Raw genomic sequence first — 72,089 nt, 5'->3', positions numbered from 1 at the left:
GATTGGTATGGATAATAACGTGAGCAGCCGTGCTCGAGTGGTTGAGTGTACAGTTCGTGTACAAGAGGTCTGAGGTTCGAACCTCGCCTCTTGTTTATTTTTATTATGTTCGTTTATGACATAATAAGTATAAAATTTGTACACATTATATTAAGCACAGCTTGTGCTCCAGTGGTTGGGGGACAAAGGTTTCGTGCGGCAGGTTGAGGTTTCGAACCTTGCCTCCCCCGTTATTTTATTTATGTCGCTTATGACATAATAAATATAACACGTGAGCATATATTAATGAAGGCAGCTCTTGCTTCAGTGGTTGGGAGCAAAACCTTCGTGTTTGAGGTCGGGAGTTCGAACCCTACCTCTTACAAATATTTTTGGATCTCGTATATGCTTGATATACGACGTATATACGGTATGTACGGTATACATACGTATATACGGTCTGTACGGTATGCATACGAATATACAGTTGTACGGTATGCATACGTATATACGATCTGTACGGTATGCATACGTATACACGGTATGTACAATTTCATACCGTAGCCGAGCTGGAAGTTGGTGGGCCGATTGGTAGGCCCAAATAGTAAGCCCAAATAGTAAGCCCAAATAGTAAGCCCGAATGGTAGGCCCAAATGGTAGGCCCAAATGGTAAGCCCAATTGTTCGGCCCGAATAGTAGGCCCAAATGTTAAACCCAAAGTGGTTTGGGCCGGTTCGGAATGTGGATGGTTCGGTTTCTTCGGCCCAATTGGCCAGCCCTAATGCTTAGCCCAAGGATTGAACAAGCCCAAGTCATCGTCACTGGGTGACATATTTTATTGGCGTGCTTTTGGGGATGATTTGTTTTGAGTGATGCATCTCTATTGTTGTGAAGAAAGGTGCATGCTTGAGTTTTACTATGGAGATTTACCGTGATGCTAATTGAGTAGCGAAACACTTTGTGGGAGTGTTTACTGTGCTTGTATGCCAGTACAGAGTGATGATCTATGTGAAGATCTATGTGAAGATCTATGTGAGGATCTATGAGATGATCCATGTGACGATTTTGTGTATGTGATGTGGAGTGTTGTTGAGCAGTTGTTGTGTGAGTTTACGTTTGTGATGAAAGGATTTAGTGGCCATAGGAATGTATTTTTATACAAAGAGCTGAGGCTCTGTAGATTACTACAGATTTGGAAGAGATGGAGATTCTATGGTTAGGTCAACCTTAATCGAGAGGAATTGACTTACGCTCAAATTTCGGGACGAAATTTCTTTAAGGAGGGTAGACTGTAATACCCCGGAAAATCCAAATTAAATTCCGTGGATTTTTAGAAATGATTTCACGATAGTAGGAGCGAGTACGAAGCTTGGAGAAGTTGTGAAATTAGTTCGAACGATTTTATTTCGAAATCGTACGTATTTAGGAGCGTCTCAAAAATTGACTTTTTATACGTATGGAATTTCGGAAAACTTCCTTCATGAAAGTCGTAGAGCTCGTCGATACGAACTCGTGCATATGTAGAACGCGAAAATCGGAGTTCGTGTGAATATTTATGGATTTTTGAAGATATTTCCATTTTGGTATAAATATATTTCTATTTTCGGAAATTGCAAGGAAGGACAGAAAATTTGGAAAACCAAAACCTGAACCCTCAGTTTTCTCTCTTCCTGCCCGAGCCCCCACGCAGCCACCACCTTCGCCGGCCGATTTCTTCACCTTCCGGCCACCATAGGTCGATTTCTTCAGTGGGTTTTGTTCACCACACTCCCTCCTACACGTCTGTGGAAGCCATATAGCACGGGAAGCACGGTGAAGGCTGCTACAAGTCCGGGAAGTTGCGCCACCGAGCTGAAATTACCTCCAGTCGCCGGCCTTCATTCTCCCAGCTCCGGCCACCTTAGCTCGTGATTATTGAGGGCTTTTCTAGCCCAGAAGACGTAGATGCTGTCCTCAAAACGGCTTGCAATGATTCGATCTGTGGAGATCGAATTTTGGAACTTTTGAAACTAGGGTTCATCCGATCTGAAAATGTTGTGAGGTAAAATTCGACTCGTTTGGCTTATAATATGACTTTGGTGTAGTTATGAAAAGTGAAATTGGAGTTGAGTTGAAGGACTTTGATGTTGGGAGTTTTGTCTAATTTTGACTTTGGATGGGTGGCGGTGCCGCCACTGTGATGGTGGTTTCCGGCGACCTCCGGCCACCCCAAGGACAGTTTCTGTCCATTTTTGTGTTCTACGTGTCGATACGATCGTTTGCATATATAATTCATAATTTTTGGATATCGTATGATGAAGTTATGAATTTTTAAGTTTCGATCGATTTCGATCGTTAGATTTGTGATATGTGAAGTTAGGACCGTCAGATGGACTTGTAGTTTTGATACGATGATCTTATGACTGTCCCAGTGGCTTTGTGTGGTCATGGGCGAAGATCCGACCGTTGGATCTTCGTATAAATGCAAAACGGTGATTAGGGAGGCGATTCGTGAGAATCCGTCCGTCGGATTTTTGTATAAATTTGTGAAGATGTTAGTAAGGACAATTCAGGAAGATCCGACCGTCGGATCTTCGTGATGATTTTTGGAGGGTGATCCTAAAGGCGATCCGTGAGGATCCGACCGTTGGATCATCATTTAATTTCGATCCGACCGTTGGATTGTCGTTTGAGTATGTTTTTGAGTTATTGGCTAAAATAAGGTCATGTGTGATTAGGTGATTGACGGTCTCCCTTGGGTGAAAGATTTCGGTGTGTATTGTGTTGAATTGAAGACGCAGCGGGAATATCGAGGTGAGTAAACCTCACGTGGTTCATATTACGAACCCAATACAATTAATTGCTTTATTTTGTTGCAATCATATGAACTATTGTTGGTGTTACTAGACATTCCTGTGTGAATGTCTGTATATATATTATTACGTGAAATAATATGTATTGTTGGAGTTGTGTTGAGTTATTGTTGAGAAACAACATATTGTGAGAGGTATTGAGTTTATTGTTGAGAAACAATATATTGTGAGAGGTATTGAGTTTATTGTTGAGAAACAATATATTGTGAGAGGTGTTGAGTTTTATTGTTGAGGAACAATAAATTGTTGTGATCTGTGGAGATCACTAGGTCACGAGGTGACCATGGCATCTATTAGTGAATCACGCTCTCGTACCGGGCTGGTGGTTATTAATAGTATTAAATCGTAATCACGTCTGTGGCCGGACGAGTGGTTACGTTCAGTTAGAGCTCTAGTCTGTCTGCCAAATGTGGAGTGACCTTATGAGTGAAATTGAGAGTAACTCATAAGTGTCAATATATATATGGTAACCTTATGAGGGAAATTGAGAGTAACTCATAAGGGTCTATATATATATATGAGTCTGTCTACCAAATGTTGGGAAATCTTATGAGCGAATTTGAGAGTAACTCATAAGTGTCTATATATATATATGAGAGTGAGGGATCTTATGAGCTAAATTGAGAGTAACTCATAAGTGTCTACATATATATATGAGAGTGAGTGATCTTATGAGCTAAATTGAGAGTAACTCATAAGTGTCTATATATATATATGAGAGTGAGAAAGTAACGTGGGTTTGTGGTAGTCTTGAAATCTAATAAATCAACAGTTCTTTCTTGTTTACTCATACTGGCTGTAAAAAGCTTACCGGGTTTTGTGTTGTTGCAACTCCCGGTACACTATTCAAATTGTGTAGCGGGTAATCCTACAGGACAGGAGAACCAGGACGGTGATCGTGCGGTTAGAGCAATTGTTAGAGTTTTACAACAATTGTAAGTTGTGAGGTGTGTTATGCTCATTTGAGCTTTATAATATATTGTGAGAGTGAATTGTAATAATGAACTCGAAGTTTCGAGATTTGGTTTTTTGTAATTGTAATTATTCAGGTTTCGGATTTGAATTTATTATTCAAAATTCGGGGCGTGACAAACGGGTAAGCAGATTATCATCATTGAATATTCTAGACCGTTAGATATAATTATATCCAACGTCCAAAAATATTAAACAAACTTGATGTATGCCATACATTAACGTCTACAAGAATTTTCCCAATGGGAGATACAGGTTCTAATTGGCAAGTTGATGAAGAAATTCAATTATGCGATTCGTGGGCACGTAAGACCGTATGCTCCATCACTAGCAAAGCTATAACCACCACTGGGTTATGAGACAAAGTTCATGCCGGTTACATGCAAAATTGGGTAAGTCCACCAAGCATCTAAACTCCTCAAGCTCTCCAATCTCATTCTCGAGGGTTGAAGAAAATGCTCAAAGATTGGCATAATGCACAGATGACTTTCCGTAACTGTATAGTAAGCGAACCCAATCGAATGGACGAGGTTCACATTTTTCCACTAATGCTATTAATTGTTATATTATTATTATTGTTTATGTTTTTAAGTTATATTTTCCTTACAAATGTTGGATTTATATTGTTTCATTATCCTTGTTTAGGAAATCAAACTCAAGGGATCTTCATGAAAAAATATCCCAAGCCCTTTGATGAATTTGGATGTTGGAATGTAATTAAGCACCACCCGTATTTCAAAGATCCACCATCTAATCCTCAACCATCGGAGTCATATTCGATAGCTAGTGCCTCTCAAAAAGAGTCTCCAATTAACTTGGATGATGATATAGTTTTTGAGACACCCTCAAACTCTTAGCCGAGACCTATAGAACAAAAGAGAGCCAAAGAAGCAAAGAAGAAAGGAAAGAAGAAGCAAAATGCAACATAAAGTATGGCTCTTGCTATTCAAGCCATGGCTGAATCAACCCAAGCTGCTGTTGAACTAGTGAAGAGAAGAAACGAGGAAATGACTGCTCACACAAAGAAGGTATTTGAAAAATTTAATGAGGCAAAAGATGATGTAAGAATTATAGCCATGGATACTAATTCCATGACCCCACAATTAAAGGCTTGGTGGAAAAAGAGAAAGGGTGATATCATAGCGAAAACAATATCCAATGATGGTAGTAACGATTGCTACATACCCCAATTCGACTAATTTTATTATGTAGACAACATTTTATTATTCGATAACAAAATATTGATTAGGATAAGTATTTATTTATGTAATCTAAATTTTACTTCTGAAATAAATTTTTTATGCTTTGAATAAATTTATAAATAAACATAACAAGAATAATAATAATAATAATAATAATAATAATAATAATAATAATAATAATAATAATAATAATAATAATAATAACAAGTATGTAACTCCAATCACAATAATTTTATTAATGTCAAACCAAATCTTATCATCAAACATAGATAAACATCGATTAAAATTACTAAGAAAATAAAAAATATCAATAAAGCACACAACACATAGAATACATTAATTAAAATTACAAACCACCATTTATTCAAATTTAAGTCCCAAATTGTGGGTTCAAACTCCATTACCATTCATGTTCCCATTGTTCTTCACCAAATCATCTTGTAGGCACTTATGGAGGTAGTTCGACTCTACCTAAAATTCACGATCCACAAATGTAGAAAGATTCTGTTCATCTCTCTCCACCGGTTCAAAAGGGAAGGTTCTCTCATATCGGGATCCACATGCCGCTCATAGGTAGTTACCATTGCTGGATTCATTAGATCATCTTCTTGAGACTCCACAAATTCTTCTGCAACAAACTCATCATCCACAATCATGTTATATATGAAGAATGATACAACTTATCATGATGGTTCGAAGGTCCTCCAATTTAAACAACCTAGCACCGTGACAGAGTATGACCCATCGAGATTGGATGATACCATAACACCTCTCCACATCTTTGTGATAAGCCTCTAGTTTTTTGCAAAAGTGTTTATCCTCTTCTATTCTGGGGTTCGATATTGTTTTGACAAAAGTTGACCATCTCGGGTATATTCCATCAGCAAGGTAGTAACCATTGGTGTATTTTTTGTTATTGACCTCAAACTCAACTAGAGGAGGAGTTCTACCTATGACATGCTCGAACACATTGGACGCACCAAGAACGTTGAGGTCATTTGGACCTCCCATGGTTCCGAAGAACGTGTGCCATATATGCGTGTTGTAAGATACCACTGCTTCAAGAATAATAGTTGGTCTACCCTTTCAACCAGTGAAAACTCCAGTCTAGCTAGTTAGGCAATTCTTCCACTCCCAATCCATTCAGTCGATGCTCCCAATCATGCTTAGAAAATCAAGGCGTTGTCCTTTGTTGAGAAGCCTATATAAGTCAGCCTGATTGGGAGGACGAAGAAACCAACTAGCGTGAAGAAACTTGACTTGTCTACAAAATTTCTTAAGACATTTCAGCTCTGTAAAAGCCCTCATCCTAGTGATTTCATCACATTGATCAGTAGCTGCACCATACACAAGCATTATCAGGGCACCTGTCATTTTTTGTTCGGGAAGCAATCCCATTTTTCAAGTGGCATCTGCTTTTTGCCCCCAGAAACTATCGAGGTTGCAAACTGTACACACTAGGGAAGTCTCAACTAAGTTTGGCACTGTCGGCTGGGCCCCATCGGTACTCCCATGTACTATGCCATGGGCCGGGTTTACGACCCACCATGGCGGGGCTCATCTGGGATGCCACCCCGGGCACCCAGGGCCCTGGGCAAGGCCAGCACAGCCCAACTATTTACACAACAGGAGGACTGATGGCATCAGAAGAACAACTAGTGTCCCACATCGAGGATGGGGGAGACTTCCTTCACATGCTCGAGTATAAAGGCATTAGCACAACTACCTTTTACGGGTAATAACTCCTTTATCCACTATTTACTTACTATACATCTATATTAGCTTCTCACTCAGGCATCGGAGAGGTATAAACCGTCCGGTACGGTTTATCCCTCTAAACGTGTGTTATTGATACAGGATTTAGGAGTTGGATCGGTACCCCAGACGGTATAGCATTCTGTGTGAGGTACCCGGAGAAAGCCACCAGAAACATTGGCGCGCCAGATAGGGGGTCGCTATCATGACTGAGCCGGAAGGAACGGCAGGAGAGGGTAGAAGTGTCGCCCGGGCACTGATATTCTCTCCGGGTACTTCATCAGCAGAAGCGCCAGGTGTTGAAGAAATTCATGGTCTCGGATCCTTGGACCCGCATGTCCCGGACCAAGTGTCTCCGGTATCGGAATTGGAATCCATGCGGGCGGAGATAGCAGCCTTCAGGGAACAATCCAGGATCGATCGGGAACAACAGAGTACCGATAGGGAAACAAACCGCCTTACGCAACAGAAGATCCAGGATCTGGAAGATGAAAACACAGCGCTGGCCTGAGCACTGGACCGGAGGCACCAGCACAACGAGGCGCTCACCCAGGCCCTGGCTAGAGCATCCCAACCGGCAACAGGCGCGAACGCCGCCCAGCGGATAATCCAAGTACCGGTAGAATTATTCCCGGAAAGCTTGAGACATCTACCACCACCACCGTTACCACAGCCAGTATCGAATATCCCCCCGGTAACCGATGCAAACACGGCATTACTTGTACAAATGAGCAACTCTTTGCATGCTCTGCAGGCAAGGGTGCAGGCCACGGAAAACAGGGACACCTGGAGGGCCATGACCACCTACGAGGACCGCCCGGGTCCTTTCACCCAACAGGTCAGAGGAGCCATTCGAGCGGATATGTCGAAGCCACTGAAGATTGACTACACGGGGGTTGGAGACCCCTACCAGCATCTACAGGCCTTCCGCTCGCAAACAAACGCCAAGGGATATACGGATGAGGTGTGTTGTAACATGTTCCAGGAAACCTTGTCAGGGGAAGCTTTGAGTTGGTTCTACGAACTGCCGGTCGGTTCTGTAGGGAATTTCAAGGAGTTAGCTGACAAGTTTGTAGCTCGATTCATCTTACGCACCGATGGGATGCACACACCAAAGGGCCTGTTAAAGGTCCAGCAGGGAGAGAATGAAACTTTGAAGTCTTTTGTAAATCGGTGGCAGGCGGCTACCGCCAAGTGCCGGGACCTTAATAAGGAACTGGCCGAGCTGGCTTTCAGGAGAGGCTTAAGGCGCGGAGAATTTCTCTATGGGATTAACCATAATCCTCCAGCCAACTAGGACGAGCTGATGGCCACTGCCATCAGACACGCCCAGGCCGAATTCGAAACCTACAGGGACACCCCCAGACCAGAGCTAAGGGTGCCAACCCCGGCCTCAACTGTCAGGGATGAGCCACGAAAGAGGGAGTGGGCCCATAGTCATGACAGGTCACCCCATACCTCGAGCAAATGAAACAAAGAGTCCTCGTCCAGGACTAACAGTTATGGGACCACTCACCGTCAGCGGGAGCCAGGGGTACAACAGGCCCCGCGAACACCACCACCCCCCCGGTATGAGGTGTTCACAATCCTCAACGCTTCATACGAGACTATTTGGAACGAAAGTAAGGATGAGATACCGGGCCCACCCCCAAGGAAGTTCCCGAAGAGTAAACTTACCCAGCAAGATACCGGAAAGTTCTGCACTTATCATGAGGATGCCGGACACAATACTAATCTCTGTGTTGCTTTAAAAAATACTATCGAGTCCCTTATCCAGAGGGGCAAGCTTCAACGGTACCTGCCTGCTAAGGAGGTAGGAGCGGTGGACGTGTACGGCCAAATCTTCACGATCCACGGTGGGGGCCCGAAGGAATTACATCCCCAGAGGAAGAGGCGAAATTCTAGTTTCGGTCATCCGGAAGTTTTCAACTTCCACAAGGCCCCGCGGCAAGACAGGGGTACCGGATGGACATCGGTGACATTCCTGCAGGAAGAGGAAGCCGATCTGAAAATGCCCCATCATGATCCTTTCTTAATCACGCTCCAAATGGACCATTACATAATGTCTCGGGTGCTCGTGGACACCGGGGCCTCGGTTAGCGTATTATTTCGCGATGCGTACAAAGCTCTGAACAGAGGGAGAGCCAAGCTGTCGCAGGATAATGAGCCCCTCATTAGCTTTTCAGGGGATATCGTCCAACCACTCGGATCAGATTACCTATCGATCACGGTAGGCGAAAGTCCAAATTGTTCAACCATCAAAACAGAGTTCATCGTGGTGGACTGCGTCTCATCCTATAATGCTATCCTGGGCCGACCGGCACTTTGGCGTCTGAAAACCTTCATTGCAGGTCACATGCTGATGATGAAAGTGCCAACCCCGGTCGGCATTGCTACGATCCGGGGTGACCAGGTCGCAGCAAGGAAATGCTATTCTTTGACCGTATCTCGCGGTAGGGGAAAGTTTGAGATGTTGCCCGTGGCTACTAACCCTCTGACGGACAGGTACGAGGATCCCAGAGATGATACCGATTCAGACGAAGAACGGCCCGGTGCCGTAGAGGACATTGAGGAGGTGGTGCTATCAAAGCAGTTCCCGGACAGGACTGTTAAGATAGGTACTAAGCTGTCCTCGGTTATCAGGGAAGCGTTGATCTCGTTCCTCCGCTCAAACTCATCTGCATTCGCCTGGTCATATGAGGACATGCCCGGTATACCAATGGAGATAGCCACGCACAATCTTTGTATTGTCCCTTATTCAGCACCGGTAAGACAAAAGAGGAGGGCCTTCACACACGATAAGTATCGGGCTATCCAGGCTGAAGTAAAGAAGTTGATGGCCATCAACTTTGTCAGGGAAGTCACGTATCCCCGGTGGTTAGCCAACGTGGTCATGGTGCCAAAGAAATCTCAGGGATCATGGCGCATGTGTGTGGACTACACAAACCTCAACCGAGCATGCCCCAAGGATAGCTTCCCGCTCCCGCGAATTGACCAACTAATCGACTCCACTGCTGGGTACCGGTTACTCAGTTTCATGGATGCGTTCAGTGGGTACAACCAAATTCGAATGAACCCGGCAGACGAGGAGCACACTGCCTTCACCACAGACAAGGGTCTCTATTGTTACCAGGTCATGCCTTTCGGATTAAAAAACGCAGGTGCCACTTATCAGCGACTTGTCAACTCTATGTTCGAGGATGTTATCGGTACTATCATGGAAGTTTACGTGGACGATATGTTGGTAAAAAGTTTAACTCCGGAGGACCACATAACCAACTTGTCAATCGTCTTCACCATCATATTACGCAATGGTATGCGGCTTAACCCGCAGAAGTGCATCTTCGGGGTCGAGGTAGGAAAGTTTCTCGGGTACATCATTAGCCACAGGGGGATCGAAGCCAACCCGGAGAAGGTGCAGGCTATATTAGACATGGTATCCCCAACCTACCGGAACGAGGTCCAATCTCTTACAGGCAAGGTGGCCGCCCTGTCAAGGTTCATCTCCAGGCTGACGGACAAGTGTACTCCTTTCTTCAAACTGCTAAAAACCCAGCACGTCGAGGTAATAGCCTGGACAGCTGAGCACGAGACTGCTTTTATTGGCTTGAAGGCGTACTTATCAGCGGTACCTCTACTTTACAAACCCGTTCCAGGAGAAATGCTCTACATATATCTGGCGGCATCTTCAACAGCTGTAAGCTCAGCTCTGATTAGGAAGGACTCCGATTGCGAGTACCCGGTGTACTATGCTGGAAAGGGGTACACTGGTGCAGAATCCAGGTACCCGGACATTGAAAAAATAGCACTGGCCCTCCTGGTATCGGCCCGGAAGCTTAGGCATTACTTCCAAGCACATTCAATCACCGTTTTCACTAATCACCCGCTGAGGCAGGTTTTGCAGAAACCAGAGACATCGGGCAGGTTAATTAAATGGGCCATCGAGCTGGGAGAGTTCGATATCAAGTACCAACCCCGGACAGCTATTAAGGGCCAGGCAGCGGCAGATTTTATTTCTGAGGCGATTCCCTCCCATAACCCGTCCCTGGAATCACCTGAACCACTAGCCCCGGATCCGCCTCCACCAAGCACTTGGCGATTATATGTTGATGGCGCATCCAACAAGAAAACCAGTGGAGCCGGTATCCTGCTAATTAGCCCAGACGATCAAGTCTACGAGTACGCCCTCAAATTTGCCTTCAAGGCATCCAACAACACCGCAGAATACGAGGCACTCATAGCAGGTCTGCAGATCGCCCGGGAACTAGGGGTGCAGCACCTTAGTATTTTCAGTGATTCCCAGTTGGTCGTAAACCAGGTCAGCGGTAACTTCGAGGCAAAGGAACCCCACATGTCCTCTTACCAGGCTCTGGCTCGGGCATTAGTTCAGAGATTTACCTCCTACATTTTTACCCAGATACCGAGGGCAGAAAACGACAAGGCAGACGCCCTTGCTAAGCTTGCATCAACTTATCCAAGTCCTACCTATGGGGCCACTAAAGTCGAAATACTCGAGAGACCTAGCACTTCTAAAACTGTGTCAGAAATATTCGCTGTGGATCACACAGTTTCGTGGATGGACCCAATTTTGAAATACATGGTCGACGGCGTAGCACCGGACGATAAGATCGAGGCCAGAAGACTACAGTTAAGGTCAGCTCGATACACGATCATGAATGGCAAATTATACCGGAGAGGCCACTGCTTCCCGAATCTGAAGTGTGTAACCTCGGAGGAAGGTCACAAAATAATGAAGGACATACATGCTGGTGTATGCGGTAACCATGCCGGAACACGATCTCTTGCACACAAGACCCTAAGGGCAGGATATTTCTGGCCAACCATGTCGGCCCTAGCCCAAACAATATCCAGTTCTTGCCACAAGTGCCAAATGTATGCAAATATCCCAAGGGCACCACCCATTGCCCTCTCCATCCTCCTTGCACCATGGCCGTTCTGTCAGTGGGGTTTGGACTTGATTGGTAAACTTCCCACAGCTGTGGGGCAATTCAAATACGCCATCGTCGCTGTGGACTATCAAACAAAGTGGGTTAAAGCAGAACCTCTTGTCGCCATCACCACGGAAAAGGTAAAAAATTTCCTGTGGAAGAACATCTACTGCAGGTTTGGAGTCCCGGACACCATAGTCACGGACAATGGTGCCCAGTTTGACAACGATGAGTTGAGGGCTTACACAGAGAACCTGGGCACCAGGATCCTATATGCATCCCCGGCTCACCCCCAGACCAACGGTCAGGTCGAGGCTGTCAACAAGATCATCAAGAAGATACTGAAAAAGAAGCTCGATGATGCCAAGGGTCTTTGGGCTGCTAAACTCCCGGAGGTGTTGTGGGCTATCAGGACCACGGCAACAGAGGCCACCGGAGAGACCCCGTTCTGCATGGCTTTCGGGACAGAAGCGGTACTCCCTATTGAAACACAAATCCAGAGTCCCCGGATCGAATACTTCGATGCGGGTACCAACTCGGAAGGCCTACAACTCGATGCCGATTTACTAGAGGAACGAAGGGATGTGGCACACATGCATAACTTGGCTAACAAGCGGAGGATAGCTCGCTACTACGATGCCAAGGTACAATCCCGCACACTGAAGTTGGGGGACTGGGTCATGAAGCAGGTCTACCCAGAGCCCCGGGGACTGGATCCATCCTGGACAGGCCCTTACGAGATCGTTGAAGAGGTAGGCCCCGCAACCTTTTTCATCCGGGACATGGACGGAGTCGTTTCCCGGCATCCCTGGAATACCCAGCGCCTGCGGTACTATTACAAGTAGCTCCGGGAGCATCTTGTCCTAGCTTTTGCTTTTTGACCATACAGCTATGGCAAGCTACCCATCGGGTACTCATTCTGTATCTAACCACCATGTGGTATTTGAATGGAAAAATGAATTATTCAGACCATTTCTAGCATTTTTTTTTACCTACCCCGGACATTCCCGGACATAGCTATTGTCAGTTACTCTATTCCGGTAATAAGTGATGCAAGTAAATGCTTAAGGTACAAAATCCTAGAAATTTTAATTCCTTTCCAATTCCCATTCAAATTCAAAAATTTTAATCCACAAAAGCCTGGACTACCAAGCACAGGAATTACGCCATTGTTCAAGGCAAGGATAACTTTTACTAAAAAAAAAAAATAATAATAATAATATAACATATACAAAAAAAGGGGAATCCAAGTACTACTGCTCCCCACCGGTACTCTGGGATCCACCGGCACCAGACTTGGCTGCCGCCTCCATGTCTTTCTTCTTCTTCTCAAGAAGGCCCCGCCTGAATTTGGCCTCGTCCAAGTACCCAGCCGCCACCCATTCCTTGAATTTCATGATAACAGCTTTGTCTTGGGCAGCAGCCAGCATGGCAATGAGCTCTTCGGAGGCCTTGTACTCCTCTACGGCCTCGTGCTTCTCCGCGGGAAGACGCTCCTCCAGGTAGTCTGCTTTCTCCTTCCAGGATGTGGCAGACTCCGCAGCCTTTTTTTCGGAGTCCCGGGCACTTTTCATCTCTTCCCGGGCCTCAGAGATTTCAGATTCAAGCTCCGCGATTCGCTGCTTGGCCGCGTCCATCTCGGCAACCAGGGGAGTCAAAGACTCAACCTTCTTCCTCAAGGAGTCCCGCTCCTTCTCCAGCTTGACCTTCTCGCCATGAAGATACTTCACCTGCCCGGAGAGATTGCTAACCTCCTCCTTCGGTTGAGTATCTTCCTCGCTGGCATCCACCGCGTACACATTGAAGAGTGCCTGCAAGCGCACCGATTAAAATATATATGTAGTAATAAAGGGCTACAAGGGTAAAGCAAACCCGTACCCGCATCATGGATTCCCGGGCAAGACGGCGATTCTCTTTGGGAGTATTGTCTTTGGCCCGCACCCGGTCGAGATCAATGTCCTTCAGGTCACTAAGCATGGCCCGCACGAACTTCTCGTCAGCAACCCCGTACTCGCTCAGCAGCTGCTTGATGGGCTTCTTGGGGATTACCGGAAGGGCAGGAGACAACATGCCAAGCGAAAGCGACGACTCGGGTACCGGGTGATCCTTCTTCTGTCTCTTAGCACCGAACCCCTTAACGTCCCGGCCGGTATACGTCACCTCATGCTTCTCGCTTCGGTGCCGATGCTTGTGAGATCTCCTCTTCTCACCTGGAAGCAAGGCCTCATCACTCCCAGTGGAGCGGGAAGAAATAGATACGGAGGCCGGTGCTTTTTCCTTCCCGGTATCAGCAATGGTAATGACGTCAGCAACCGACGGCTGCACGACTTGGGTCGCGGGAGCATCAGGATCAGGTGCCCCATACGCCGCATCAGTGAGCTCCAGTAGGGTCTCTTCAACGGACCGACCCGTAGTTTTCGACCCTAGGTCGACTTCAATGTGAAGGGCGTCTTCTCCCTGCCCCATCAGCATATCCATCAGCTGGTTATCATCCATTTTGTCCTCCTCTTTGCCTCTCCGGGGTTTCCTCTTCGGTGCTTTCACTGCGGTAAGTTCGAAGTTAGTCAAGGAAAGAGGACAGGGTGACATGCAAAAAAAAAAAAAACAAATAAAACCTTTCAGCCTCACCGGGAAGCCACCCTAGTCCTAGCCTAAAAAGTATAGAGTGCCGGATGAATCTATAAGAGCTCCTCTCCTTTTCACTCCAAACGGCATATACCCGGGCTATCCTCTTCCTTTCTACCTCAGACAAACTGTAGGCCTGGTCCCCGATGGCTTGGAAGGTACCGGTCAGCTGCCACTTCTTATTTTTGATTTGCCACCGGCCCCCAGCTAGAAACACTTTATTCCTCCACCTTTTGCTCATCGAGGAAGGCATATCGGTAACTAGTGGTTCGTAGTCCCTAGCAGCAAATGTCACCGTACCCGCACAGGACAGCTTCCTCGAGTACAGGACCCTGTGCACCGCGCGGAATTCATTTACGGAAGGCCACCCTTGTTGGCACAAGTCCCACATGGCCAACATACTATATATTTGGCGAATGGCATTCGGGGTCAACTGCCCCGGTGACAGGTTCAGCATCCGCAATAGATACTGTAGGCACCGGGGCAGAGGTAGCGATAACCCTTGGTGGAACTGGTTCTCGTGCAGCGCCACCCACCCCGGAGCAGGATTTGCGGCCATCTCTCCATCCTTGAGAGGCCTAAGCTCTACTGAATCCGGTATTCCCCACTTCAGTCGCATGCCGATGATCTCCTTCATCGTCATACTTCTCCCGGGTTGGTCGCATACGGTCCCGTCCGCCAGTGTATACCTAGGCATCGGTATGCCCTCGGGAATTGCCACCGTGACTACCGGGGCCTCCGCCGACCCTCCCTCGCTCTCACCCTCGTCGGACTCCTCACTGCTCTCCGAGAACACCCCAGTCGAGGATCCGGTATTCTCTGCTAATTGACTTACTTGCGCTAAGTACCGATCGATGTCCACTTCAGCTTGCCTGGCAGAAGACTGGTACGACGATCCCGCATCCCCACCCTTAGTTTCTGATTCCATCCTAACTACGATACCGGGGACCTCAAAACTCGATATATCTGGAATCAGAAGCACAAGGGTTAGCCTAGCCAGATCTAAGACCATGTTGAAGCGCGGATCACTCCCCACTTCAAGAAAAAACCCAGAAATTCCCAGAAATTCAAACAGAAAAACCCAGAATTCCCAGAAATTCAAAACAAACCCACAAATCTAAAACAAGAAACAAAACCGACACTAGTATTATTCGTGTTCTTTCTTTACGCAAACAAACAGAAAAACCCAGAAATTCCCAGAAACGCAAACAAAAAACCCAGGAAACACACAAGAAAAAACAAAAACCAAACCACATTCCCTTACCTCTTTTCCTGCAGTCGCTAAATCCGGCCAAGGCCTTCTCTGTGATCGCACCTCAAGGCTTTCGTCTCCACTCCTCACAGCAACAGAGGCACACAGTGAGAAAGTCAAAAGCAAAACTCGCAAATTCTCAGAACTTTGGAAAAAGTGAGAAGGGAAACAGTCTGTTTCCCTCTTAAATTCAATCTCCAAAGCATCAGGGCCGTTGAAGACGAAAAGCCCTCAACCGCAAGATCGCTACACGTGTCCCACGTCTTGAAAACCGTCAGTGGAGGGGACGGGCATTTATTGCACTCAGTCTGCCCCACGTGGCTGACATGCACCGCTTACCCCATTGGGTACCGGAGGCTCACATCCTCTACCCCACCGGGTATCAGGGCCAAATCCTCTCTCTACCCCATCGGGTATCAGAGTCAAGTCCTCTCTACCCCATTGGGTACCGGAGGCTCACATCCTCTACCCCATCGGGTATCAGAGTCAAGTCCTCTCTACCCCATTGGGTACCGGAGGCTCACATCCTCTACCCCACCGGGTATCAGAGCCAAATCCTCTCTCTACCCCATCGGGTATCAGAGTCAAGTCCTCTCTACCCCATTGGGTACCGGAGGCTCACATCCTCTACCCCATCGGGTATCAGAGTCAAGTCCTCTCTACCCCATTGGGTACCGGAGGCTCACATCCTCTACCCCACCGGGTATCAGAGCCAAATCCTCTCTCTACCCCATCGGGTATCAGAGTCAAGTCCTCTCTACCCCATTGGGTACCGGAGGCTCACATCCTCTACCCCATCGGGTATCAGAGTCAAGTCCTCTCTACCCCATTGGGTACCGGAGGCTCACATCCTCTACCCCATCGGGTATCAGAGTCAAGTCCCCTCTACCCTATCGGGTACCGGAGGCTCAACCCTCACCCTATCGTAGCGTGTAGATTAGCTACCTACAGCGTAACCCGCTCAAGATATCCCTTGAACGGGAACTTGGGGGACTCCCTATAGGCACACTAGTGCCAAACTTCCGAGACAATAATAAGTCCCCACCCAAGAAACATCTTGAACGGGAACTTGGGGGACTTGTACACACTAGGGAAGTCTCAACTAAGTTTGGCACTGTCGGCTGGGCCCCATCGGTACTCCCATGTACTATGCCATGGGCCGGGTTTACGACCCACCATGGCGGGGCTCATCTGGGATGCCACCCCGGGCACCCAGGGCCCTGGGCAAGGCCAGCACAGCCCAACTATTTACACAACAGGAGGACTGATGGCATCAGAAGAACAACTAGTGTCCCACATCGAGGATGGGGGAGACTTCCTTCACATGCTTGAGTATAAAGGCATTAGCACAACTACCTTTTACGGGTAATAACTCCTTTATCCACTATTTACTTACTATACATCTATATTAGCTTCTCACTCAGGCATCGGAGAGGTATAAACCGTCCGATACGGTTTATCCCTCTAAACGTGTGTTATTGATACAGGATTTAGGAGTTGGATCGGTACCCCAGACGGTATAGCATTCTGTGTGAGGTACCCGGAGAAAGCCACCAGAAACACAAACGTCCTCCATTATGCGTTGGAAAACATGTTTTTGCATTCTGTACAACCTTTGAAAGCCTGCTTTGTCGTACACTTGATGTTTGACAACATAATCCTCCTAGAGAAATTGACCTCGGACTTCTCTATGTCTTTCAACATCTGGGGCACGGCCAGGTCATGAACCACCCCCTCTATGTGTCTCCGATAATAGATATTGCGCCACCATCGCAGCTGTGATGCCCCGGAAATTCATATTTACTTTCCGAGGATTTTCCGGAATTTAAATTGTGGGTATCGGACGGTTTCGTGGCTCGTGGATGGAGCGGAAGTGTTTCGGACTAATTTTTATTTGAAAAGTATGACTTTAGGGGGGTTGCTAAGGTTGACTTTTGATACGTTGAGATTCTCCGAAAACTTCCTTCACGAAAGTCGTAGAGCGCGTCGATACGAGTTCGTGGACATGCGGAATGCTAGAATCGGAGTTCGTATTAAGAAGTTATGGGCTTCGAAAAAACTTTCCATTTTAGTATAAAAGGACAAAAATTTCCAGAAATTGCAAAAGAGCCCAGATTTCCCAAAATGGAAACCCGAGCCCAGTTTTCTCTCCCGAGCCCGCGCGCAGGCAGCCACTTCGCCGGTGGTTCTTGAGGGCTTTTGGAGCTTGGAGGACGTTGATGCTTCCCACAAGGTGGCTTGCATCGATTCAACTCGTGGAGGCCGAATTTTGGAATTGAAATTCTAGGGTTTCAATCGGTCCGGTTTGTTCTAAGGTAAAATTCGATCGATTGGTTTATAATTGGACTTTGTTGTAGTTATGAAAGTTGAAATTGGGGTTGAGATGAAGAACTTTGGTGTTGGAAGTTTTGTCAAATTCCGAGTTTGGTTTGGCGGCGGTGCCGCCACTGTGGTGGTGTTTTCCGGCGGTTTCCGGCGACCTCATGGATAGTTTCTGTTCCTGAGTTCGATCTACTCGTCGATACGAGCATTTCGATATATTGTTTGTAATTTTTGGAGATCGTATGAGCATGTTGTGATTTTTACGGTTTCGGACCGTTCGATGTTTCGATCCGTGAGGATTCGAGCTTCCGATCGACTTGTGGTTTTGGCATATCGATCGTAGAAGTATTCCGGAGACATTTGGTGGTCTCGGATGTGGTTTTGCCTCGATTGGCGTCACTTTGGGGATTTTAGTTCAAAACAGGGGTTTCGGACTTAAATCAAATGTGAATCGTTACTAAGTGGAAACCGTTTGTGATTAGGTACTTGACGAAGTATTTGGACGGTTATTTGGCGGATTGGCCGCTTTGTTCTTTGTTGAAGACACAGCGGGAATTCGAGGTGAGTAATCTCACAAGGTTCATTATGAACGAAATTACCATTATTGTTTTGGCGTTAATTATTTAACTGCAAACTATAGTTGGTATTAGTAGGCATTCCTGAGCGAATGACTACGTATATATATATTTACGTGAAATATATATATTCTTGTGGATGATGTGTGATGAATAATATGCATGATGGGTTCATATTATTGTTGAATGGGACTTTTCATAGAAACAATATTGTGGAAAAAGATGTTTTCTATTGTTTGAAAAGTATTGAGTTTTATGTGACATTTTGGAGTCAAGCGTGACTCATTTTAAATGTATTGGTCCTTGTACCAAGGGTCACAGATGGTGAGCAGGGATGGGGAAAGCCGGAACTAGATGGTCGTAACGTTTTAAGTCAGGTGTGACTTACTTAACGTTGGCTTGAGACCAGATGGGGTCTGAAAAGCATGGGTTGCAGATGGTGACCAATGGTTGATCTGAGACCAGATGGGGTCTGAAGATCAAGTGTCACAGATGGTGATAGGTCGCAGATGGTGACCAAAGGTTGATTCCGAGAGCAGACGGGGTCTGAATGATTATAGGTCACAGATGGTGACAGGTCGCAGATAGTGACCAAGGCATGAAATAGGGAATCACGCAGTTGGCCGGGTAAGTGGGTACGATCAGCTAGGGTGCTAGTCTGTCTGTCATGGTACTTCATGGATCTAAGTAGGTTACTTATGACTCCTGGGTACGTACTTTGTCCAGGTTGGACTAAGAATCATATTCTATTTGTTAGGTTAACGATAGGTATGATTGAGGGTGTGTTAATGTGCTGTTGTGTCCAGGTTGGACTAAAAGAATCATATGCTATTTGTTAGGTTAACGATAGGTATGATTGATGTGCTTATGTATTTTGTCCAGGTTGGACCGAATTGATGTGTTTTGTCTAGGTTGGGCTGATTTGATGTGTTTTATCCAGGTTGGATCGATTTATCATATTTGAATTGTTAGGTTAACGATTTATATGATTTTGCCACTGTGTGACTTTTGTGATTTCCTTTTGGGAAGCATGGTATGTTTTTCTTATTCTCGAGTCGAAAGATGTTCCTCGTGTTGGCGTGAGTTGTGCGGGCTTTTATCCCGTAATTTGGTGTGAGTTGTTTTGAGTTACTCATACGGGCTTGCAAAAGCTTACCGGGTTTGTTGTGTGACAACCCGGTGCACTATTCAAACGGTGTAGGGGTTAACCTTGCAGGTCAGGGTGATCGTGGCTGAAGCTGAGGCGGCTTGTTGGCAGCAGAACGGGTAGGAAGCATATTTGGTTGGCCTTACCATTTTTATGACTTCCGTTGTGTAGTAAACTCTGAGGAGCAGTTACGTTTTATATTGTGTTGGCAATTTAATTCGTAAGCTTATGCAATATATGACTCTGTGGTCGGGTCAATATTGACATTGTGGGTTCAGGGCATCAATGTGTATGTAGTTTGAAAAGGAAAAAGTTTCCAGGTATTTTGTATTGATGGCTGAACGATCACGCATGTATAATTATGGGGTTATATATCGATTTTTAATTGTGTTAAAAATCAGGGGCGTGACAGCAGCCGCTTAAGAGTTTGTAGCTTGAGTCCGCTCGAGCTCTTCCATATTTTCACACTCCCTATCTAACAACCATTTGTTCAATTCTTCCATCAGAAAGAGGGGAAATGAGATGGATGATAAGATTTCAAAATAAATATAGGTGTACAATGAGAGGAATGTGTGAGTAGAGAATGAAGTCTGAAGCTTATTTATTACCAATGTTGAAACATAAAAAGTTAGGATAAGTACATGTGTCACGTATATATAGATCAAAAATCTGATCACATGCCGTAGATATATTTTCAGAAGATAACGATATCTGTAGGTGACATGTGTCATATGAAGATTGGGTGATTATCTTATCAGAAATCATAAATATTTTTTGTAAGATAAAGATATCTAAAGTCAACACGTAGCAAATGAAGATTGGTCGATAATCTTATAGCTTGTCATAGAATTTTTTTTTTCTTCCGATGATAACAATATCTATGCTTGATATAGAATTTAATTTGTTAAAAAAAATATTCATTAATTTTTTTTTTAAATTAATGTTGTATGATAATTAATTAATCAAATTATAAGTTTAACTTTATTTTGAATTAATGAATTATTCAAATTTGAAGTGTGAATAGTGGATTGGCAGTCAAATTACCTTTTATAGGTGCATTGTGCAAGCTGAAGGCAATTGCTAATTTTGGATGAATAGTGAATTGATAGTACCAATTTAGTTGGCAAAATTGCGCTTGATTCATGGGTGTATTTGCTCTAATGTCTTATTACCATTTCGTTTTGCAAGGGATGTTAGCAACAAGTCAACATTCAAATCTTTATGGTGATGGATATACTGTCCAATGGTCTGGATATATATATTTCAGGCTTTGGACATGATTGTATCCTTTTCTCCTCTTGTAAATACCCAGCAGCCTAAAGCTACATATAGTCAAAGAAGGCATGAGCATGGAAGCTTCGATATGATTTCCCAGCAACAAGTCATTAATCATTTGGTTCTTCTGAGACTAAAACTTTTCAAAATTAGGAATGTAAGTAAAGTTTTGGAAACTGTATTATTACGTATTCATCGACATTGCACATTTAGACTAAACATGCAATTATTCTGAGGTCTTATTCAAACTATTGAATCATTTATTCATTTTATGTACGTTCTTCATCAGCCACAAAAAATGGACAATATTATTGATAGTGTTCCAAATGAGATAAGATTTCCATACAAGATCGTGATAATCCAAAGAGCTCTGAAAGATTATTCTTATAATTAATTTATTAATTAAGTATATTCATATGCAAAATATCAATATACCAGTTGTGGGGCTGGTTCGTGGTGATTGAATTTGCATTATTTTCTCTTTGATATACACTAACTTTGAGGTTGCTAGATGGTGTGAGTTGAGCAAACACTTTTTTCGCCATCAAATGGCCAATAACATTGTATAATTCTAGTTTAGACGGAGATTTTGTCTTCTATCCTCTCTAATTAATGAACACCAACGTTAAGGGTGCTCGAGGATACAAGTTGAGCAAACACCGCTTTTGCCTTCAGATGTGGGCAAAAAACATTGCAGAATTCAAGTGTTGTGCAGGGATTTTACTTGATACCCAAATATTAATGCTCCTTACAAAGAGTAGGCCTACCTAGGTATAGTCTCAAAAAAAAAAAAGTAGGTAGACTGATAATCAAGCATGAATGATTGAATAATATGGCCTTTCTAAATTTCCATACCAATAATGGTCGGAACTCTATTGCCACTTAATTTGGGTCTTGTTTCCACACGTTTGGACTCAAACAATGCAGAACAGAACATATAAAAATGACCGGCGTTCACATATGAAGAACCAGTCGGTGCTCGGTAATGGCATGCCTTTATTGTCAAGTCTTTGCCGTGTCTAAGCTCCAAAAAGTCTTCCACCCTATTGGTCTTTCTCACTCATTCGAGCCCTATTTATAGCCTTCAATTCTTTCTTTGGAACATATATTCTCATCAGACATTAGCACTCACATACAATACCATTTGAAGAAAAGAGACATAAACAGATCAAGAAAGAAGAGGCTAGAGAGATCGAAATGGAAAGCCAGAAGAAGATGATGGTTGTTTTTGGGTTACTTGCGGCTGTGTTTTTGGAGAGTGTGGCCGCGCAGACGGCCCATGTGGTGGGAGGTAGCGTAGGCTGGACCATACCACAGAATGGTGCACAAGAGTATGTCACTTGGGCGTCTAGTCAGAAGTTCATAGTCGGTGATGTTCTAAGTATGTTTTCCATCTCTAGCTTTTTAATTTCACTCCCATATATCATCACCATCATCTTCTTTTCAATCTTTTTTCAGTCTTTTATGAAACCAACCCTCAAGGGGAAATTCTTATTAAGTTATTACCATGTTTTTTGTATCACATTTAAATCCTAAATTCTTTTTTTTTCGCTGACTAAGTCCTTCAAATTATGGGTACGTTAGTGGTTTTTACATACGTGCTCCTTCAAATCATCTAGATTGACTTGATGGTATGTCCGAACTTTTTCAACAATATTTTACAGTTTAATGACTTAAACTCTAAGCAATGACCAAGTTTTTTTCTTCTTCTTTTTTTTATCAAATATAGCATGTACGTGGCCTAATCAAGTTTAATGTTCTCATATTAATGTTGTTCACATGAATTTGAGGAAGTTAAACAAAATCCGCCATCACATATATGTTCCATGGAATTCTAAATGCAATGTTAATCAATATGATCATAAGAATCATAAAATCATTATAGGAACCAAATCTCTTTTTGTTTTGTTTCTAGATCGATTACTTTAGTAATCATGTAGCAAAAAGGGGTTAATGGTTAGTGGTTATTTATCCCCATTTCTCACATCCTGATGTTTCTTAATTAATTTGCAGTCTTCAACTTCGCGACAGACGCACACGACGTAGTGCAAGTACCCAAAGCATCGTTCGACTCATGCAGCTCCGCCAACCCAATCGGCAGTACCATCACCACGGGCCCGGCCAACATCACTCTCACATCTGCCGGCGACCACTACTACATCTGCACTTTCGGCAGCCACTGCCAGTCCGGCCAGAAGCTCGCCATCACCGTCTCAGCATCCGCCACGTCACCCGGAGCCTCCCCTTCTGCACCAACTCCTATGTCTCCACCTCCACCCACTACCACTACTACTCCTACCACGCCTTCACCCACATCTGACGCCCCTTGCCCTCCGGTCCAAGCACCATCTCCATCCACCAAAACCACGGGGCCCACAGCTAGCACCACACCAGGATCCACCGTGTTGCCGCCGAGCTCTTCTTCCCCTGCCGTTGGGGCTGGTTTCGTTTTGTGCTTGTTGTCCCTTGTTGTGGGATTGTTCTTTTAGATATGTATATATATCGGGATCCCATTATTCATTTTGATATTCTGAGAGATCGTTATTCATTTTTCAGCGTGATGATATCTTTGGAGCGCATGATTGTTAATAAAGGATTAATTCTTTTCTATTCCTGAAATCTAGATCTCTACGAATATAGATAAATGCTTATATAATTGCTCTCTACGAATATTCCTAACCCAAAAACGAAGGAAAGTAACAATAAACAAGAATATTTTTACACCGCTAAAAACCCTAAAACAAGACTAGCAAGCACAGGTTTCGCTTCCTGTTCGATCGTACTCGTCCGGCGGCGCGTGCGGGGTTGGTCTGGCCTCTGGCCTTGCTGCCGTCTGCTCCGCTGCCGGATGGGTGATGAAGGTTAAGGCTTGGGGCAGCCTCCTAGCGACTGTGGTGACTCAAAGCTGCGGAGATGGTTTAGTGGGTTTCTTTACCTCTTTCTCTTCACACACGGAGCCCGGTGTTCGATTTCGATGATGTGGGCGATGGATTGGGATGGGAGGCGGTTCGGATCTGGATTTGCATTCCTTCCAAGCGGTGTTGCCGACTGTGTTTGGTGGTTTTTATCTGGTTTTTGGGTGAACCCTTGTCGGGTTTTTGCTTGGTTTCCAATTCGGAGTTCTAGATGGTCGGTGACGCTCCGTTGACCGTATCTGAGATCGGCAACGGAGTGGTTCGGGCGGTGCGACGTGGTTCTGGCGGTGCTGGTCTCGGCGGCGACGGTGCTGGGTTGTACATGTCGATCCGGCTGCTATGCGAAGGATTGGGGCAGGGCCTGTTTGGGCCTGTTTGGCTGGGTTTTGAGCCCACTGTTTCTTCGGGCTGCCTCTTGGACTTAGAGATCGGGGCTGGGGTTTTGTGCCCTAAGCCCACTTTATTTCTCGTTTTTTCGGGAACCTATGTTAGTAGCTTTGTTTACTTTCAATAATTCCCTATGTATTTAGGGATCATAGCTTTGGTACTTTGCCTACAGAATGATCGGTGATTCTACACATCTAGATGCAAAGTTCTTTGGTGTACCGCAATCGAGCGCATAGGCACTGAGAATTTTGTCTGCTATTATTCTTAGTTTAGAATTATGTTATTCTGCTAGGCTCCTGCAAAAGGAGCAGATTTGTTTCAAGTGTAATGGCACTTATCCCCCTGATGTGCTGGGCCATTCTAGCCTGTGTTTTCTATGAATGAATTCTTTCTTCAAAAAATATAATTGACTTTCTCGAACCAACCTTTGTATAATGTAATAGGGCAATTCATTATCCATCAAACTCTCATATTTGTTGGATAAACACATTTATTATTTCTTATCTCATGTCAATTAGGTGTTAGGCTAGGGAAAAATTCTCTCGCCACGCAAGTATAGAAGTAAAGATAGAAAGAAGAAATAATCAAGCCAAGAAGACAACAAGATTTAACGAGGTTCGGCCAATATCCTTGCCTACATTCTGGGAGAGTTTCACCTTTACTAATGAGAGAATTACACAAGTACAAGATAACACCGCTCAAGTTTATGCGCAACTCAAGCCCTTGTATCCAAAAGGATACCCCTTGTACACCATTTCTCAACCTAGAAGATCACTCTACCCTAACAGCTATTCACATTCTTGAACACAACTCACTTTGCTTCTTTACATGAAAAACCTTAGAGTTGCTCTTGACCTCTCCTTTTCTTGTCTCCACACAAGTTTCATTCATTTATAGCCATTGATAAAAGTCACTAGACTCACCTCATCAATGCCCATTCATGAATCAATCACCCATCTCCCTCATTAACTCCATAGAAAGACTAAAAGGTCCATCATGAATTTAACCATGCATTTATTCCCAATGCATCAATTTGACCATGCATTTATGCCCAATGCATGCACTTTACTATGCACCAATTTTCCATGCATAAGTTGTCACCTTGAATGCACAAATCCTAAATACCATGCATTCTTGCCATGCAATATATCTCTACCAAGAAGGGATAGACATCAAACTTAACAATCTCCCCCACCCGACTTTGGTGGAGAGCTCCGCACCACCACTTCAATCCCTGAAGTCATCTCGATCTGAGACACAACTTGTTATACCCACAAGCACTCCTTTGGCTTTGTACTTGCACGTTGCACATAATCAGAGTCATTTGCATTCGGACATAACTCGATCCCCCTGATTCAATCAGCCAATACCATATGTAATTGCCCCGAGACAACGATCACTTGTTGACTCTGAAGTAGGACCTTGACTCGACCCCTTCCCTAGCAGAGTTTACCTTCTCACCATCATCTGAAACTTGAAAACTTGTGACTAACGTCTCTACTATGCCTGCAAACGAGACCCGCTTCAGATACCTGCATCCTTGTGCACATTGTTTCCCTTCAACCTTCGAGGTCTGAGTTTTCCTATCAGACGGAACATACTTCCACACTTTTCTCCCTTCATTAGGACCACACAACCACGTGATACTTTCATAACTCTCCCTGTTGACGAAACCCTGCAGCCCATGGAGTCTAATTGGCTCAAGGATATTAAATTTCTCTGGAACCTTGGGACGTATACAACATCACCCAAAGTGCGAACCGCTCCATCAAAAATCTTGATCTTCACCGTTCCAGCACCCATGACACGACGCCTTGTGCCATCACCCCAAGTCACAAATCCTTGGACTTGTTGGAACGTATCAAAATATTCTCTCCTTGAGCAAAGATGATGAGAAGAATCAGTATCCAATATCTAATCACATTGAGAACAAGTGTAATTAACTTTTGAGATTGTGAGAAATTCTCCAAATCCATTTGAAACATGTGCTACACCAACCATGGAGTATCTGAGCCTTTATCATCCTTCTCTTTTAACAACAGCAATCTGACCTTATGTGTCCCCACTCCTTGCACTTGTAGCACTGCTTGCCCTTTTCCCTACCCCCTAGATTTCGACCTACTATGTCCTCTAGATCCCTTGGCAGTTGATCTTCCCCTTTGATTTTGATCATGAGCAACAAAGACGAAACCTTGGGAATCATCGGATTTCTTCCGCTTCTCATGAGTTAAGAGAGTCGATTCCATCTCCTCTGGCCATCTTTAATGTATCCTTACCATACAAGAGATTGTAGTGGTGATATTATCATACGAATCGGGAAGCGAGGTAAGAAGTAGAAGGGCTTGATCTTCTTCGTCAATCTTTACATCAACTCTTGCAAGTTGATCTACCAATCCTCTGGACACGTTATTGTGCTCCATGAGACTCACACCTTCTCCCATCTTAAGGTTGTAGAGATCCAGCTTTAGATTCAACTTTGTCTACAAACCTTTCCCAAGATGGAGCTTCTCCATTTTCCCCCAAAGCTCAGGTGCCGAATCTACATCATTAACATTATTGATAATATCGTCAGCAATATAAAACCTAATAGTGCTAACACACCTGGACTCCAACTCTTCCCTATCTTCATATGACATCTTCTCCGGCTTCGCATCATCTCCCTTCAGCAGTTTTGCAAGACCTTGTTGAACTAGTTCTCCTAAGAGTGGAGGGGGATCGAATCTACTAGAGCAAGGTTGTCGTACTCAATGGGAACCACCAACCTCTCATATTGATAAACTTGTGCACATCTTCTATATTGTTGGAATTGTGCTAGTGAAGCCCACTAAATTAAGTTTACGGCTGAGAAGACAGCCAACCATATGGTGGTCGTCTTACTGCACAATGGCTCTAGCAAATCCTAGATCAACAGGAAGGGCATCGCAGAGAGAGAAAGAAACAGTCACGCTAGCATGGCGTTAACTAAGGCTGGACTTGGTTGGTTCATCGCGGTTAATTAGTTGAAACAGACCACCAAACCAGCCGTTCGGTTTACTAGATTTTAGGCACCTAAACTGGTCATAATCTTTCAACACCAACATACTTTGTTTAACCAACCTCAGTATTTCAGTTTCTGTTCGATTTTGATGAAGCGCTAAATTTCCAGATCTGGTTCTCAAAATCCATGGAAGAAGGCAAAAATTTTCAATGTATGCCACGTTTACTTACTTTGAATCGGAGACAACGGAAATGGAAGAAGGAAGGAATCAGTATGTGAATGATTCCTAAACCCATACCCCTCCCTGGTTATCAAACTAAGGCTTATTCAGGAATCGAGTCCTGATAATGAGGTGGAACCCACATCCATTATAATACCTTTATATGTTAGTAAACGCATGAAATTTCATACCCTTGAATCATTCCCTTCATTCTCATTCTCATTCCAGGTAAGTAAACGTACCCGTAATTTCTTCAAATCAATAGAAAACTATATATATAGTCGTTGTAGCGCTTTCAAATCTACATATATGAGTTTCCAATTTTCTCTCAACACGAAATTCTGTACACCAATCAACGACTTCATATTTTGATGCCCAAATTAATTAAAACCATAAAACCAATAATAACATACCTAAGAGGGAATATAATCTTAAGAGATACGTGTGAGAGAGAGTCTCTCTAGCCCTAGCGCCTCGAGAGAGCAAAAACACCACCAAACCATTCCCTGTTCAGTGGCGGCCAAGGATAGCGCCAGCATCGCTGCGTTGTCATTGGGCTGGCTGCCGGACGGGTGCTTCATTGGCCTGGGCTGAGGTCAGAGGGGAAGGTGGTTTGGTTCGTGGTTTGGCAGGCGGGTGGGTGGCGGGTTTTTGGGCGGCATCTCTGAGCGTTTTGCAGTCGCTTTCTGTGCAGGGAATGCTAGTTGATCATACCCGGCGGCGGCGTCGATCTTGGGGTGTCTGGGCGACAGAGCGAGCTCGTGAGGCTCGGGGCAAGGCGCTACATCGGCGGAAGCTCGTGAGGCTCAGGGCAACGCTGGCTTGTGGCGGTGCTCGACGGCGTGCTCTTTATGGGCGGCTGATGGAAGAGATGTTTTTTTTGTGGAGGGGATTGTGGGTGGTGCTGTACGGGCAACTACAGGAAGATGAAGGTGTGGTTTGGGTTTGGGTCAACCCTCTCTTGTAGGGCCTTGAGTTGGGCCCCTTCTCTTGGGGCTGTCCTATTTGGCTATTGGGCTTTCTAATTTAGGCTAGGGTTTTCTAATTTAGGATGGGGTTCTTTAGCCCTAGGCCCATTCCTATATTTTTTAGTTAGTCTAAATTACAATAATTTCCTTGTATTAGGAACCTAGATTTCTAGCGCCTCCAGCATAGTACTAATGGAGGATCCCCGCTACCTCTACGTATTTGATTGTATAATGAGTAGGTCTATTTCTATGTACCACTGTGGGTACTACCACTATATTCTTGTCAGTCTATGCCCTTAAATGGCAGCAGAAAGGTATGTAACGATCTATATATTCTGGCTTGTGCGGAATATTAATGACAATCATTGATTGATTGATTCATAAAAAAAAAATTTAAAAATTAAAAAACATACCTAAGAGGGAAGAGGTGAGAGAATAATATATATGTATGGAGCTGAGTTTATTATCTGCGTTTTTTTTTTTAATAAATGATTTTTTTTATTTTTTATTTTTTCAAAAACCCCACCCCATTCCCACCCTTAATGGGGCTCGAACTCCTGACCTCTTATAAAGGAATTATCTTCATATATAATAGAAAACTCAATAGAGTTGATTACAATCATATATTGTAATACATCCAAAAAATAATCTTGGAGTATTAACAAATTTTATGCTAGCCTCAAGCCAGAATGGCTATTACATACCCTTCTGCTGCCATCTAAAGACAGAACAAGAAGATATGGACATATAGTAATACCCAGGGTGGTGCATAGAGATAGATCCACTCATTAAACATTCAATGCTCACCATTACAGAATAGCTTGAACCATCCTTTAGTACTACTCTAGAAGATTCGCTAGTACCAGATATGTTAAAATAAACATATTCTACTGGATCAAAACCTCCAGGATCCCATATTCGAAACCCTAGAGAATTAGAGTCCATCAGTTTGACCCATAAAAGAGCCCAAGTCTAGCTTTGAGCGCACATTCAGACCCTTAGCCAATTAGGTCTCCAACTCACTTTGGGATCCCAATCTAAGTTTGGTTTGGGCCACCAATTCAGATTTGGACACCCGAATGATTTGGGCACCCCGACACCAGTAAGCACCCTCTTCTCAGCTACCAAATGAATTGCAGCTGTCACCAAAGCCACCATCGCCTTATCTGAGCCCACCGCCGAGACAACCACCATTAACCCTACGGCCACACCTGCGGAACGGAGGGCAAGGATCGTTGTCACCCTGCCTTGGCCCTTGGATTCGCGGCTTTGGTAAGAGCGGAACACAGAACAAAGCATACCCTGCAAAATGAAACAGTGTAGGCTGACCATCTTTGTACTTTCCATAGATCGGAACTCAGAGCTTTGTGCAGCCATCCCTACAAAACGAACCACACTTCTTGGCTTCACCACCTACAGTGTCCAGCCTTAATCCCTCGCCATCTGCAAGACCTCCATCACACCGAGACAACCGCTTGTCAATAACGATTTTAGACGCGCACGATTTGGTCCAGGACGCCCAACTCTCCTTGACGTCGCAGTCCAGAAAGGCATAGTACTAGATTAATTCACTTTCCCCGTCCAAACCCATAGCATAGTTGGGTACGAAAGTGATAGTTTTGCATAGTCGGGTACTGAAGTTAAAAGTGGGCCTGAGTTCGAGTACTGTTTGTATAATTTTCTTGAGAGAAAGAGAAAAAATGCATCTGTGTCTAGGGCTGGCAAATCCAGCCGAGACAAACCAGCCAACTGTATCCGTCCCGAACCAAGTTTATCGATAGCCAACAATTTAGGTAACCGAAGTTGTGGTACGGTACAACCGAACTGAGATGGGGTAACTGGTACGGTACTGGTATTGAATTTTACAGAAATACGGCATATCGTACCGTACCACATATTTAATATAATATATATTTATTTTAAATATTTCTTATATTATTAATTGTAGCCGTTGATTTCCTTATAATCTAACTAACAACTGTTAGATTAAGTCATTAAACCCTAATCCCTCATTCCCTCAGACGGAGACCTCAGTCTCTCTCTCTCGAACCCGAGGTCCCCAGCCCTCAAAACACTCTCGCTGTCACTCCCTCAGACGGAGACCTCACTCACCTCAGTCTCTCTCTCGAATCTGAGCTGATCAGCCCTCAAACTTTGTTGCTGTCACTCCCGTTGTCGTCGAATGGGCTCTGGCCGTAGGGGGATTTCAGATCTTGTAGACCTAGAGGGGTTGGGATTTGGATCTTTGTTGTTGGTTTGGGGTCGGAGGAGATTGAAACGGATCTCGGCCGTCGGTTTGGGGGAGTTGTGACGACCAAGCCTCGATGAGCAGCAGAGGTTGGATCGTTGTTGGTGGTTTGGGGTCGGCGACTGAAGCGGCGGACTGGGTGGTGGTGAATTGGGTCTGCGGCAGCTAGGGATAGTTTCCTTGTGCTAGTCCGACAGTGGTGGGCAGGCAGAGGAGTCGGAACAATGGTGGTTGTCCGGCGGTGGTGGTGTCGGGTTGGGGTTAACTCTGCAAGATCTGGGCTTGCCTTGCCTAGCGGGCCTAAACATTCTCCTTGCTCCTTTGGTTTGGGTTCAATTCTTGGGCTCTGGCCGGATTGTGGCCTAACTATAAACTCGGTTGGAGGCCCAACCAACCGATACCAACCGAGTCTCTCGGTATACTGAGATGTTGGTATACCGACTTTTGTGGCTGGTAATGGGAGAAGATTTTATGTACCAAACTAGTCCGGTACGGTAGGTGGTTTTGGGCTAGCACCTCCGGTACCGAACCGAACCGAACCCACCCCTATCTGTGTGGTATGAAATCTCTAGGATTAGTGGGAATATATCTAGTGTGTGCAATCCTAGGGAAACATATTTACTATCAATAATGATTTGACACCTCAGTTAAAATAGATAGGAATGTTTGCTTTGTGTGCAGGCCTAGTGTATAAATTATTCAAAACCAATAGAAATTGATAGAAACAGCTTGGTTCATTCTGGTTTGTTGCATGGTCGAACTGAAAATCGACACCAAAGTGATCGGTTTGGTGCTGATTTAATCCATTTTTAGTATTTCGATTGCCAAAAGTCTACCACTAGCATCAACAATGTGATTTTGAAAGGAAAAAAAAAAATTTGATGACGGCATTCGACGATGAAACCTTAAGAGAGCACTAAGTCAGATTTCTGAAAAACCTAGACTCAAACTTTTGAGAATTTTAGAATGTTGGATGGTATCAAAGTGCTACATTAATTTGCATTAATGTCTTGCTACAAAGGGTAGGTATAGTAATGGAATCAAGTAATTTGATTTCATGAAAACTCTCTCTACTGAAACCTTTCGTTTGGGGTTTTCTCCTTTTTTTTCTGCATCTCCCCCTCCATGGGCGTTCTACTGAGGTCATGGGCGTTTTCCTGCTTTCTGTCTGTTTCTTCGTTTCTTTCATGGGTCTGTTTGATATATTTCCTTTTGTTTTCCTCTTTATTCCACATTTGTATTCTTTTTCTCTATCAAATTCTTATCCCTCCATATTGTCGTTGTTTTCAGCAGCTCTTGTCCTATTTCTTCTGCCATCCTCTGTAAATTTGCTCCTTGGAGCACTTCTTTAATCAGCATTCACCCGATAGTACAGAAAAATACCTTCTCGGATGTGCAATAGGGGGCTGATTATCCTTTGGGTGGCTACCCCTTTGATCCAATTTTGGATCTTGTTCTTTTTTCTTTTTTTTCTTTCTTTTTTTTCATCTGGTTTTTCTGGGCCTGGCTCTGTTGATGGCAGAAAACGATCTCTGTTGCAGAGTTGATTTAAGACTTGTTCTTTGTTGTGGATCTTGATTGAAGTCGTTTGGAATCATCAGCGGTGTACCCAAGATTTTCTTGATCTTTGCAACAACTTGCAATTTTCAACGCGGTGGTGACAGCGTTGCAGCAACGTTCTCCTCCTTGTTGGGTGGTTTTTATTTGGGCTCGCCTGGTCTGGACTTATGGTGTCTTGTTGGGTCTGTTTTGTTTGTATGGGCTTATATTTTGCCACATTCACGCGTGCTTATGTGCTTAAGTTTTCTTGTTTAAACATGTTCAGTCAAGTACATGATGTAGCCAATAAGGACTACTACAAATCCAAACGTGAAAATCAGGAAATAAAAGCGCACGTTTAGCTAACGTATGCGCTGCTTGATTACAATCACTTGGAGAGAATAAACATATAATACAAGAAAAGCTAGGAAACAATTATTTAACAGCAGCCAATAATGCACCACCATCAGTAGCCCAGCTTTCTTCATTGTAATTAAGAGAATTCACCACCTCCTTAGCATCCATCTCCAGCATCACTGAAGAATATCCACAGTTTCTAGCCAAATACAGTCCTAAAGAGGCAGCATAAAGCTCTGTTGCCCTTGAAGAGAAATTGCCATGCAAACCTTTAAGAGCCACAAGTAAGATAGATCCATCCCAACTGCAGGGTTTGTAATCTTTTTGCAATTAATAAATTATAATTTTTTTTGTAAAAAATAAAAAAAATAAAGCAGGTATGGTGGGTATTGTCTCGTAAAGAAAAAGAGAGTGAGTAGGTATAGTCTCTCAAATAAAAGACTAAAAGAGAGAGTAGGTAAAGTCAAGCATGGATTATTGAATAGTATGGCCTTTCCCTTTCCACACCTATGGCCTTTCCACACTACGTAGAAATAATAGTCGGAACTTGCCACTTCATTTCGTTCTTGGTTCCACACGTTGGACTCGAACAACTTAAACATCAATACTTTACAGTTTACACATAAGAAATTACCGGCGTTCACATATGAAGAACAAGTCGGCACGTACAAGCTAGGCAAGGCATTCCTTTATTTTCCAGGCTTTGCGTGTCTAAGCGTCTTAGACTTCAAAAAGTCTTCCACCCTTTTTGGTGTTTTCTCACTCATTCGAGCCCTATTTATAGGCTTCAATTCTTTCTTTGGAACATATATTCTCATCAGACATCAGTAGTACTCAGATACAATTCCATTTGAAGAGAAGAGAGGCCGGTAAACATATCAAGAAAGAAGGAGAAGCTAGAGAGATCGAGATGGAGAGCCAGAAGAAGATGATGGTTGTTTTTGGGTTAGTTGCGGCTGTGTTTTTACAGTGTGTGGCGGCACAGACGACCCATGTGGTGGGAGGTAGCGTAGGCTGGACCATACCACAGACCGGTGCACAAGAGTATGTCACATGGGCGTCTGGTCAGAAGTTCGTAGTTGGTGATTTTCTGAGTATGTTTCCCATCTCTAGCTTCTTAATTTCACTCATATATCATCACCATCATCTTCTTCTTATTGTTGGGCATTGTTCAATGATCAATTAAGTCCTCTAAATAACTACAAATTCCAACATTTGATCAATTACTTAACCTAGTCTGTTCTTAACTATCAATCGCAGTTTTCAACTTCACGACAAACTCACACGACGTTCTGGAAGTACCCAAAGCATCGTTCGACTCTTGCAGCTCCACCGGCAGCACCATCAAGACCGGCCCGGCCAACATCACTATCAACTCCACCGGCGAACAGTACTACATCTGTACTATCGGCAACCACTGCCAGTCCGGCCAGAAGCTCGCCATCACCGTCTTAACATCCGCCACGTCACCCGGAGGCTCTCCTTCTGCACCATCTCCATCTACCACAGCTAACAACACGCCGGGGGTGACGTTTTGTGCTGGTTTCGTTTTGTGCTCGTTGTCCCTTGTAATGGGATTGTTCTTTTAGAGACGCGTATATACATACTGTAATTTATTATATCCCATTGTTCATTTTGGATATTTTGAGAGATCGATAGACAATAAGGTTAATGTTGATTGTTATTTGATTTTTAGCATGATGATATATTTTTGGAGCGCATGATTATCGATCAGTTCTTGAATTTTTTTTTTTTTTTTTGATCTCTACAAATATTGAATAATGCTCATACAATTTACCTTCTCGAATCAACAATCTTTGCAAGTTATATATATATAGTCTTTCTACACGTGTATATGCTAATGTTTTAGAAGGGACATAGCTTACATACGCAAAATGTCATTTCTATTGTACTGATGTATATATATGCACATATCTGCACTTTTTTTTTTATTATTGCTTGAAGTTCATCCTTTTTATAAATGAAACACTGTAAATCTAAATATTTATTCACATTTTCCCAAAATTAATAAAATGTAACATGCGGGGATAATAATTTTAGCAGTTTTATCGCACAGAAAATCTTCCAATATTGTACAAAATAATTACAAACAAAAGATAGAAAGTGCTGCCATCCCAACTACTGAACAAATAATTTTATTTCTCACTATTCACTATTTTACTTTTTATGTAAAAAAAAAAATTTACAATTTGAGTGTTACAGCATTCTTGACTTTTGAAAGTTTGGACTACAAAAAGCAATTCAAAGCTTGATCAAGTCTACCATTCATTCATGATGGATATCAAACTCAACATGTCAAAATCCACAGCGAAGAAATCATCCCCTATGGGCAAAAAATCAAATGCTATAGTGTGACGAGTGTGACGATACAACCTCACAACTAACATTAAGAAGAAACATCTCACTCTCTTTCATATTGTGTCCCAAAAAGTAGGGCCACATGCAAAGGCATATCACTAACATGTTGATAACAAGAAGGCACTAAGGCTATGTTTGGTATGGCTGGGCTTTTCAGAAAAGCTGGCTTCTGCTTATTTCTGAGAATAAGTGGCTGAAAAGCAAAGTAGCTGAGTGTTTGGTAAACTGGCTTTTTATAAGAGCTGTCAGTGGCAAGAGCAGTGGCAAAGTGTTTGGTAAACTCAAACTGACTTGTGCTTTTTATTTGTGAAATGACCAAATTGGACATGAGAGATTATTTTGCTTTGATTGTTTGGTAATACAATGTTGTTCAAATGAGCTTGTTATCATTTTTAATCTTTATGATGTCCTTATAAATTTTTGTGAACTTTCAATTTTTATACATCATGGTGACCATATAATTAATATTGGACAATTTTAAAAAATAACTTGTACAAATATATTAGTAACATTAATAACATTTGGTTCTGATTGGCATCAAGTAACCACAAAAAATATCATAACATATTCAAATATCCACGTTATCAAGCGCACTCATCAAACTTTGAGTAATGCTATTTTTTATTGATTCCATTTCTTGTGCATCATGGCCGGCCATGATATTCTTCTTCTACATCGTAATCCATCTCTATCCCACCACTTGGCCCATCACCTGAACTTTGAGCAAAATTACTGTCTTTGCTATCAAATGTAGTCCAAGCTTTAGTACCTATGACAAACCACATATGAATGCCAAGTTCTAGTTTAAACGAGCAGGAAAGAAAACTTGACAAAGGGTATAATAATAGCTATATGACAGCAACATACTAAATTAGCAAGGATCTAAAGGTATTGTATACTTGTAAACTATCAATCAGGAAAGCAAGGACACAAGGAAAAAAAAACCGACATAAGAAAGCAAAAGAAGAAAGATTTTGGTCTGTGGTTATCCAAGTATGAATGTTTAGTTCTCACATGCAGTAAGAATTGCTATTACGGAACCTTCACATAAATAACTCATGGCAATATGCACATATACACACATTATGATATTGCTTTACCGATGCCTTATCTGACCTTTGCATTAGTAGTAACCTCTTTTGCACAACTTGCAAAGAACAAGGTGTTTTTTGATTGCTCAACATGACTTCGTGCAGGGCGCATGGTGCAAATGATGGCTGTCCTAGCGTGTTACCTCCCAAAGAATTTTGCAGTATGCGTGTTAGCTTGGAATCTCTGTAAGGTATGTGTCCGTTTCTTGCCGTGCTGCATCCATTCATTCAAAGAGGTCTCTCCTATCTTCCTTTTCATTCTTTTGCCATTATACTCCAAAAAAAATCAAATAAAAAAAACGGATTAGGATATATATAACATGCTAGCTAACTTGGAATCATATTCTAGTAATACAAAACAATACCACCATGCCAGATCAACACATAAACCACAATGCAGGGAAAAGAAAGACTGGCTTTATCAATAGTCATTGGACTTGTAGTTTTTTTTTTTCAATTTTTTCTTATCCTTGAAGGAATAAAATATAAGTAACTACTGTAACAACATACTTATACTGTAACAATATAAGTAACCATGTCATGGAAGGCATGGTTGGCCAGCATTCGCGATTTCGCCCAGTTTTCACCTTCTAATTGTGGAAGGCCTTTCCCAAATATCTTCTTTGCATAAGCTCTGAACTTGGGTTTCGGATAGAATCCATCTTTATTACTGAGTATCTCATTGCACAACTCGGCTTCCGTCACCACCAACTCAGCCCGAGTACCATGCCACTGAAGATAATTCTTCCCTGTTGCAACACCAAGGTCTAATTTTATTCCTAAATTTGAATCAAGATAACCATATCACCAGAAAAGAAGGCTAAAGGAATCATGAGCTCCCAATCATTCATAGTCATGCTGCAAAAATTAAACCAATTACCATCTCTGTATATGCCTTACTCACATGTTCAAAATATGATAGCTTGTTTCGGACATAACAATTGGAAACTATATTGAAACTATAGTTTGTTTCACTCATGATAGCTTGTTTCTAGAAAAACTAGAATCGGACATAACAATTGAAACTATATTGACAAATAATCATCAACCCAGATCAAGATATCAAACTACAGTCACACACCTCACTCTTAACAGAAACCCAGAACAACCCAGATCAAGATACAGTCAGAAAGCCCAGAATTTTATCGAACCCAAATCAAGATACTATTTGATTTTAGGTTTTCAGGACAGAGAGAAATGAAATCAAACCCCAAGAAATCAAAATCACAAACAAAACTCCTTGCCGAACTCGAGGTGGCCACCAGGGAGAGCAAAGGCGGAGGCGCCGATGGATGCACGACGTCGTCCTAAGGCCTCGTTTGGTTCGCGGAAAGGAAAGTAGTTCCTTTGTCTTTCCCATGAGAAGGCAAATGAACTTTCCGAATAACTTTCCATTCCGATGTTTGGTAATGTAAGGAAAGTTATCCGGAAAGTTGTTAAAAAGTATGTAATTAATGGAATAAAATAATATGTTGTGAGTAATAAATGCAAGGAAAGAATGGGGGAAAGTGATTCCTTTGGAGTATGGAATGAACCATTTCCCCCCCTATTTTCCTTTGCTTCAGGAAAGTATTTCCTTTCCTTTTGCATCCCAAACACAGGAAAGGAACAACTTTCCTTTCCTGATGCTTACTTTCCGCGAACCAAACGAGGCCTAAGAGCACCGAGAGAGAGAAGACAGAAAGGGAGAGTTGATGAAGAGAAGAGGCTGGTCGTGTGTGTAATTCCTTGAAGTTCATGAGGGTACCCAATGGTATTTTGAAAAATTCATTAAACCTTCGCTACAGTAGCCGCGGCTTCTGGGTTCTAAAAGCCAGGGTCCCCTGACTTCTGCTTTTCCAGCTGATAAGCCCTGGCTTCCGAAAGAAGCACCCGTGAAGCTGATTTACCAAACACCAAATGGGACTTTGCTTATAAGCACAGGAGGTTAAAAGCTGTACCAAACATAGCCTAAAAATATAGTGAAGTGAAATTTACATTCCTCATTTGACAATCCATACTACAAAAAGATAAAATTTAATATATTAAAAAAGAAAACATAGAGTGTGGATTATAAAATAAGGAATGTGAATTTCACTTCTCAAAATATAACACATAATTCAATAGAGTAGGGACATGTTTGACCTAACAAAATACCAATAAACAAAAACTACACAAAAAAAACATGACTACAATGGCCAACTCTCCTTAACCAAAAAACCAACTATAGCCGCCTTGTGACTACTGCTAGCAGCATCAGAAATGAGATCAACGATACAAGATAATTTCACCTCACCACAACAACCACCCGCTCTGCAACGTTCCAAGAAATAACTTTTAAAAAATGGTCCACTACAAAAAAGAATTGTATTAGCTTCACCAATTTGCGACGGCCTTCAATTGCCGTCGCCAATGCCTCCTCTTTTGCGACGGCAAAAACTGAGGGGTCGCGATTGTGCAAAATATTTGCGACGGTAACAACTGCCGTCGCCACTGGGCGTGGCAAACCCAATGATTTACTTCGGAAAGAGTTAGCCGTAGTAAAATAATATGCTTACGATATGTTTGTTGCAGGGGATTACGATCCCACCTAAATCTAAGTCGCTAACCCTAATCCCTCATTCCCTCAGCCTCTATTCGAGATTTCGACTGACCCTGACCCTCAGCCTCTCTTCGACTCACTCCCTCTGTCCCTCAGTTTCAGTCGCCGCCGACCCACCGCAAAGTTCGACGGTTCGGCCTTATCTCTAAGCTAGCTCTAACCTCTCAGTCAGTCATCTCACTCCCTCAGCCACTCAGTCTCAGTCTTCCTATTCGTAATCTCGAACCGCTGAACCGCCGACCCACGGGTTTGCTTCGACCCACTGTAAGTAAACCTTCTCTCTATACTTCATTGTTGGGATGTTGGTCTCCGACCCATCGATCTCCAGTTAATAGATTTGATTATTTGAATGTTTTGATTGATTTTGAGTTGTGAATTGTAGAAGAGATCCATTATTTTATTTCAATTAAATGATTAACGGTACTTTCTGTTTTGATAGGGATTTTAGTATTTTACTCTTAATATGGCCACTGATGATTCGAGTCATTTGACAATGGAGAAAGAAATTGTTCCAGCTTCTGAAAAAGAAGGAAAAGATGGGTTTCAGTTTAGGATTCTTGGTCGGCATCTTTGGAGTTCTAATTCTCTCTCATGCCGCTTAATCAACTGTTCAGTGTAAGCCCCTAAACTCCCAATATATACAAATAGATATATGAAATTGAATTTCAGAACAATAATTGCGTTTTGATGTGATTAGAAAGAGAAGAAGAAAGATCCACGATCCAGAAAGAAAGAGAATGATCTTTTTTCACTTTGATCTTTTTGAATTTTTTTTCTTCTTTTCTGCAAGTTCTCTTATCTTATCTATCTTTCTCTCATGTGCCTGTATATGTCTGTATCTATATGTTATATCTGTGTTTTTTTTTTTTTTGAGAGGTTTTCTTTGTGGGCGTCTTTGCTGTGTTGGGTTTTTGTTGATTTTTCGAGCCTATCTGAGATTCCAGATCTGTGGTGAATCATGTGGCTTTTCTGTGGGTATGATTTGAATTAAGATTTGAAGATTAAGAAATAGCCATGCGATCCTCTTTTCTTTCTTTAATTTTTTGTTTTCGAATTTTGATATTAAATCTGAGTTAGAGGAGGAATGAATATCAGTACAGATCACCAGATTAGTTCAGACAGATTGGTGGGTCATTATTCCTATGGACTCTGTACAGGCTTTTATTGCAATAGTTGACCCTATTGTTTCGTTGAAAGGAGATTTATCCTATTTGACTGTTTAAACCTTCTTTAAGTGAACTAAAGTGGAACCTTTACATTGTTTATAACATGTTGGTGGAGAATTTCCTGTGCTGTTCACAATTCAGATGGCATGTTAATAAAATAAATTGTTGGTTGGAAACTGAGAATTCAATTGAATGGAAATGGGAATTCCGGGATTTTTTGTTTTTGCTTTCCAAAATAATATGACTAACTGACCCTTAGGCTACTTTTCCCTTTGATATCTGGTGCCTTACTGTTTAGGTGAAAGAAATGACTGACCAGATAAAAAGGTTAATTACTTGATCATGAAGGTCAAAGAAGTTTTTCTTTCTGGTATATATCAGATGAAAAAAATCTGGGTTGACTGCTTTGTGGCTCACATATAAATTTTCAAAATATGTCATCTCATTTACAATAATTAGACCTTTTTTCCTTCTTCTGAAAATCTAATCGATGTTGGAAAAATGCAGGCTGGTCTTTAATCCTATAATCAAGAAGCTGAGAAAACCAAGACTTTTGCTACTCCCAAAGACAGAGGTTTGGACTGGAAACAAAGAGGAAAGGTTTGGTTTTTAATCTCCTTCACCTGTTTTGTTGTTTAGTAAATGGTCCTGCTTATGGCTTTGAATGGAAGATACTGGATTCATGATATTTGTTTTTTCTGTTTAATTATTTAATTTTCACATTCATTACATTAGCTTGGATGAAAAGAAATTTGATGTCAAACTTTGATTTTCGGACTAGGTTGAGAGAATTTGATTTAGCAACAAACTAAAGATTGTCCATTGATTAGATTGGTTTTGGTTGAGTCCAGCTTTCAATGAAGTCTTAATATTTTGAGCTTATATGCATGCATTTGCATAGTAACTTCAATAAAGGTGAACACTTTCATTTCATTTTGTGATGGTGGATTTTTGGAAGTGCTCCCATTCTGTTTGCCAAATGGTTACTGTCAACTATGTGTCTTTGCTTTATTTCGCTTAGATATTATAAAATTTTATTTATTTATTGATTATTGTTATCATTGGTTGACATTGAAAATTTGATTTGTAATTTTTTGTGTAGTTGGGGATTGAACATTACGTATATTGAGGGAGTTTGAAAGATCAAGTTTTAAAATTCCTACAAGCCAAAGCAGAAGAGAGAAAAAGGTCTAATTTTTTTTTCCTCCCCTGTAAAGGAGGCTGATAGTTATTATTCAAAACGTCAAGGGACGTACTTTTTTGGTAAGTGGTTTGTTCTTTCCTATTTTTTGATTTTACGATATGCTAAACAGCAAAGAGAGTTAGTGTTATGTTTCTTTTATTTGGCAAAGAGTTGTTCAAAAATCGTACAGTAAAACATTGCAGAAAATTCTTTTAAAAGTGAGCAAGTCCTTTATCGCTAGAAAAGACAAAAACAAATGTTTTTGTAACCTCTGTGAAAAGAGAAGCAGCCTTTCCTATTCAGATTGTTGATTCAGATGTATTGGTTATGCCTTGCGGATGTCATATAATGGTTTCGGTTTTGTCATGGAAATGTTTGCATACTGTTTATTGGATTTTAGAGTTTAATGATGAAGTAAGAGTGGAACAAGAGTAATGGCAAAGAAAGTTTTGATCAAATAAACGTTGTGTTCAAGTCCTTCAATTTTTGTGTCAAAAATTGTTTTTCTTCTTTTCTGCAGTGTACATTGAATAGTGCTTTTTGGTTTTATGTATCTATTTTGTTCTGCAGTGTACATTGATTTTTTTTTTTTTTGCAGATTTTATGCATAAAAGTTTTGGCACCATTTTTCTGCTGCTGTTCCTTTGTCTGCTACCCAATATAGTCTTGGTTTCATATTGTTATTCAGGTATAAACTTTAAAGTCCTATAAGAGTATTTCTATGTTCACTTTATAACGTGTTCGGCCGTAGTAGCATCAATTCCTTTTAACTGTTATTTCATTTTGCAGATTTTAGGAACAGTTTGCAGTCAGATTCTTTAACGGTTTTGGATCCAGGTATAACTTTCGAAGGACTATCGATCATCTTTGTTCCTATTGTAGTAAAAATCACAACCTAATTTTGTGCAACTACGCTTAATATAGAGCTATTTAACCTTTGTTTGTTCAATTTGTTTTTGAGTTTAACTGAGCTTGATTCTTTGTGGAAAACAGTCTTAACTTTTCTTTTTGTTTAAATTTTGTAATTTTATTTTTATTCATGAAAATCTAAATTTCATGAATTTCTGAATTTCTATTCTTTTATTGTTATGTATTTTCTCATTTAAAGACATTGTTGGATTGCCTGGTTTTGCTTTGCCAAGAGATAATTTATTATTCATTTAACACTTACTCTAAAAACATAGCTGCCAAGTAGAGGAATCAATATTGATATTTCTTTTTTATATATATATATATATATATTCTGCTCTCTGTCTGTTCTCATGACAATGAACTGCAAACATAATTGAAACTGTAATGGTGTAATGATGCGTAACCCACAACAGAACATTAACATTTATCTACTTTATTTGATAGCGTTTTTAACCTTTGTTATTCATGTATGGTAAAGGTTTCTGAAATTTGTTTCAATTTGTTTTCTTTGATCTTATTTTGATTTCCAGTTTTACATCTGTACTTGATAGATGATAGTTTTAAAGTACAGTTATGGTGTCAAGAACTCGAAGAGTAAAATCGAAAAGTTCTTTCATTCATTGCTGAAATTACTCAAATTAGTGATACTTGACATGTTGTGACTATTGGCTATTGCAGTAACAATGAATTGTGGAATAGAAGAAGACTTCGTTTTTCTGGTTGCAGGGGTGGAGATCATGTGCAGTGACCACGCTGGGTAGAGATGGTAGTGATTTGACAGCTACAACCATTGGTAAAGCACGTTGGCAGGAACTTGACCATGTTGTGGAAGAACTGGAGAAAATTGTTGTTGTCAATCTTCAGCACCGATCAATAATATCTCTCATTGGAAATGTGCAGAAATCATAACTAATATTAGAGAAGGTGTTGTACTGTGTTGGGCCAAGTACTTAGAAAGCATTCCCTATTTTCTTTTGTTCTCTGGTTGATGACAAGTGTTGTTCAATTGATCAAACAGGGTTATTAGCTATATATGTATTTGAATCTGGTATTCATGTTTTGGTGCATTTTATATAAAATTTATTATTTGGCTTCTTTTGCTCCAAAAATAAAAATCTGGTATGCAAAATTGCATGCCAGGTTTTTTTTTAATCAATGATATGCATTTTGCGACGGCACTGTTGCCGTCGCCAATGACCAACGGCGACGGCAATTTGGCTTTCGGCGACGGCCTTGCGCCGTGGCCAATTGAATTTTTTTTTGTAGTGGTCATTGACCCAAAGCACCAAAATGACTAAAAACTATCTCACTTACCCCAACAACAGATTTTCATTCCCACTAACTCAATTTAAAAGAAAATTATAAATTTACCCTCATATTAATTAAACAATTACATACCACTCTCTCTCATCTCTCCGATCAGACTCTCTTCTCTCTCTCTCCTCTCTTTCTCTTCTCTCTCTCACACGATGTCGGCCAAATCCTCGTCGGCGCGCAGGTCGTCCTTGTTCACAGTCGGGGACGGCTCTGCTCAGGCACGACCTTCAGCTCCGGCAAGATCTCTCTCCTCTCTTCAACCGATCATTGTCGAAACGGCGTCGTCATCAATGAGGGACTTTCTCCGGCAGGCCGGCGGCGACAGTCGCTCTACGTGGTCCTCCTCCTCTGCGTCGAACACGTGGACAACAGGAAGGACGGCAAGCCGGTGCTCTACCTTGTCAACCTCGACATCGATTTGAAGAAGTTTTTTGATTCCTACCGAAAAGGCCGGAATCTGAGATTTCTGTCAATGTTGCCGCCGGTCTCGGATTCTTTTTCGTCAAGTCCTGGGCCGAGTTCTTGGCCCAATTTCGGTTCCAAATGACGAAGCTCTTCTTGTTGGAGCTCCATGACACCATCCATTCAATTATTCCGATTCGTTGTTGTGAATTTTCTCATCCATTCATGGCCGGGATAGCTTCACCGTGCAGTTGTGTTTTGTTAAAAGCAATGGTTCTGCTCTCTGCTTAAAAATGCAGGTCTACAACCCGCGAAGAAGGATGAAGAGAAGAGAAGAGAAGAGTGGGTGCCCAGAGCATTTTCTGGGTGCCCAAATCTTTTTTTTTTTTGGTAGAATGGGGTAGAAGGCCAGAAGGGAAGAAAAATGGGAGAAAAAACAATTCTATTACGGAGCAATAGACGTCTATTAGAAGGTAATAGACGTTTTGAATTGATGTAATCTCCTCCTTTTTTTCTTTAATCAAAGTTTTATTTGTCTAATTTTAGTAAGATTAGTTCCCATTCCGATGACCAAAAGTTCTATTGGAGGGCAACATACGTCTATTGGAGGCAATAGAGGTTTCCAGAAAATTCCTGTGGGCGGCGAACATTAGTTCCCATTCTGGCAACCGAAAGTTCTATTGGGGGGCAATAGACGTCTATTGGGGGGCAATACATGGCTGATAGTCGTCTATTGGGGGGCAACACATGACTGATAGTCGTCTATTGGGGGGCAATATACGTCTATTAGGGAGCAATAGACTATTGGGGCAATAGACGTCTATTGGGGGGGCAATAGATGTCTATTGAGGGCAAAAAAACCTTTTCGGTGAGATTTTCAGCAAATTCTGGTGGGCGGCGGCCGGTGACCGGATTCCGGCGAAAGTTGGCCGGATTCCAACGGCCGATGACCGGGCTCCGGCAAAGTCTCCTATTGTTTCTCTCTCTCTCTAAGTTTCAAAGGGGTGAGGGTAAAATGGTATTAAAAAAAATTAAAAAACAAAAAAAAAATCTTAATGGGGTATTAGGGAAGACCTCCTTAGAGTGTTTTGAGTAAGAGGGAATTAAAAAAACTTAATGGGGTAAGTGGGAAAAAAATCTCTAAAAATGGGGTAAATGGACAAAAACCCTTTAAAAAAATCTACAGCCACCCAATTCCACCACCGACCCACCATCCTTGATGAAGCCTCTTAGATAGATCTGACCCAGCCTCCATGAGTCCACCAGTCTCATTCTAGCCAAGATCTAAGCCAGTGATCAGCAGCCCACCACCTATGGCCATTGTTCGTCGATCCATAACCATAAGAATCGGCGGTTAGGCACGAAATTAGAGTGGGGTTGGGTTGGGCTGTAGCCCACCTTAGTTTTTTGAAAAGAAAAAATTAATTATATTTATCTGTAATAAAATTCCTCAAATCAAGCATATCAATTCAGCCATTAAGTTCAGCGAAGAGATTAACTAGGACAAACTAGCCACAATTAATTTCTCAAAATCAAGAACTTAATGAGGCTTTAATTGTGGATCATGCTTCTTATGTAACCATCAGTTAATGTAACTGTTGTACTCTCTCTGTTTTAGAAGTTTTGATTGGCCACACTTTAGTTACCTTCTAAAATAGTCTTTGTAGGCATAGTATATTTTTGTTAGATTTCATAGTGAGCAATACGCAAAAATTTCTACTCATTCCAATATATGTAGTAGAACAGCAAAGGAACGAAAAAGAAAAAGAACTTGACAACATTAGGTTAGTTTAGCCTCCCTCAATATGATTTCTAGTTCTTTTTCCTATCGACTGTCCAACCATGTAGAACCACCCAAACTGTCGACCTGACCACAGTAGAGCACAATGAAACCAGACAGTTGGACTTAGGATCCGATTCGCTGTTAGTAGACCCGATCCAACATCCGCCACCTATTTGGTTTAGCTGCCAAATGGAAAAACTCGACACAACCATTGCTGTCATCTGGAGGAAAATAGAACCTATCCTTGCAGTCTCAACACTGGGAAACTAACAACCTAGAAGAGGAAAGAGTTTCATTTGGCTGCACTCACCGCACATCAATGAAGCCAGAGGCATCACAGTTGCACGGGAGCCGTCGAACTAGAATTGTGGCAAATAGGAAGTAAGATTGGGTCACACATCGAACCGTTTAGAGTAAAACCTAATCCTGTTTTTAGAATTTCAAGATATCAATGGAGTTATGTTTCTACTAATGGCACGTTTACTTACTTGGAATAGAAAATAATCATGAATCGGAGACAACTGGAATGGGAGAAGAAATGAATCGGTATTGATTCCGGAGGAGTTGATTTCTAAACTCATCTCCCCTCTTCGTAATCAAATTCCTGAGTATTCAGGAATCGATTCCTTATAAGGAGGTGGGACCTACACTCATTCCGATTCCTTCATGTGTTAGTAAACGCAAGAATACTTTTATCCGGAATCATTCCGATTCCTTTATGTGTTAGTAAACGTAGGAATAGTTTTACCTCGTAATTATTCCCTCCCATTCCAAGTAAGTAAACTTGCCCTAAACAAAATACAACAATTTGAATATGTTGATATCCAAAATATCAGAGTAATTGCATTAATTTTTCGTAATCATAATGTCCTAAAAAGAGAAGGTATTTAAAAAAAAAGTTAGCCCACCCTACCCTTATATATATATCAGTGAGAATCGAATTCATCACCTTTAATATTAGAATTATAACTTACTAACATAACACATCTCACTAACACTAAACAGAAAAGATATAGCATCTCCCTCTCCAAAAACAAAAAAAAAATAGTCGGTACGTACTAATAATGCTCGGAACTTGCCACTTCATTTGGGTCTTTGGTTTCTCAAGTTGGACTCCCAATGCAAACATTACATATAAAAATGACCGGCGTTCACATATGAAGAACAAGTCAGTACGTACATGGCATGCCTTTATTTTCAGGGCTTTGCCGCATCTAAGACTCTTCCACCCCTTTTGGCCTTTCCCCACTCATTTGAGCCTTATATATAGGCCTCAATTCTGTGCAACATTATTCATTGACATCAATCAGTATATATTCACATACAATACAATTTGATCTAAGAAAAGAGAGACGGAGAAAGAGTGAGATGGAGAGCCAGAAGAAGATGATGGTTGTTTTTGGTTTAGTTGCCGCCGTGTTTTTGCAGATTATGGCAGCGCAGACGGCGCATGTGGTGGGAGGTAGCATAGGCTGGACCATACCACAGAACGGTGCGCAAGAGTATGTCACGTGGGCGTCTGGACAGAAGTTCCTAGTTGGTGATGTTCTGAGTATGATTCCCATCTCTAGCTTCTTAATTTCACTCCCATGTATCGATCAGCACCATCATCTTCTTTTCAATATTGCATGTACGAAACCAAATTTTCAGGTTCCTACTGCTATTACCATATTTTCTGGATATATCATTAAAATCCTACATCTTTTTTTCACTGATTAAATCTTTCACATTGTGGGTTAGCACTTTTTACTTAGGTGCTCAGTCAAATTACCATGGTCAATTAGCTTAACAGTATGCTCGACACTTATGTTAGCAAAATTTTACAGTTTAATAGCTGCAACCCTAGGCGATGACACAATTATTTTTATAGGAAAACTTAACCCACTTGTCGAAAATCCTAACGGAAATAACATGTATGTGCACTGATGGTTTGAGTTTCTTTTTAGTTTTTTGGAATGGTCTAAGTTTAATGTTCTCAAACTTACTATTTTCAAACGAATTTGAAGAAGACAAACAAAACCCGCCTGTACAATTCTAAATGCAATGTTGATCAGTCTACTCATATGGTGATGAAATTAAGATCATAGAATTATTGTAGGAATCAAACATTTTTTTTCAAAATTGATTACTTTATTAATCATGAAGTAAAAAGGAGTAGCAAGACAATTAGAGGAGTGAAATTCATACTCTTCATTTTACAAATGTGATCTATGTTTTTTTTTTTCAGTATATTAAATTTTGCGTTAATTTGTATAAGAATTTTAACTAAAAGGAAAAACAATGTGTGAATTGCAAAATAGAGAGTGTGAATTTCATCCTCCAATGATTAAAAGAAATAGTTGATGGTTATTTATCCCCACTGACATTCTGATATTTCTTAATTATTTTGCAGCTTTCAACTTTGCCACAAACACGCATGATGTTGTAGAAGTACCCAAAGCATCATTCGACTCATGCAGCTCCTCCAACCCAATCGGCAGCACCATCACCACTGGCCCAGCAAACGTCACTCTCACGTCTGCCGGCGACCACTACTATATCTGCACTTTCGGCCGCCATTGCCAGTCCGGACAAAAGCTCGCCATTACCGTCTCAGCATCCGCCACATCACCTGGAGCCTCCCCTTCTGCACCAACTCCCGTATCCCCAACGCCACCCACTCCCACTACTACTCCTACCACGCCTTCACCCACATCTAACGCCCCTTGCCCTCCGGTCCAAGCACCATCTCCGTCCACCAAAACCACGGGGCCCACAGCTAGCACCACGCCGGGATCCACCGCGTTGCCTCCAAGCTCTTCTTCCCCTATCGTTGGGGCTGGTTTGGTTTTGAGCTTATTGTCCCTTGTAATGGGACTTTTCTTTTAGATACGCTATATATACAAAGCGTTAATTCATTTTGATATAAGATTATCGTTGATTGTTGTTTGTTTTTCAGAATAAAGATTTCTTATTTGAGCGCGTGATAATCAATAAAGGATTTTACTTCTTCTTTGTATGGACAAGTTTTGATCTCTAGTAATATAAAATCATGATTCGTGCTTATACTGTTGACTAAATTCACACTAACTTAATTTACATATGGAACCTTCGGATAAAAAGATAATTTTTTTTTTGGTCTGAAGGATAAAAAGATAATTAGCCAAACAACAACAACGTTATTTGAAACTCGTGCACATAACATGCATGATGCATGCATTCTAATTTCAGACATGAGCTTATATAATCACAGGAGGACGAAATATATTAACACAAAGGTTCAAACACTCGTTTTCCGAGGAGATGCTGGTCCATCAATAGGTTAATCTACTGGGATATTGGTAAACCTCTATATGTTAGCACATTTTCACTAAATTTTTCTGAACGTCTAACTTAATTGCTTTCTTTTCAAGGTCTAGTGTGGGTTGTTTTATTGGTTTATCTCGGAAATCTTCTTCTACGTTGATATGTAGGAAGTCGATCGTATCAAGTTGGTGCAGGAAGATTTTAGAATTTAGATTGAATGTATTGTAAGCCGGGGATGAATGTAATTCTCTATGTTGTACCACCTGCAATAGAGAGATGATCTACTAACTTACCAATTTGGTATTTAAACTTCTGCTTTACTAGTTTTTTTTTTTTCGATTCTGCTTTACTAGTTTTTTTTTTCGATTGAGAAAAAATAAACTCTCAATGATATCCACTCCTAAACTGATCAAAATAGAGCGCTCTCCTCGTAGAAGAGCCTATTAGAGAGAGACAGACACATACAAAGTTGCGCGCGTAACGCTAGTGGCCGGTTACCAAGGACGGAGGGCTACAGCGCCCAGGCAAACTTTTTGAATTTACCTACTAGCTTAGTTCAATTATGCTACCAACTAGGATTATATACCAATAACAGCCCTGCCATGCAATTTCATATTGATTGGTCCACTCTTATTTAGTTGCCTTTTTTTCTCATCTACACATATTTCTTGTGCCAAACAAAAAATCAAACTTGCCAATTTCAAAATTGATTCATCCATAATCGTGTATATAAACAACTTTATATACTTGTAAGAGACTTTAGCTCAAGTTATAATGTTATATTAAGATCCTAGCTAGCTCCGCCTCTGGTGGTAAACCCTTCACGGTAACTTACGTCTCCCAAGAGTGGAGAGGGATTGAATCCACCAGAGCAAAGTCGTCGTACTCAGCGAGATTACCACCATCATGTTCCTATAGAACCCCAAGTCGCTCATGTAGAATTCGGTTATAATCTTAATCCCTATTAAATTGTAACACAAAACCAACCTCCAACCTCTCGGATTAATAGACTTGTGTGCATCCTCAATATCAGTGGTGGAGCCAGGATTTCTGTTAAGGGGGCTTAGATCAAAACAATTAAAATTAATCCACAGTATCATACGAACTATCAGGTACAAACAAAATATCTATTCATGAAATTTTGTCAATTACAATGATAAGGTTCTATAATACTACAATTAAAATTTTATTTGTAAACCTAGAAGGAAATCAGTTGCACCTGTAACCTGTTTTTGCAACAAATTCACGAACTAGCTACTGTTAAGGCCCATGTACTAATTTCAATATATTACATTAGGATATGTATAATAGTATAGAGTATGACAATACATAAGAGTATCTTTTTTATTTCGATGCTCTCTCTCTCTCTACTAGGGTTGTGCTCCAGCCGCCCTTGGCCTCTCCTCCATCACAGATGGACGTCTATTCCGATCTCTTTTTCATCGGACTCATTGAGCATGCCTACTGCTATCTCCTCCAAGAGGCCAAGGCCAAGGCTAGGCTTTCCACTTACCATCACTACAAGAAAATGACTCTTTTACCGCCCACATTTTACGGCGTGCATTAATGTGTGCCGTAATAGGTACACATTTACGGCGTATTTACACGCAGGTCGTTAATACCCTTTCTGATATGGTCTTTTACGGCGTGCATTTAATGCGTGCCGTAATAGGTACACATTTACGGCTCATTTTCACGCAGGCCGTTAATACCGTTTCTGATATGGTCTTTTACGGCTTGCATCTAATGCACGCCGTTAATGTTATTTTTCATTTAGTCTTTTACGGCATGCATTAGATGTACGCCGTTAATGTTATTTTTCATTTGGTCTTTTATGGCATGCTCTAATGCACGCCGTTAATGTTATTTTTCATTTAGTCTTTTACGGCATGCATAGATACACGCCGTAATAGTATTATCTTTTACAACGTGCAAGAGTAGTGCACCGTTAATGTCTTTTTAAAATAGACTTTTACGGCATGCATTGATGTGTGCCGTAAAACTAAAAGGCGGAAAAATTTTCATTAAAGTTTTTATTTCCCTCCATCTCTTCCCGCTACACATTTCATTTTCATTTTTTTTCATTCATAACACAAAAACTTTTCTCTCTCCCCGACATCTCAATTTTCGCATCTCTTCCTTCCACGTCTCTTCCCACCGCCAAGTCCCAGTTCACTGGATTTGCTCCACCACAGAGTCGCCGGCCGCGTACCTCCCACCACCACCACCACCACCACGACGTTCTGTGCTCCTCTCATCGAGATGTCGTGGATCGATTGAGCTGCGAATTAAAGAACATTGAAGTGGTTGCTGCTCTCAGAGATTGGGGCCACCGGTTTCAGGGTCTTGAAGTTTCTGAAACCCTTTTGGAGAAAGTTGAGAACTTTGGCCTTGTCTTGCTCATTTTCTCTCAATCTTCATATTGAGTTGTAGTCTTTAGTAGAATCAATGATTAATAAGCATGTGTAGGAACAAAGCTTAGCCATTTTTGTTTCTGGGTACTCTAATCCAATTTGGTTCATTGCTGGTTGTCTATGTAATTGGGAAAGTGGGTTTCTTTATTTTCTATGTAATAACCCTGCCAATACTTTATTAAGCAACCCAAGTGGAATTTGTTGTTGTGAATGAGCATGTTTATGTGAAAAGATTGAGGATGAACTGATATGGGTCTTCATTGAATTGTGCCTATAATTGTTTATACTGGGAAAAAAGAAACTAGTGCAGGAGAATAGTGGCTATAGTTAAATTATAAGCTTGCCTAGCATATATTCCTCACACCGTAGATCCTAGCATATGTTCCATGTTTTTTTTCTCTTTCTTTTTTTTTATCTTAAGCAGGTTTTTGACTTTTAAATTAATGTGCTGCAGGGTATCAAATTCTTTGAACCAGAGGTGGGAAGAATTGATTGCTTACATTCTGTATCTGGAGTCAGAATTTTTTTTTGTATAAAGTTTAAACTAGAACTTGAAGTGTTATATTCCCATTAATTTTGTAAGTTTCTTTTAGTAACTATGAAGCATTGGTTTATTGATTGAACCAGATCAAGGGAGATTCGCCTGAAAAGGTGGAGTACGTTGGGATGAAAAATTTGATTAATGCTCTAAAACAAAGTGTTGGACTTCAAAATGGAAAGCTACTATTTGGATATGAAGGTACACTCTTCTATATCATCATCCTATGCTGTGTCATTTCCAGTAGTTTTTGTACTAATAATTTGGAATCAAATAGAATACTTTTTTGAATTGAATCACTAATTGACAATTTAAATTGTAAGATCAAGCTTAACCAGTTCCATAAGATGAATTATCTAAACATTCATTCATAGACACCTTGGTTGAGCCAGGAAAGAATGTGAATATTGGTCTGGCCAGCACAAGTCACTGACTTTTCTATGGGATTCTACAGTCGAGTATTTGATATATCAAAATGAACTGAAATTTTTGGTTTGATCTTTTATGCTTGTAACGTCTTTGGAAAAACATACAGAAAAAATAGTTATGATTCTTTTCTCTGACCCAATAACAAAAATTAATAATTTTCTTTCTTCTAATCTTCAGGTAATAATTATAGGGAATTGACTTGGGGAGCTTTAGATGATGTTGTGATGGGTGGAGTGAGTGAAAGTGCATTTCTGATCGACCCAAATGGCAGTGAAAATGGTGGACCAACTGGACTTTTTAAAGGTCCGTTCTTTGTAAACTCTAGACTTTTGGTTGTCTAGTGTTTTCTTACTGGTGATTCTATAAAACTGTAGTTAGTAATTATTTTTTTCATATTGGGTTGCATCAACTCAAACATTTAATATATTTTGTATGTCTCCTTTAGGAGTTGTTTCCACTGCAAATAATAGTGGGTTTACAAGCATCAGAACAAAGGTAAACAGGGATGCTTTCTCTTGATTGTTAGAACTTTTTACCCAGTCATGAATGTTTTTTGACATCCGAAGTTACTAAGTCCTTGTCAAGTGTAATATTAAGTTTGGCAGTCAAGATACAAGATATTCTAAATTGCTTGCTTTCCTTAATTTACTTGTGGCTTGTTTTTAGAATCTATCAACTCCTGAGGATCTCTCTGCATATGATGGTATAGAGCTGCGCCTTAAAGGTGATGGTCGTCGTTATAAACTAATTCTTCGGACAAGTGGTGATTGGGATATTGTTGGTTACACAGCACGCTTTGACACTGTAAAAGACCAGTGGCAGACAGTGAGTATCACAATGGTCCTCTCAATTTTTCTCTGGCCAAATCAAGGTACAATTTTTTTTCACTTATTGTTTCAGTTTTCATATTCTGCTTGATCTATTTAGGGTTTTTCAATTGTGGGAAGGTTTCTTGTCTGGTTTGCCTAGTTTGTTGGTTTGACTGCTTGTTTGACCGTATGTACCTACATTTGAGGTTTTATTTTGATCAATCTTGATTGTTCTTTTTTTGAATAAGGGGCTGGTCCCCCCCTTGTATCTTGATTGTTCTTAGCTTTAGTGGGACTTTAGTTGGAGTGTGTTTCGATTCGAGGAATCAAATCCCATTCTGGGTCTATTGAGTTGTGTTCAAATTTTGAGTTTTCTGCATTTATGATCAAGCCCAGATAGATAGTTTAGAGAAAAAGTTTATATTTTTTTGTTAAGTTTGAAGTTGAATATGTGCTTGGGTTTGAATTTTGAATGGTTGTTGTTTTTATCTATGATGAAAAGAAATGTCTGAGATTAGAGAGTGAAAAGTTTGAAATTTGGGTAATGTATAAGACCTGGATAAGTGAATGGCTGGGTTTGGATTATGAATTCAACGATGAAATTTATATTTGGCCATATATATATATGTATATATATGTATATGTGTGTGTGTATATCTCTTTTTGGTTTTGGTTATCTTTTGTCAGCAGGTGGGCTTTTGATTTCTTCTATCTTTTTGGGTTTTGGCTCAGAATCACTTGCTAGGTGGTTTGAGCTGCCTCAGCCGAGCTGCCGGGCTTCACACTCACCAGAGGAACAAGAGAGCCAGACTTTTCGACTTTCAGGTGGGTTTCTTTCTTTCTCATTTTATTCTTGCTAGCTGTGTTGAGGGCCATAGTTTGCTGAAATTCTTGTTCACATGAACATGCAGAGATCTGAGACAGATTCGTAATAATGAGGGAGGAGCATGATGGGTCTATTTTGATTTGGAACTTGGTTTTATTTAACTGGTTTGGTGATCATTGCTTTTGATCAGAGTAGATAAATTGGATGCTGAAACCAGTTGTTCATAGTTGAGATTGGTTGATTTATTACCCGAGCTGGCATCCAAAGTCTAACAGCCCTGATTCTCGCACTTGGTATGAATTTCTCAGCCAATCTTATTCTTTCTTGTTCCCAAAATTGTTTGAGATCTGCCTACTACTGATGTATTATATGTGATTCTGTACTTTGTAATTTTTGAATCTTGTATTTTGTTACTGATAAAATATTATCAGTATGGCCAAGCATTTAAGTTTTAATCAAACTCCCCAGCTGATCAGGGAGGATGAATTTTAATTTGGTGATGATGATTTCTATGACTAGGCTGAGATTGTAAGTGTTTTTAATTAAGCATGATTATGAAGTTAGTTTTGTGCAAGTAGATAATACTTCCCTTTTGACAGTTCGATTATATATGCTGTACTCTTTTGAGAAAATCTTGTGAGTTCATGTTGTCTTCTGACCAAATATTCACTAGTGCAATCCTTTACATTACTATAGGAGTTTCAGTAATACTATAGGAGTTTGATTGTATTAACTTAAATGTGTGTTTGCTAGCTGGAATAATGACATAATGGACTTCACAAGGCTAGGTTGCGTATTTCTTACTTTATTTGTTTTCTTTCTTTGTTGTTTATGGTTCTATGATACTTTTGTATCACTTGAGTGTTTACCTCCTTGTGAGGATACTTTTATTTGCTACCAATTTTCTTTGTTTTTGCACTTCTGATGTAAGAGTCTATTTGATTGCATTTATAATACCTAAATAACAACCAGAGAGTTTGGAACACTAAGTATGGCTCAAGGAAGTACAATTGCATGGCCTATCAAGGACATCAAGTTGGTTTAGCTAGTGTTGAAACTTTGAGGTAATTTATTCTCTGATCTCTTTTTCTTCCATATCTGTGTGCAGATATAAGGTGACTTTTGTTCTTTTTGGTTTTCTGGTTCTTACTTCTTAGTTTCATTGCAAATTATCTGAGTTTTCATTTAGCATCAGATTTTTATTGCATTGTTGGATAGTCTGAAAGAGCTGCATTTTTTTGCTAGATTTTGGGCTTATCTACAGGTTCTGTTTTACAGAGTTCATATATCTTCTCCTAAGTTGAGAGCTTGGGTTTTACTTTTGGTGTGATTGGAGGAATGGAAAAGCGCTATGGCCGGATACTTGCACTCTCTTTTAGTGTTTGTTGGTTTATTTTGTGTTTTTATGTCATTGATTGTTTTCAGAAAAGTTGTGCTGAAATATTAGGTAATTGAACTTGTTACTGTTAGTGAAAAATTGACATCTTCATTATATGTTTAACTCAGATGGTCATTTGCTATTAGATGGTTTGCTGAGTACTTGCTTCTGTTTATTATTAACTGTGTTTTACATTCATAACAGGGACTTCTAGTTTTTGAGGGACTTCCAGATTTTGAGGTTTATATTAACATGCCCTACTGATGATAAAGTGCTCAAAGTGATGGTCGATCGAGAGAATCTACATTTGGATAGTTAGATGTTCAAAAGATGATGCGGTATATTTTGTAATATGCTATATTCTTAACATAAGTTTAAACTCAAGTTGGCTAGAAATTGTACTGAGTCTGTAGTACAAGTTTGTTAAAACCGTTTCTATTATCTATGATATATATGTTGATTCACCTGTACTTTGAGATTATTATTCTTGCTTAAGATTTACAAAATGAAATGTTAGTTGACCATTTTTGGATTATGAGCAGCCACGAAACCTCTCTGCCATAAAGACTTTTATGGCAGCCTATGTACGTCGTAAGCGACATAAAAATTGACAGGAAAGCCTTTTACAGCGTGCAAATTGGGCTGTAAAAAACTGGGCAACTACTTCTTTTACGGCATGCAAAAGTGTGCCATAAAAACAGTCTTTTACGGCATTTGAAATAGGCGGTAAATAGAGTGCTAGATAGCCTTTTACGGCATGCCTTGTGTGCCGTAATAAGTGGTCTAAAAAGTCATTTATGGCGTGCTTTCTTGACATTCACGGCGTGCAAACATCCCATAAATCAAATTGGATATAGTTGAGAATATATTTACGGCCTGCTTGGATGCACAATTACGGCCCTCTTACGAACGCCGTTAAAGGGTAATGTCTTTTACGGCTCCGGCATTTGCAGCCTGCATTTGTGCGCCCTAAAAGGGTATTTACGGCGCACATTGTGCGCGGTAAAAGACTGTTTTTGGTGTAATGCATGACCTCATTCTCTCAATCCCAATCTGCTTGTGGAGTCCCGCTGCTCTGTGTTTCCCTGGGGAATGCAGATCGATCTATGGCGTGTTGGACCGAGACGTCAAGGAAAGATTTAGGCTCAATGGAGGCTGGGCAGGTGAGCGGCTCCGCTTGGGCGCTGCCGGCGATGACGCAAGATGAGGCAAGCCTGCGATCTGTAGCTCTGGTGACGAGCGGCTGTGATTATAGCTGGACGAGTAAGGCGGCGGCAGCGGTGACGCTATTGGCGCCGGAGTTGCTAGTTTGGCAGATCAGAATCCTCATCCAACCTTTTTCGTTCATCTGGTTCCGACCAGATTCAATATTCCATGGCGTGGGCTGGGGAGTCCAAATGGTGCAACTGGCCCTGTGGTTGCACTTGAAGCTTTTCCATATTGTGGTCTTCGCAGCGTCTGGTGGCGGTGCAGTCCGTGGCATGGGGCTGCTGGATCATGGTTGCACGACGCCAGGATTGGCTGGGCCTTTTGGGCTTGCTTACTTCTTTTGGGGCTGGGTTGAGGTCTTTGGGCCTTATCTTGGGCCTCATGAGGAGTGGGTCAGCCTTCTATGGCCGGGTCTCATTTAAGTTTTTCTGTACTTAGCCTATTTACTTGTCTTTGGTAACATAGTTTATAGGCTTTCTTGAATAAGTGAGCATGGGTACCGTCAAATGATCGGATCTAATCTATGTATCGATGTGGTATACCACAAACTCTTTATCTACCCAGAGATGGTAGAGGGAGGATATGTAATGGTCCTTTCTGGCCTGAGTTTATTAATATATCGACATGATATTCTTCAAAAATGTATAATAGTATAGTAATATATAGGGATAATAACCACTTACCCAGAAAATACCAAATAGCATCCCATACACTCCACCAACTTATTTTAAACCCCATTCACACAGAGAAAATTTTTCTCCCAACTTTTCCTTTCACCTTTTATTTATACCATCAGTACCCCTATCTCTCTCATTCTTGCTTTTACTTTACTCTATTTCCTATTATTTTCTTTTGATGAAACATGGTGGGCCCATCTTGAATTTATTTGTCTAGATAGTAATTGCAGCTAAAATTCATCCTCTACATTCGACGGTAAACAGTATTCCACTATTCATAATTTCGATTATTGATAGACTTAAATTAGTAGCTATTTGTAACAATACTAGTAAAGAATTGAAGAAAGAAAGAGAAAAGCTGAAAAAATTGAAATATCTTAGAGAAAATCTAAAAAGAGAAACTCCAGACTATTGGAATATTATTTTTAGAATTCAAGAAAGAATCTATAAAATTGAACAAGAGATTGAAAGTCTCTTATATATGCTAAAAGATGAACAAAACCCTCTTGATTATTTGAGCATTGGTTAGATCCGCAAATCACTGGTATTAGAGCTTGTAAAATAGCTCAGCAGGAGAATCCCCTATGGGGACAATTTCTGATTTAATAATAGAGAGACTGAATTCTCTATTAAAATCTTCTGATGAAAAATATCAGATCCTGCAGAAAGAACTATCTAGATGTCAAGATCATCTAGAAAAAATTCTTGTTATAATCCACCAATTAGAAAAATTGGAAAACAAACTGGATTATATCAAAGAACTTCTAAAAACGGAAGAAGAAAAGCTAACAAGTGTTAGTAGAAAAATCATTGAACAACAAAAAATGTTGGATTCCATGAAGAATATACTGAAGGACAAGAAAGTGCCTACAGTAAAACCAAAGAAGACTAATGGATTCAAACCATTAGAAAGACCAGAGAATCCTGTTCCAAACTTGATTTTTCTGGATCCCTCAACTAGTTCTACTAGTATTCGGTATGAAAAGCCGAAATAAACTCGAGATGTCAATATGATGAGCATTTTCGGGAAAAACAAAAGGAGTACAACTCCTAAATGCTGAAGAATTTGAATACAATGAAATCGAGCATGAGGTAAAAAACGCCTCAATTCCAAAGCTAGATTTCAAACAAATCTACAAAAGGGGAACGTTTGACCTGATGGATAGCCATCATTTCAAATTACTAGAATTTACAACCCCCTCCACAACAGGAGAAACAGATCTACTACTGATCACTCCTGCTGAAGTTGCCAGAGCCAGATCAAAAAATTATCAATTTATGCACATTGGAGCAGTCCAAGTTGGCATAAAACTTCTAGCTCGCGAAGGCATAAACTGTTCAGTTCTATGTGTCTTACAAGACAATAGACTAACAGATTTTCAAGCCAGTCTATTGGGAACACTCGAAGCATCCTTGTGCAATCAGGTGGCGTATTTCAACTGCTTCCCTAGTTTCTCAACCAGCTTGAAAGATGCAGCTCACTGTCTCCGACTGAGAGTCAAGACAGATGGCATATCTATGAAAAATGATATGCAAGAATTGGCAATAGTATACATGATATACTATAAACTGATGAGTACTACAGTAGAGCCAAAGACAAGGATATCAAACATCCCTGGTCTTACTACTGGATTCTTCACCAGTCAGAAGAACCATTCACAACAGATCCATAAGGTTACTTGGAATGAAGTAACTTTTTGAATGGAAATTATCTGGTCCGAAGCTACTAGCAGAAAGTGCAAAAGCAAAAATTTATGAAAATAGAAAGACTGGAGAAATCAGTCTAAATTTTGAAAATCACAGAAAAAGTGATGTTTGTCCTGAGAATATCAGGATAAACAAGAATCTTCTCAGAAGAAGCTACAGCACTAGAGAAGCTAGTGTTAGTGGTACAAAGAATTCTGAAGAACCATCAGAGTCCATCACTGAAGAAGAATTAGAAGCTGATCTAAACAGACCAGTCAATATGCTTAGAGCACAAAAGCTCTATGACCTCTATGAAGAAGCAGAATTTTGTGAAAATCTGGAACGATTAGAAAAACTAATCGAAGAAATGAAAATTTTCAAACCAGGAAAGGAAAGAAAACTCCTTCCCTACCAAGATGTCGAAATGGAAGAAGGAGAAAACTCCAAAACTTTCATCACTAGAGAAAAGGGAAAAGTGAAACTCCCTATACAGAAAGCCCCTACGGGCAGAAATGGAGAAAGAAATTCTCAAAGGTTTGTCCCAGAGGACAAGATACCCAGAGTACCAATTTCCAACTATGGTATCTGGCTAGATTTGGATAAAGCTCTAGACAAGAGAAAAACTCTTGACCAATGGGTAGACAGCCTGATGATGGCTTCAGCACTTACCCTTGGAAAATTTGAAGCTCCTGATCTTCAGATGTACTTTGAAACTACTCTCACTGGAGTAGCTAAGAAGTATTACTTCTCTTTCAAAGAAACAGTCAGAGGAAAAGAATGGCTGGAAGATATCAAAGCTTCAAAATCTCCGTATGATTTTGCAGTACCCCTATACGATCAGTTCTGTGGAGATCTTTCAAATCTAAGTGAAAAGGCTAAAGAAACGGCCAAATCAAATATCTATGCACTCAAAATCTGTGATATGAGATATTTTGAAGAATACTTGAATGAATTTCAAGAATATTACTGTACAATTGGTGAACTAGAGAATACTGATCTAGTCAACATGTTGCACAGAAAACTCCCTGAACCATGGAGAACAGCTGTGCGAGAAAGCATAGCAGAAAAACCAATTGAAAGATTTTCAGTTGGAGGAATTGCCGACAGAATCCGGCAATTACTGAATGAACAATGCAAAGCCAATCTTAGAGCAAAGATGGCTAAGAAACAACTTAAAGGAGTTGAAAATTTCTGTTACGGAATATTGGATATGCCAACCAACTGGGGATGTCATGAATCCAAGTTCTACAGAAAGAAGAAAGGAAGATATTACTCGAAAAAATTCAAAAAGAGTAATCAAAAAAAGAATTGGAAATTCAAGAAGAGTTCCAATTACAAGAAACAACATGATGAAGATCCAAAAAAGAAATTCTTCAAGAAAAAGAAGAATACTAGTCAACATAAACAACCAAGCAAGAAAGCTTGCAGATGTTGGTTATGTAAAGTCGAAGGACACTATGCCAATGAATGCCCGGAAAAGGATAAAAGATCTTCTACTAAAGCTCTCTTTGAAGAATATGAGCATATAGTAGAATCAGCAAATATGAAAGGCTACGAAATAGCCTATTCTGATGATGAAGAAGACGACAGGTCAGTTTATTCTGCCTGGTCTGAAGAAGATTCATCTGAGTCTGAGACAGATTCTGAAGTAGAGTACTTCGAATCCAGACAAATGAATGTTTTGAAAATCAAAAACTGGGAAGAAAGCAAGACAGAATCCTTAATGTCTTCTTATCAGGTGAACCCTGGTACATTCGTTTGTGACTACTGCTTATGTCACGAAAAGAATGGTCTCCCTATGTTTTGTGAAGAGTCAAAAAAGACTTATCACAAAGAATGCTTCATAGCAGAAGCAAGAAGAAAAACCAAGAATGGCCTTGTCAGCCAATTGGTTGAACAAGAATATGAAGAATATTTCTCTGAACAAAAAGAGAAAGAAGTAGAAACTCTGTTCCAAGAAATCATGGAACCATCTTCCTCAAAAATAAAGGAAGAAATCATCGAAGAAGAAAAAATCGATGAAAACTTAAATTTTGAACTGGTTGAACCACCAGAAATTGTTCTAGAAGAATGTAATCCATTCATTCCAAAGGAACAAGCTCAAGAAAATGGGCTTCAACAATCGAAAGTCGTCTCTACAAGTAGATACAGCAACTACATAGAGATTGGGCTAAAATTCCCTGATCACAAAAAATATCATCTACATGCATTTGTAGATATGGATCGGGATTTACAGTTGCAAAAAGATTTGCAATTCCAGAAGAACTCTGGAAAGAAGATAAGAAAAGAACTGCTACTGGTGTCACATTTGATGGAAGCCATCTCACCATGAATAAAGTAGCAAAAAATGTTCAGATCACCATTGGTGGAGGAACATTTACCATCCATAACGTCTGGCAATCTGAAGGCCAAGGCGCAGATTTCTTGTTGGGAAATGATTTCATTCTCCAACAGAGATTTATTCAGAATGAAGAAGCAATAGGCTTCAGAAAAGGAGAAAGGGTGTTCTGGGCTGATCGGCTTACTCAGGCCAGAAGTATTGTAGGTCCACACTTTACTACACAATATCAGAGATCACAACAGAATAGTGGTGATCTTACCCCCTACAAACCCAAATTTGAACCCATACTCCAAATCAAACAACAAGAAGAATTACTTGTTGAAGAATCTTCTGAAGAAGAAGAAGAAGAAGAAACTAGTGAAGAAGAAGAAGCTAGTTTCATTCATGAGCATAACCTCAAGCACTTTCAGAATAAGCTTGAGTCTCAGAAAATTTCCACTCTTGAGAAAATCAAGAAATTACTCGAGCAGAACATCGATGCAGATCCCCAGAAGTTTTGGGAAAAAGACCCAGTGGTCTGTGAATTAAGATTGCATGACATGAATGCTATCTTTCATGTCAAAGCTATTCCTCAGTACAAAGAGGAAGATCAAAAAGAATTCAGAAAAGATATTGAAGATCTCCTGAAAAAGAGATTAATTCAACATTCCACTAGCCCTCATCATGCTCCAGTATTCTACGTGAGAAACCATGCAGAAACGCTAAGAGGAAAAGCTAGAATGGTGATTGACTACAGAGATGTCAACAAGAAGAATGACAAAGACGGTTATCAAATTGCTCAAGTAAGAGTACTGATTAACCAGCTCAGAGGAGCTAAAGTCTTTTCGAAATTCGATGCAAAGTCGGGTTTCTGGCAGGTCAAGATGCATCCTGAGAGTGTACCTCTCACTGCATTTGGAACACCACAAGGACATTACGAATGGTTAGTAATGCCTTTTGGTCTAAAGCAAGCTCCCTCGATCTTCCAGAGAAAAATGGATAATATCTTCAAACAAGTTGCGGAGTTCTGCGTCGTCTATATAGATGACATTCTGGTCTTCTCCAAAAACAGAGAAGAACATATGAAACACCTCCATGAGGTTGTAAAGCTGATAGTTCAGCATGGAATCATCCTAGGTGAAAAGAAAATCTTCTTTATCCTTGATGAAGTTGATTTCCTAGGAATAAATATCAAAAATGGAGTGATAAAACTCCAACCTCATATCCTTGAGAAGATCTGGAAATTCCCTGATAGAATTCCTGATGCTAAGAGTCTAGAGAGATTCCTCGGTGTCATAAATTATGGGAGAGATTTTATCCCTAAAATATCAGGGTTAACAACAATATTATTTCCTAAAACAAGTTCCAAAAGAAAATGGAATTTCACTGAAGACGATGAAAAAATTGTGAAGCAGATAAAAAATCTCTGCAAAAACCTCCCTCCTCTTCAACAACCAGAAGAGAATGATGAAATTATCCTCCAAACAGATGCGAGTGATAATTATTGGTCCGGTGTTGTTCTGGCTAAAACGCCTGGAACTAACATTGAAAAGATCTGTAAATTTTGTAGTGGCAAGTTCAGCCCTGCAGAACTGAATTATCCCACAGGGGAAAAAGAAATTTTAGCTGTTAAGAAAACAATTTTAAATTCTCCAGCTTTCCTTGGAAAACCCTTTATTGTCCGCACCGATTGTGCCAGAGTAAAGAATTTCAAAAATTTCAAACTTGATAAAGCTGCTGATAGAGGAAGACTAGCAAACTAGCAATTATTCCTTAACCAATATGATTATGTTGTTGAATTAATTGCAGGAAACAAGAACTATCTTCCAGACACCTTAACAAGAGAATTAGCCATGTTCAGTAGAAGAAATGATGACGATGATGAAGGTCGCAATCCCAGAAGCAGAAGAGCTGGGAAAGAACATGAAACCAATGAGGATCCTAAATAAAAAATCCTCAAGAGATTTCTGCTGAGTCCAAGAGGCTTAGCCACAACTGATCAATCCCAGGGTAAAGGATTGGCTAGCCCGTCTCAAACGGCAGACGGTAAAGGCTCATCAAGACCGTTGACGGCTGTTGCTTTGCCAAAAAGCAAACCTACTCCAACTGGAGTAATAAATGTTTTCAACTATGAACTTCGAACTTTCGATACTCCTGTGTTCAGAACTGGCAGGAGATTAGCTTACCACCAGAAGGCAATTCTGGATTATCTTTTATTTGCCTTTGAGGAAAGAAGCAGTGGTCTAATGTTTCCAGCTCTTTTTGCATTAGCTGAAGAACTTTATGAAAATGCAAGACCACAGTTCGAAGAATTACAGCAGAGTGCTGTCAAGAAAGAAAAAATTCACTTCCTAGAAGATCCTGAAAGTGCTAGGGTCCCTATCATAGCACTCAAAGAATCAAACTGGCATGAATTCCATTGTCTGATAGGAAGCCATAATTCTGAAGATCGAATTCCTCCAACCCTCTTCATCATTGCAGGACCTTATGTTGGAAGATACCTGGTAAATGTTCAGAGTGTACATCCGCAAGAACACAAGCTTTGGCTTGTTGAAAATGGTTTTGTCCATAATCTGTGGACTAAATCTAATGATGATCTCAAAGGCTTGCCTCCAATCCTTGTCAACACAGTAAAAAATATAAGAAAAAATGACTGTACGCTTCGTCTGAAGTTCAGATCCACTCCCCCAGAATGGATCAAGAAGGCAAATGGTGAGGTTGAATATATTTCTGCGTATCATTATGTGAGAATTATTCAAAGAAAATATCTTCAACCTGCCTGTGTTGGGTACAATGGCCAACCAAACTCAAGCATCCCTTGGATGAAAGCCATGGCCCTAGAATATATCAAGAAGATCATCTCTGAAGATATCAGCAATACCTTCCTGGCAGCAAGAGAAAAAACAATTATCACTGCATACGATCATCCTGACGTAGTCAGCAGCGACCTATTCCTATCTCTCACTAGAAAAGAGATAGACTCGACAATGGCATGCATGCAATGGGTGGAAAAGCTTGAAAATGACAACCACTACAAGATGTATGTTGATACAGATGTCGAAGACAATGCTACAACAGTAAGAATGGCACAGACAGACAACAACTCCTTTGTCTTTGGCCATAATTCAGAAACAGACGAGAACATGTGAAGCTTCGGGTGTAGAAAGCACCGAAAGCACTTTTGGATTTTTCCCAAAAGCTACTTTTACTTTACAAAAAGATAAGGTGAAAAACATTTCACTTCAAGGAATCTGCTTTTCCCTGTCCGACCTCCACCAGCAGGAGCACTCAGGAAAGCAGGAAATCACGGAGTCGTGCTGTACATTTTTATATTTTGAATTCCAGTTTGGAGTCCGCTCTCTATATAAGGAGCTTTAGTTTCATTTGTGAAGCATTTGAAAATTTCCATATCAGTTCTAAAACTCAAAAATAGTATAGCAGTGTGCTTCATTCCTGTCTAGTGTGAAGTAGTGTGCTTTCATTACAAGTAAGTACTGTAACTCAGTCTCATGGATAGCTAAACAGCTTTTTAGCTGTTTACCTGAGAATGAGGCTCTGGATTCTTAGCTTGTAATTATGTTTATATGAATTATTTCAGTGTGTTCACCCACTTCATCAAAGTTTTTAAATTCAGCAAGTTATCTGTTATCTGTTGTTATACTAATTATGTTCTACCATTATCATATACTCTCTTTAAGTTCAGATCTCCTCCAGCTTAGGAAACTTTGCCACAGCTTAAGATAGAAACAAGCAGCAGTGATTCCGCCTGTTAAAGTAATCGTTAGGTGAAAAACTTGGGCATGTTGAAGGCTAGTTTTGTTTTTCTTTTAAGTTGGAACAGGGTTTTCTAAGTAAAAGTGAATTTTGAACCCAAAAGTCAGCATATGATATACTAGGCACTACTTTAGAAATGACTACCCTTATGAGTCTTTTTCCCTAAAAGTTGTGTACTTGGGCAAAATACATAGATGATGGATCAAATGGGCAAAATACCATGAGTTTTTGGGCAAACGGGCTTAACCCCTTGTTCATACCTACACTAGCAAGCTAGTTCTCTACATCACCAAGCATAAGTAACACCCTCTTTGGGACATCCACAAGCCATGGTGAGGCCCAACCAAGACTTGCATCTTGTAGCCCTATGTTCAAGCTACGCGGCGGTATCCGGAAGTCGCAAATCCGCCACCGGGAAGCCACGTTCCCGCCCTTGCCAAGATGCCTCCACAACATGGCTTTCTACATGCTTTTCTAGACTAGAATAGTAGCTTTGCTTGTCCCACATCGAAGAACAAGTAAAAGAGAAGCATTCCTTCATCTATAAAAGGAATGCCTCCTCCCACAACTCATTGATTCATTCACTCCATTACAACACACTTTGTAATCATGTTAGGCCGCAAGGCTCGACACACACTAGTATAAGCTTTCAAGTGGACGTAGTCTCCCGCTCATGCGGAGGCGAACCACTATACATCTCGTGTCAACTCTCTCTCTCTCTCTCTTTACTTAGTTAACTAGAGTCCCCCCGGATTCTAACATTAACACCCCTAATATATATTATCCATGTAAAAGAAGCAGTGAGGATGATAGATCTGCGTTGGGCTTTTGTTTTTATTTTGGTTTGGGCAATTTATTTTGTCATTTTTCTCTAGGAGCCTAGAACCATTTATTTTCCTTATTCAGGAACATATACATACTGATACTGCCTTGCTACTTCCTATTCAATTACACGTACGCCTTTTCCCCAAATTTTCAGCCGGGACCTGGAACTCATCTGGTCTCTTCATACCTCCCTTCCCTGCTCCATATTATTAGAATAAGTAAATTTAGGGCTATCACTAAGTCGGTTCGAATTGGTTATAAGTTTTATCAACTACAAAAACAAAGCCTTCAGTTTCAGAATAGAGTTATCAATTAACAACCAAAAAAATTTGGTATTTAATCATATCTACCAAATTCAATTTTTCAATTTTCAGTATTAGCAACTTTATAACAAGTAATTCTTTGTAATATAAATTAGAATTAAAAATATTACATTTTTTTAATTTGATGAGTTCTCGAAAACTTTGCAATCATCTGCTTATTAGATTATCTAGCTCCATTATGTATATCTGACATCAAGTTTTAGTCATTTTCAATAAAACTAATTATTTAACTATCTTTTACTAGGTTACCTAAAATACATGTACTATTAATCTACTATTAGTAATAATGCTAATATTATTATCAAAATAGTTATGTTTGTATTTCTTAATTTACACGTATGTGTATTGAAAACTAGTACACATAGCTCATATTTAGATAATTGATATTTGATAGAGTCAGTATTTATCAAAATAAAACCAATTTTTTCAGTAACATTCGATTTCTGTTTTATCGGTTTCGATTATCAAAAAGTCAGTTTACCTTACTTATAATATCTGTTGATATTTGGTCAATTTGATAATTACCAAACCAAATGGCAGCCTTAGGTAAATTTCTTTCTACGATACCTGATGTATGGCTAATTGGACACTTTGGCACCTAGTCTTCAAAAGAGAACAATTTGATACTTGGACTTAGGCTCCGTTTGACATTTTTGTACTTCTATTAATTTTTCAGTTATATATAAGGATAAAATTGACATTTAGAATACATTTATAAAAATACAATAACAAAAATGAGTTTTGTGGGTTGATGGTCGTTCTTCGTCATTTTACAGGTATGAATATAATTATTGGTTTTGAGTTATTTTATTTATTTATTTATTTTTTTGAGTAAAACATCATAGAGATTTTCATTAATGTAGGGGTAAGGCCAGAACAACTATTACTTATCATTCCGCTACCATCTATAGATAGACAAGAAGTTGTGATGAACACACTACAGTGATACATAGGATAGGACAATTCATTTGACATGTCATGCTCACTTATACAAAGCAAGCCTATTTAACTATGAACCAGTACGCATAATAATAGGCTAGTTTAAATAGAAAACTAACTAAAGGGTGGGTATAAAAATCCAACACTCAATCTGGACCCAAGAAAGTCAGGCCCAAAATCTATCTCCAATGCTCCAAGTCCAACCAGCGGCCCAAGAAGCCCATCAAGGACAAGAGACCCACTAGATATTCTAACCCCAACAAACCAAGTCCAAAGCCTAACAGGGCTCCAAACCCATATGAGGGCCCAATAAGCCTATTAAGACCCAAATCTAGCTGCCATGTTGAACACCACCATGATGACGGCATTGCCATCAACTTTGGTTGATCAGATAACCACCACAATAAGAGAACCATTGCCGTCGAAGTCACCCAGAACCGGGTTTGAACTTGGGTCCAAGCACAACCCAAATACACAGCCAACCATATTGATATGGATACCCAAAGCCAAATCATTTGATCTCTGGCATCGCCGCTTCGAATCACCGCCCTCCTGTTCAACCATAACCAGCAGGCTACGTGAAGCGCAACGTGAAACACCAACATCACGGTGAAGCTTGCATCACCCAGTATCGCCTCCATCAGAAGCATAACAGTCCAAGTTGGATTCAAACTGGACCCAATTAAACCGGCACCGCTGCACTCCACTATCATCATCGACAGAAGAAGACCCAATCGCAATGACCTCAAGTAGTCCTCTTCCGATCGGATCCACCTACCAAGTCGCAATCGGTCTCGAGTACGATCCACAGTTTCAAAATTAGCATCTCCGAACACTAAATGAAATCGCAGGCTAAAAACCCAAAAGAAGGTCGTGATCAAGAGTTCTCGACGTTGAAATTCGACGAAGTTGATCTCGACCGGTGATGACTTTGACACCCCATAGCATGGCTGAATACCCAAGTCAGGGCTATATCTAATTCACCGAAAGTAGTCTCGTGGGTATTCAAATCACGACGACTAAATTTTTAAACATGAATTCAAATATGTCATCTTCAACATAACCCAAAAGCATTAATCCATGTTCATTTGCTCATAAAGGACCGAGAAAATGATGAAGACCCATGGCGGCAGGGTTGATGGCCATCAACCCACAAAGCTCATGTTTTTTATTTTATTTTTATAAATATATTGTAAATGTAAATTTTATCCGTATATTTAACTGAAAAATTAACAGATGTATCAAAAGGTCAGATGGAGCCTAATAAGTTCAAGTATCAAATTGTACTCCTTTGAAGACTAGATACCAAATTATCTAATTAACCATACCTCGGATACCATAAAAGAAATTTATCTTACTAAAATTGTGCCAATAAAGCCCGCTATAATAGGTTTGTGGGTGAGAAGATGACCCACCAAATAATGGTAGTCATGTTGCAACTCTAGCAGAATACCGAGTCTTTTTTTTTTTCTTTTTTCTTTTTTCTTTTTTCTTTTTTCTTTGTTCTTTTTTCTTTTTTCTTTTTTCTTTTGGTCAAGTAGTAGAACACCAAGTCAGGTTGGAAAACCAATAAGTTTGTTCCAAGACTAAAACTTTTACAAATTCGGAATGTTAGCCGGTATCACAGTACGTGCATTAATGTCTCCCTCCAGAGAGTAGGTGATCACTGAGAGAGAGAGTAGGAATAGTCAAGCATGGAACATAGAATAGTATAGCCTTTCTATACGGCTATACCACGTAGAAATAATGGTCGGAAATTGCCACCTCATTTCGGTCTTGATTCCACACGTTGGACTCAAAAAATGCAAAACAGAACATATAAAGATGACCGGCGTTCACATACGAAGAATCAGTCGGTACTTGACACGGCAAGGCTTCGCCGCGTCTAGGACTCCAAAAAGTCATCCACCCTTTTGGTCTTTTCTCATTCACTTAAGCCCTATTTATAGGGCTATAGGCTTCAATTCTTTCTTTGGAACATATATTCTTATCATCAGACATCAGTAGTACTCGCATACAATAGCATTTGAAGAAAAGAGGGGTAAACAGATCAACAAAGGAGAAGCTAAAGAGATCGAGATGGAGGGCCAGAAGAAAATTATGGTTGTTTTTGGGTTAGTTGCGGCTGTGTTTCTGCACAGTGTGGCTGCGCAGACGGCGCATGTGGTGGGAGGCAGCTTAGGTTGGACCATACCACAGAATGGTGCACAAGAGTATGCCACTTGGGCTTCTGGTCAGAAGTTCCTAGTTGGTGATGTTTTGAGTGAGTCTCCGATATCATCAATCCCATCATTCCCATCATGATTCTTTTACTCTTTGCATGAAACCAAATTACTAAATCTTCTGTCTTCCTGGACTAAATCCTTTGAATAATTAGTGTATCTAGTGCACTCATTACGTACTCTTTTCTAACATTTGTATCATCTCCACTATCAATCGCAGTTTTCAACTTCGCGACGGACACACACGACGTAGTGGAAGTACCCAAAGCATCTTTCGACTCATGCAGCTCCGCCAACCCAATCGGCAGCACCATCACCACCGGCCCGACCAACATCACTCTCACCGCCGCCGGCGACCACTACTACATCTGTACTTTCGGACGCCACTGCCAGTCCGGCCAGAAGCTAGCCATCACGGTCTCAACATCCGCCACGTCACCCGGAGCCTCCCCTTCTGCATCCACTCCCGTGTCCACATCTGACGCTCCTTGCCCTCCTGTCCAAGCTCCATCTCCTTCCCCCACAACCAGGGGGCCCACAGCTAGCACCCCGCCGGGATCCACTGAGTTGCCGCCGAGCTCTTCTTCCCCGTCCGCTGGGGCTGGTTTCGTTTTGTGCTTGTTGTCCCTCGTAATGGGACTTTTCTTTTAGATACGCACATATAACATTGAGTTAATTCATTATGATTTTTTGAAAGATAAAAAAATAAGGTAATTCTTGATTGTTATTCATTTTTCATGCTGAAAATGTATTATTTGAGCGTGCGGATTATCTATAAAGGATTTAATTTTTCTTTATTTGAAAATCAATTTCGATCTCTACAAATAGTATGCATGATGCGCGCTCATACAATTTTTTTTTTTTTTTTTTTGGTAATACAAAGCAAACAAAGGCCCAGAAAGGCACCAAGGAAAGAAAGCAACAGACTGAAAAAGAAGAAAAAACAAAGAAAAGCTAGCAGTGTAACATAGACCAAGCTATGGAGGTGGGCCAGCCGCGTCAAAGAGCAGAATACGCATGAGGGAGGTAGGAGGGTTGGTGACCCAATCCGCCGGACACACCCTGCGAGATGCCAAAGCTGCCACACAGTCTGCAGCAGCATTTGCATTCCTACTGGTCCAAAGCCAGTTAACACGAGCAAACTGATAGGCATTAACACGAGTGCGAGATACAATCTGAGAAGCCGACCAATCCACCGCCGAGTGGGGGTTTTTAAAGGCTGAAATCAGAACCAGAGAGTCGGATTCCAGCTGAAAAGAAGAAAGAGAGAGAGAGGAGGCTAAACTGAGGCCAAGGTTGATAGCCAGAGCTTCGGCAGCCATAGAGGAGGAGGCTAGCATTCTTTGAGAGGAGCCGCCAATTCAGGTCCCTGTAGAATCTCGAAGAATAGCCGCCAAACCACAAACAAGGGACTCTGGATCCCAAGCCGCATCAGTATTGATTTTCAGCGCTCCCCGGGCCGGAGCAACCCAACCAGCAACTTGGGATGTCTCTGAAGGGGATCTTGATGGAGTCATCTGATGTAGGGCGCGGGGAATCATGAGAAACTCCTGCGAGGCAGTAAAAGCCCTTGATGCAACAGCAATTGGATCCGGTGAGGTGTGGTTGAAAATAGTGCGACATCGTTGTTTCCAAATGTACCATAGCAGATAAACCACATGTGTTGTGAACTGGGCATCCTGAACAGCAAGATGATCACCAAACAGAGCAAGGATCCATCTATCCAACGATGTAATAGCTTGAAGATCAATTCTGTAGGAAAGAGGGTGGGAAAACCAAGCCCTAGTCGCCCACGGGCAAAGAAATAAGACATGCTCAATGGTTTCTGGATATGCATCACAGAGAGGGCACATAGGGGAAGGAGATAGATGCCTTCTGTGTCGGTTATCATTTGTTGCCAAAGCATTAGAAATAGCACGCCAAAGAAAATGCTTAATTCTGGGAGTGGCCCTGACCGCCCACAGCCATTTCCAAACCATCGCATTAATGGAATGGGAGTGAAAAGGATGTAGGGAGCGAAGTGGGGTTTGAGTCGAAATTTTGAACCTGTAACCAGATTTAACAGAATAAGCTCCCGTAGTAGTAGCTGACCAAATCAGTTTGTCAATATCGTTAAGGGAGCCAAAAGGGGTTGCGTTGATTGCAACAATTGCTGCAGCCAGCAAATTGTTAGTTAAAGAACCCAGATTCCATGAATCATTCCGTCTGTCAATAACCTGATGTACTGAGACAAATGGTGCATCAGTGGGCATGTGAGAGAGAAGGTTAAAAGAAGGGTACCTCTGAATCCAGTTATCCCGCCAGAAATCAATATTATGGCCCGAGCCAATCTGCCAAATAGAACCCGCACATAGTAATTCACGGCCTGCAAGGATGCTAGACCAGGCCCAGGAGGGGGAGGATCCCCGTGTAGCTTCAAGAAATGAGCACCGGGGAAAATAGCGGCTCTTAAGCACAGACACCCACAAAGCATTCGGGTTGGATAGAATACGCCAACCCTGTTTGGCCAAGAGAGCAAGGTTGAAATCAGCTAAACCACAGAATCCCATCCCCCCTTCGGATTTCGGGAGTGACAGAGAACCCCAGTTTTTCCAATGGATTCCCGAGGAGGAGGAACTACCTCACCAAAAGTTCGCCAGAACAGAATTGATCTTGTTACATAGTGTGTTGGGAAACTTGAAAACTGACATTGGGTAAGCCGGAACCGCCATGGCCACAGATTTGATCAAAATTTCTTTCCCAGCTTGTGAAAGATGTGAATTGTTCCAACCCAAAATCTTTTTGGATAAATTATCTTTAACATAAGTAAGAGCAGAAACTTTGGATCTTCCCCAAATGGTTGGAAGGCCCAGATACGAGCCCGGATTGAGAACCGTACGAATTCCCATGATAGCGCTGAGTAGGTGTAAAATCTCAGGAGTTGTATTTGGGCTGAAGAAGAGTGAAGATTTATCCAAGTTGATGGATTGGCCTGATGCACTACAATAATGGTGAAGAGTATCCGACAATGCCTCACAATTGTAAAGAGTGGCCTTGAGAAAAAAGATCGAATCATCAGCAAAGAATAAATGACTAACCAAAGGCCCGTCAGGGTTCAACTTAACC

The 72,089-nt window shown here is 41.0% G+C and overlaps 5 protein-coding genes across 5 annotated transcripts; all 5 read left to right on the top strand.

Moving 5' to 3' along the window:
• Window positions 1–22,001: 22,001 nt before the first annotated feature.
• Window positions 22,002–23,515, top strand: LOC133738762 (umecyanin-like). Its single transcript, XM_062166361.1, has 2 exons — window positions 22,002–22,286; window positions 22,919–23,515. Exons 1-2 carry the CDS (start codon window positions 22,103–22,105, stop codon window positions 23,392–23,394), a joined length of 660 nt encoding a protein of 219 aa, XP_062022345.1. The 5' UTR covers window positions 22,002–22,102; the 3' UTR covers window positions 23,395–23,515.
• A 9,795-nt stretch (window positions 23,516–33,310) lies between these two features.
• On the top strand, window positions 33,311–34,248 carry LOC133738749 (umecyanin-like). The gene is made up of 2 exons (XM_062166346.1): window positions 33,311–33,610; window positions 33,777–34,248. The coding sequence occupies exons 1-2, from the start codon at window positions 33,427–33,429 to the stop codon at window positions 34,103–34,105; spliced, it is 513 nt and encodes a 170-aa protein (XP_062022330.1). The 5' UTR covers window positions 33,311–33,426; the 3' UTR covers window positions 34,106–34,248.
• Window positions 34,249–46,641: 12,393 nt separating this feature from the next.
• On the top strand, window positions 46,642–48,302 carry LOC133725103 (umecyanin-like). The gene is made up of 2 exons (XM_062152221.1): window positions 46,642–46,882; window positions 47,723–48,302. Exons 1-2 carry the CDS (start codon window positions 46,699–46,701, stop codon window positions 48,196–48,198), a joined length of 660 nt encoding a protein of 219 aa, XP_062008205.1. The 5' UTR covers window positions 46,642–46,698; the 3' UTR covers window positions 48,199–48,302.
• A 3,155-nt stretch (window positions 48,303–51,457) lies between these two features.
• LOC133725105 (probable complex I intermediate-associated protein 30) lies at window positions 51,458–53,759 on the top strand. The gene is made up of 7 exons (XM_062152224.1): window positions 51,458–51,507; window positions 51,657–51,768; window positions 52,174–52,299; window positions 52,442–52,491; window positions 52,663–52,867; window positions 53,538–53,630; window positions 53,717–53,759. Exons 2-7 carry the CDS (start codon window positions 51,696–51,698, stop codon window positions 53,722–53,724), a joined length of 555 nt encoding a protein of 184 aa, XP_062008208.1. The 5' UTR covers window positions 51,458–51,507; window positions 51,657–51,695; the 3' UTR covers window positions 53,725–53,759.
• A 14,988-nt stretch (window positions 53,760–68,747) lies between these two features.
• Window positions 68,748–69,781, top strand: LOC133725104 (umecyanin-like). Its single transcript, XM_062152222.1, has 2 exons — window positions 68,748–69,025; window positions 69,205–69,781. The coding sequence occupies exons 1-2, from the start codon at window positions 68,842–68,844 to the stop codon at window positions 69,633–69,635; spliced, it is 615 nt and encodes a 204-aa protein (XP_062008206.1). The 5' UTR covers window positions 68,748–68,841; the 3' UTR covers window positions 69,636–69,781.
• Window positions 69,782–72,089: the final 2,308 nt, after the last annotated feature.

Source organism: Rosa rugosa, chromosome 1, assembly GCF_958449725.1.
Source record: "Rosa rugosa chromosome 1, drRosRugo1.1, whole genome shotgun sequence".
Classification (NCBI taxonomy): Eukaryota; Viridiplantae; Streptophyta; class Magnoliopsida; order Rosales; family Rosaceae; genus Rosa; species Rosa rugosa.
The sequence above is the reverse complement of the archived record's forward strand: the minus strand, read 5'-3'. Positions and strand labels throughout refer to the sequence as shown.

Coding starts and splice junctions, on each gene's coding strand:
- LOC133725103 (XM_062152221.1), top strand. CDS start 46,699: ATGGAGAGCCAGAAGAAGATGATGGTTGTTTTTGGTTTAGTTGCCGCC. Junction 46,883..47,722: donor CCTAGTTGGTGATGTTCTGA/GTATGATTCCCA, acceptor ATTATTTTGCAG/CTTTCAACTTTGCCACAAAC.
- LOC133738762 (XM_062166361.1), top strand. CDS start 22,103: ATGGAAAGCCAGAAGAAGATGATGGTTGTTTTTGGGTTACTTGCGGCT. Junction 22,287..22,918: donor CATAGTCGGTGATGTTCTAA/GTATGTTTTCCA, acceptor ATTAATTTGCAG/TCTTCAACTTCGCGACAGAC.
- LOC133725104 (XM_062152222.1), top strand. CDS start 68,842: ATGGAGGGCCAGAAGAAAATTATGGTTGTTTTTGGGTTAGTTGCGGCT. Junction 69,026..69,204: donor CCTAGTTGGTGATGTTTTGA/GTGAGTCTCCGA, acceptor TATCAATCGCAG/TTTTCAACTTCGCGACGGAC.
- LOC133725105 (XM_062152224.1), top strand. CDS start 51,696: ATGAAAAATTTGATTAATGCTCTAAAACAAAGTGTTGGACTTCAAAAT. Junction 51,769..52,173: donor GCTACTATTTGGATATGAAG/GTACACTCTTCT, acceptor TCTAATCTTCAG/GTAATAATTATAGGGAATTG. Junction 52,492..52,662: donor TTACAAGCATCAGAACAAAG/GTAAACAGGGAT, acceptor GCTTGTTTTTAG/AATCTATCAACTCCTGAGGA.
- LOC133738749 (XM_062166346.1), top strand. CDS start 33,427: ATGGAGAGCCAGAAGAAGATGATGGTTGTTTTTGGGTTAGTTGCGGCT. Junction 33,611..33,776: donor CGTAGTTGGTGATTTTCTGA/GTATGTTTCCCA, acceptor TATCAATCGCAG/TTTTCAACTTCACGACAAAC.